Raw genomic sequence first — 70,711 nt, 5'->3', positions numbered from 1 at the left:
TTTGCAAAACGAAATCTTCAGCTAACAAATTGCCCCCAATAAATGCCTGTTTCAAAAAAACAAGAGAAATAGGCGTTTCTTGTCATTGTAAGATTTCGTTCCTTGCTACTCTTTGAAAGTTCCAAGATTGCTGACTAACGTCATAATCATTGATGACCCTGTTTTCAAAACGTCTTGTCATTTTCAAAGATGTCTTCTCATAACTTACATTCCCACGTTTTTGACCTTACTTCTTGATCATTATTCCTACATACTAGGAGTAAAGCTAATTTATTTGACCGCCGTTGGATTAAATCAAAACCCGCCGCGTGTCCTTTTGTTTTACCCAAAAGATTTAAAAAGGTTCCCGTTAAACCTTTAAATACCTGGTCTTCACTTTTATACAACTTTTCATTCCTATTTCTTCATCTTCTTCAACAGAATACTTTCTCAATCAAACTTCTCTATGGCTTCATCTTCAAATGTTCTTCAACCTGTTCTAAAGCTCCAAACAACAACGCGGTCTGGGGAACGAGAACATATTCCAAACCCTAACACCGCAGAGGTGCGCGCAATTTACGCTTCTCAGGTACTCATCCCCTTTGAACTTTCTGGAAAACCTCTTGCTTTTATGGGTCCATTGCCAGGTGAAAGTAATCCATCTATAAACAAATTCTTCCCTTCTTATTACAAAACTAGACCCTTGGTTAGTAAGATTAAGCTAGATGAAGATGGTCATTCCTCTTTAGGAGAACCTGATAATGTTGAAGAAACTTCAACTGCACCCCCTTTGGCTCTGGCACAAATTAGGTTAAACTATATGACCAACTTTGTAAAAGTATTTAGGTCAATCCCTTTAGCCAAAGATCCTGATCTATACTATGCCTGGTTAGAAAAAGTAGAGAGAAAGAAAGAATCTTTCTGGAAATCATTAGGAATATATGATTTGATTCAATTATCAAAAACAGGCTTAGAATATAACCAACCCATGTTAGTAGCAGCGGTTCATTTCTGGGATGCTTCCCACAACACCTTCCATCTTCCATGTGGGATGGTTACCCCCACTCTCTTCGATATAGCTGCTATTACAGGACTTCGACCAACTGGGGAGACCTTCGACCCCAATGATATGGATATTGATACTATTAGCTTTAATGAATCAACAGTTACTTATACCGCATTCATCCAGAAGTACCACAACACAACACAGGCAGAAGTTTCTGATGAAGAACATATTGCTTTTTTAGCACTATGGCTCTCGCGATGCGCTTTCTGCTCAAGATCCATACAGGTTGCAAAGAGGTATCTTTGCATGGCTAATCAGCTACATGCTGGAAAAAAGCTCAACCTAAGCCAATTACTCTTAGGATTTCTTTATGAAAACCTCAGCGAAGCTGCGAATCTTACCAAAAACTACCAAACTGGCACTCTACTTTTTGCTGGTCCTTTTTGGCTACTGCAATTGTGGCTTAACGCTACATTCGAAACTCACCTTCCCTTTCGAAGCAACGTCAATGAAGAAGATAATAAAATTAAGAATCGAACTATAGAAGGAACTAGGTTGGCTTACCTAACGCCAAAAGAAGAAACTGGGAAACTTCGTGAACATTTTCTAGCATATACAATGATGTTCGCCCAGCGTAATCAGTTCGATCCTTCCATGGCTCCGTTTGTACACCGAACAATCAGTCCTGAATGGTTCACCCGAAGGTTCCCATCAACATCTCAGGATCAACTAACTGAGTCTACGGAAATTTGGGAAGCCTTTCTGACCCCAAGGTTGTTTTATCATCGTCTTCGACCATCAAAAAGTCAATGCGTTCTCGTATGCTACCAACCAAATCTAGTCTCGAGACAGTTTGGGCTAGTGCAGGTAATGTTAGAACAAGATTTGTTCTGATCAATTATCTTAGTTTTGATGATAACAATAATATGAATTTTGCTTAAGATTATATGGTACTCTAATCCAATGCAATTTCCTTTTCAGGAAATATATATAAAGAGTACGCATAATTCAGCGCTCAGAAGCTTTGTCTCAAATGGTTCAGCATGCAACATCAGAACATGGTCTGGCAAGACATCAGAAGATGGTCGAAGCAGAATCAGAACATGGGTCTATGGAAGCATCAGAAGAACAAGAGAACAGAAGCACTGAAGTTCTGATGGTATCACGCTCAGAAGCACTTCAAGGTCAGAAGATCAGAAGATGCTGTGCACCAAGCTGTTTGACTCTGATGATATTCAAACGTTGTATTCACAAACATCAGATCAGAAGAAAGTACAAGTGGCAAGCTACGCTGACTGACAAAAGGAACGTTAAAAGCTACTAAAGGCTACGTCAGTAGACACAGCGTGAACAAGGCTCGAGGTAGTTGACAAAAGCGTATAACATTAAATGCGATGCTGTACGGAACACGCAAAGCATTAAATGCACTCAACGGTCATCTTCTCCAACGCCTATAAATATGAAGTTCTGATGAGAAGCAAGGTTAACGATCCTGAACAAAACAACGTCTATTAACTTGCTGAAACTCTGTTCAAATTCAAAGCTCAGAATCTTCATCTTCATCAAAGCTCACTACATTGCTGTTGTAATATATTAGTGAGATTAAGCTTAAACGTTAAGAGAAATATCACAGTTTGTGATTATAGCCTTCAAGAAGCATTTGTAATACTCTTAGAATTGATTACATTAAGTTGTAAGGAACTAGAGTGATCGTGTGGATCAGAATACTCTAGGAAGTCTTAGAGGTTATCTAAGCAGGTTGTAACTAGAGTGATCGTGTGGATCAGTATACTCTAGAAAAGTCTTAGAGGGTATCTAAGCAGTTGTTCCTGGAGTGATCAGTGTGTGATCAGAAGACTCTGGAAGACTTAGTTGCTGACTAAGTGGAAAACCATTGTAATCCGTGCGATTAGTGGATTAAATCCTCAGTTGAGGTAAATCATCTCTGCGGGGGTGGACTGGAGTTGTTTAGTTAACAACGAACCAGGATAAAAATAACTGTGCAATTTATTTTTATCTGTCAAGTTTTTAAAGCTACACTTATTCAAACCCCCCCCCCCTTTCTAAGTGTTTTTCTATCCTTCAATTGGCATCAGAGCGCCGGTTCTAAGGTGCAAGCACTTAACCGTGTTTAGAAAAGATTCAGGAAGAGAAAAACGCTTCAGTAAAAGATGGTTGATGAAAGTGAAAAGTCTACACCTGCATCTACATCTGGCTCTGCTGAGCAATACAACGGTAACAATGGTTATACTAGACCGCCGGTATTTGATGGTGAAAACTTTGAATACTGGAAAGATAAACTGGAAAGTTACTTTCTTGGTCTAGACGGTGATCTATGGGATCTTCTAATGGATGGTTACAAACATCCAGTAAATGCCAGAGGCGTAAAGCTGACAAGGCAAGAAATGAATGATGATCAGAAAAAGCTTTTCAGGAATCATCATAAATGCAGAACTGTTTTGCTGAATGCTATCTCTCATGCTGAGTATGAGAAGATATCTAACAGGGAAACGGCCTATGACATATATGAGTCCTTGAAAATGACTCATGAAGGAAATGCTCAAGTCAAGGAGACTAAAGCTCTAGCTTTAATCCAGAAGTATGAAGCCTTCAAGATGGAGGATGATGAAGACATTGAAAAGATGTTTTCAAGATTTCAAACTCTTACTGCTGGATTGAGAGTTCTTGACAAGGGATACACCAAGGCTGATCACGTAAAGAAGATCATCAGAAGCTTACCCAGAAGATGGGGTCCTATGGTGACTGCATTCAAGATTGCAAAGAATCTGAATGAAGTTTCTCTGGAAGAGCTCATCAGTGCCTTGAGAAGTCATGAAATAGAGCTGGACGCAAATGAGCCTCAAAAGAAAGGTAAGTCTATTGCATTAAAATCCAATATCAAGAAATGCACTAACGCTTTTCAGGCTAGAGAAGAAGATCCTGAAGAATCAGAATCTGAAGAAGAAGATGAACTGTCCTTGATCTCCAGAAGGCTAAATCAACTCTGGAAGACCAAGCAAAGGAAGTTCAGAGGCTTCAGAAGTTCAAAGAAATTTGAACGTGGAGAATCTTCTGATGACAGAAGATTTGACAAGAAGAAGGTCATGTGCTATGAATGCAATGAGCCTGGACACTTCAAGAATGAATGTCCAAATCTTCAGAAGGAAAATCCCAAGAAGAAGTTTCATAAGAAGAAAGGTCTTATGGCAACCTGGGATGAGTCAGAAGATGATTCAGACTCTGAAGATGAGCAGGCTAACTGTGCGCTGATGGCAACAGAAGATGACGGATCAGAATCTACATCAGAATCAGATTCTGAAGAGGTATTTTCTGAACTTACTAGAGATGAGTTAGTTTCCGGTCTAACTGAACTTCTGGAACTCAAGTCTCAGATCAGTCTCAAATACAAAAAGCTGAAAAAGCTATTTGAATTTGAAACAAAGAAGCTTGAGTTGGAGAATTCTGAATTAAAAGAAAAACTTTTAAAATTATCCAATAATGTTGGATCTCCTTCTGATTCAGAAAAATCCACTCCTAGTCTAAACCATATTCTGAAAGAATATGATTTAAGTTTCAGGAAGTTCTTATCTAGAAGTATTGGCAGAAGTCAGCTAGCTTCTATGATATATGCTGTGTCTGGAAACAAAAGAGTCGGCATTGGTTTTGAGGGTGAAACCCCATACAAACTTGAACCTGTTGATGAAATGAAATTCACATACAAGCCATTGTATGATCAGTTCAAGTATGGCCACTCCCATGATATTAGGCACACTTCACATGCTCAAAGTTTTCACATAACACACACCAAAAAGCATGTGACACAACCTAGGAAATATCATGAAACTCACACTAAAAATTATCATGCTGTTCCTCCTATTGCTTACAATGTTAAACCCAAGTTCAATCAGAACTTGAGGAGAACTAACAAGAAAGGACCCAAAAAGATGTGGGTACCTAAGGATAAGATTATTCCTATTGCAGATATCCTTGACTGCAAAAAGGACAAAGCACAACATGTCATGGTACCTGGACTCTGGATGCTCACGACACATGACAGGAAGAAGGTCTATGTTCCAAGACCTGGTGCTTAAGTCTGGAGGAGAAGTCAAGTTTGGAGGAGATCAGAAGGGCAAGATAATTGGCTCTGGAACTATAAAGTCTGGTAACTCTCCCTCCATTTCTAATGTACTTCTTGTAAAAGGATTAACACATAACCTCTTATCTATCAGTCAATTGAGTGACAATGGTTATGATATAATCTTTAATCAAAAGTCTTGCAAGGCTGTAAATCAGAAGGATGGCTCAATCCTATTTACAGGCAAGAGGAAGAACAACATTTATAAGACAGATCTGCAAGATCTTATGAGTCAGAAGGTGACTTGTCTTATGTCTGTTTCTGAAGAGCAGTGGGTCTGGCACAGAAGATTAGGTCATGCTAGTTTGAGAAAGATTTCTCAGATTAACAAACTGAATCTGGTCAGAGGACTCCCTAATCTGAAATTCAAATCAGATGCTCTTTGTGAAGCATGTCAGAAGGGCAAGTTCTCCAAACCTGCATTCAAGTCCAAGAATGTTGTTTCTACCTCAAGGCCATTAGAACTCTTGCACATTGATCTGTTTGGCCCAGTCAAAACAGCATCTGTCAGAGGGAAGAAATATGGATTAGTCATCGTAGATGATTATAGCCGCTGGACATGGGTAAAATTCTTGAAACACAAGGATGAGACTCATTCAGTGTTCTTTGATTTCTGCATTTAGATTCAATCTGAAAAAGAGTGTAATATCATAAAGGTCAGAAGTGATCATGGTGGTGAATTTGAGAACAGATTCTTTGAAGAATTCTTCAAAGAAAATGGTATTGCCCATGATTTCTCTTGTCCTAGAACTCCACAGCAAAATGGGGTTGTAGAACGAAAGAATAGGACTCTGCAAGAAATGGCCAGAACCATGATCAATGAAACCAATATGGCTAAGCATTTCTGGGCAGAAGCAATAAACACTGCATGCTATATTCAGAATAGAATCTCTATCAGACCTATTCTAAATAAGACTCCTTATGAATTGTGGAAGAATAGAAAGCCCAACATTTCATATTTCCATCCTTTTGGATGTGTATGCTTTATTCTGAACACTAAAGATCATCTTGGTAAGTTTGATTCCAAAGCACAAAAATGTTTCCTTCTTGGATATTCTGAACGCTCAAAAGGCTACAGAGTATACAATACTGAAACATTGATTGTAGAAGAATCAATCAATATCAGGTTTGATGATAAGCTTGGTTCTGAAAAACCAAAGCAGTTTGATAATTTTGCAGATTGTGATATTGATATATCAGAAGTTGTTGAGCCAAGAAGCAACGCATCAGAAGCAGAGCTTCTCAGAAGCAAAGAATCTGAAGATCAAGTATCAGCTTCTCTGGAGAATCTAAGCATTTCTGAAGAACCATCTGTCAGAAGATCATCCAGACTCATCTCTGGTCATTCAGAAGATGTCATTCTTGGAAAGAAGGATGATCCAATCAGAACAAGAGCATTCCTCAAGAACAATGCAGACTGTCAATTAGGTCTTGTATCTTTGATCGAGCCAACTTCTGTTGATCATGCTCTAGAAGATCCAGACTGGATAATTGCTATGCAAGAAGAACTAAATCAGTTTACAAGGAATGATGTTTGGGATCTTGTTCCTAGACCAGATGGATTCAATATAATAGGTACAAAATGGGTCTTCAGAAACAAGCTCAGAATGAGAAGATGAGAAATTCTTATGTATGAGTATCTTCTGAAATGAAATTTTTTTTTAAGAAGTTCTGATTGAAATCAATTAGAAATTGTAATTCAGTTATTACTAACGTTTCATTGTCTAAGTTGATTCAGAATCTCTTTAAAAGCAAAACAGCTGTAACTGGCTATCCAGATGGTAAACACGTGTTCACTATTCCTGGACAAGCGTGCGTGCAGTTGAGGGGACGTCTACTTAGGTAACTGTGCAAATCACATCTTTTGTCATTATTATCTCTCCTCACGTCACGTAACATTAAATGCTTTTCATCATTTACTCTCTTTCAGTTTTCTTTTTATATTCTTCAAACGTTTCTTTTCCCTCTCATATTTCTCTCACTCTGCATTCAGTTTCTTTTTCGTCTCTCTCTTTACATTCATATCATAAACCCTAGCAGTTTCCAATATCTGCAACTTCATCATGAACCCATCGTCAAGCTCTGGGAATCAAGATAATGATCGGAAACAAAAGAGAAAGGCAACTGCTGAACCAGAAACCAAACCAAAAAGAGTAAGGATCTCCTATGACCCTCTCAAAGTGTATCAACCCCTTGACGGTTCCCCTCAATCACCTCCCTCTTCAAAGACCTCCACCACCTCTTCCTCCTCATTCATCCTCTCGGAACCACCTTCTTCACCATCTGATATCTCCTCTCCTTCAACCCTTCCATCAGATATTTCTTCATCTCTCTCACACCCTTTTCCCACCAGAACACCTAATCCCTATAGCGTTGTTCTTCCCGACTCCAGGTTCACTGTCAACCCTCCAACCCCTACCACTCAATCATATCTGGAGCTTTTACATGCTGATGTAAATGGCTGGTTGGAGATTCTGGGTGCTGCTCACCTTAATCATCTGGATGAGTATGCTACAAGCAACCTTTGGAATACCTTTCGTCAGGATTTTCTGGCTAAGGCTACAGACACTCAGAGAAGGATTATGTCTGAAGCTCCTGGTGTTCGTGGTCTTCGGTTGGAAGTTGGTGAAAGCAGCCATCACCATCTCATCAGGAACAGAAGTGTTCTTGAGAAGAAGATACCTGCAGATGAGTTGGAAGAAGAAAATCTCTGCAGAGACATCGTGGTGTGGAAACCATGGTTTCCTGTGCTGACTGGAGATTTTCAGTGGCTGTTCAACTGGTTCAGAATGAACCCTTCTGAAAGAGCACCTCACATGGTCTTTCCAGTAGTGGTTTATCCTGCTGAAGTTGCTGGTCCTACTCCTCCAACAAACCTAGCAGCTATTCTTCAAGCGTTGGAAGCTGGAACTTCTGAGCTGCCTGAACCAGAATATGCTAAGGCGACTTCTGAGTCAGACTCAGATGAGGAAATGGAAGATGCACAAGCTGAAGATCTTCCAGAAGATCACCCTGCTGAGATTGCTGTTCCTTTTGGCAGAAATTCTGGTGCCTCCTCTTCTGGTGAAACCTCAGCTCTGATGGAGACCTTGGAAACTCTTCATCAGAATCAAGCTATGCTGGCTTCTCGTTTGAACGCGCAAGAAGCAGCCAATGCTGAGTTTCGCTCCTTCATGGCAAGGCAAGCTACAAGCACTGACGGGATTCATGATGTTCTGGCGCGGATTTTGCGTAGGCTAGGATCTTAGTCTTTTGGTCTTTGTAGTTTCCTCTCCTTGTTGCATCTGTTTTCCTGCATTCCTTTCTTGTAATCCTTTTTGATTATAAATGAAAAGTTTCTTTGTTTTACATTCCAGTGATTTTATTTGTCGTTTTATTCATCTGAATCGCTTGAAATATTCTTTTTGATGTTATGACAAAAAGGGGGAGAAGATAAATGATAAATGATTTGATTAATCTATCAGTTGCTGGGTAAAGCTCCCACACATTCTCTAACAAGAACTGCAAGTTCTATATGGTTTAAGTGTTTTGCAGGTATAAAGAAGTGAAGAGAATCTTCAAAGCAAACACAAGAAGCAAAACCATGGAAACTGAAGCAAGCTGAGTGCTGTCAAGCTTCAGAAATCAGAAGCACTGATAATAGAATTTGATCCATATTTGTCTATTTGATCTGACAAAATTCTATTTGCTCTGATACATTATTTTAGCCTATATGGCTCTGATACATATAATGTGTTCGAATATACATTTTATGTTCTGACTCGTTCATGCTGACTTTTGTCGTTTAGTCTTTGTTCTGTAACATTTCAGGATGTAGAGATGCTCTGATGATGCTCTGGTACATTCAACAATGTTCTGATACAAATCTAGCATGAAGTGATGTTGGTAGAAATTCAAAGCTCTGAAGCTATCCGAGGGAAGCAGAAATCAGAAGCTGCGAATGTTCTAAAGATCCAGAAAACTCAAGTTCTGAAGCTGTCCTAAATGGAAGCAGAAATCAGAAGCTGTGAATGTTCAGAAGATCAAAGAAATTCAAGTTCTGAAGCTGTCCTAGATGGAAGCAGAAATCAGAAGCTGTGAATGTTCAGAAGATCAACGAAATTCAAGTTCTGAAGCTGTCCTAGATGGAAGCAGGAATCAGAAGCTGTGAGTGTTCTAGGGATCTAAGGAAATTCTAGTTCTGAAGCTGTCCTATGGAAGCAGAAGTCAGAAGCTATGAATTCTCTAAAGACAGAAGCTTATATGATCGTCTCTACCGAAATAATCAGGGAAGTCTTTTATTAAAGTTCTTCGAGTATTTATTTCAGGGGGAGATTATTTATCTCAGGGGGAGATTGTTAATCTCAGGGAGAGACATATTCATATGCTTATGCTATAGCTGTGTAATTTGTCTTTTGCCGTCTGTTCTTTCTGATCGCAAATTCATATCATTTATATATGTTTTTGTCATCATCAAAAAGGGGGAGATTGTTAGAACAAGATTTGTTCTGATCAATTATCTTAGTTTTGATGATAACAATAATATGAATTTTGCTTAAGATTATATGGTACTCTAATCCAATGCAATTTCCTTTTCAGGAAATATATATAAAGAGTACGCATAATTCAGCGCTCAGAAGCTTTGTCTCAAATGGTTCAGCATGCAACATCAGAACATGGTCTGGCAAGACATCAGAAGATGGTCGAAGCAGAATCAGAACATGGGTCTATGGAAGCATCAGAAGAACAAGAGAACAGAAGCACTGAAGTTCTGATGGTATCACGCTCAGAAGCACTTCAAGGTCAGAAGATCAGAAGATGCTGTGCACCAAGCTGTTTGACTCTGATGATATTCAAACGTTGTATTCACAAACATCAGATCAGAAGAAAGTACAAGTGGCAAGCTACGCTGACTGACAAAAGGAACGTTAAAAGCTACTAAAGGCTACGTCAGTAGACACAGCGTGAACAAGGCTCGAGGTAGTTGACAAAAGCGTATAACATTAAATGCGATGCTGTACGGAACACGCAAAGCATTAAATGCACTCAACGGTCATCTTCTCCAACGCCTATAAATATGAAGTTCTGATGAGAAGCAAGGTTAACGATCCTGAACAAAACAACGTCTATTAACTTGCTGAAACTCTGTTCAAATTCAAAGCTCAGAATCTTCATCTTCATCAAAGCTCACTACATTGCTGTTGTAATATATTAGTGAGATTAAGCTTAAACGTTAAGAGAAATATCACAGTTTGTGATTATAGCCTTCAAGAAGCATTTGTAATACTCTTAGAATTGATTACATTAAGTTGTAAGGAACTAGAGTGATCGTGTGGATCAGAATACTCTAGGAAGTCTTAGAGGTTATCTAAGCAGGTTGTAACTAGAGTGATCGTGTGGATCAGTATACTCTAGAAAAGTCTTAGAGGGTATCTAAGCAGTTGTTCCTGGAGTGATCAGTGTGTGATCAGAAGACTCTGGAAGACTTAGTTGCTGACTAAGTGGAAAACCATTGTAATCCGTGCGATTAGTGGATTAAATCCTCAGTTGAGGTAAATCATCTCTGCGGGGGTGGACTGGAGTAGTTTAGTTAACAACGAACCAGGATAAAAATAACTGTGCAATTTATTTTTATCTGTCAAGTTTTTAAAGCTACACTTATTCAAACCCCCCCCCCCTTTCTAAGTGTTTTTCTATCCTTCAGGTAAAACCCAAGTGTTTATATGATAAAAGGAACCATCTGTGCTTCCATACCTTGCACCTGACTGAAAAGGAGTGTGAATCAAAGATCAACAAATATGTTGGCGTCACCAATCTTTCTCCTATTTCCTTCGAACCTGCCTTCTACTCCACACCAGACTTTCACCAATGGTGGACGGATTACTATACTTCACAAATCTTTGACGCCGATAGTCTCACTCAAGAACTAACTACAGCTTTTGATGATGTGCAGGAGAATTTCCACAAAGGTACCTCGACTCATATTAAAGAAATCCAAGCTTTTCAAAAATTCTTTGAAACTATCTATCGGCCTGATGATCTTAGTCGGACCGTTCGTGAAGCTGCAGTTATTTTACGCGAAAAGTTTTCCGCCAAACTGGATAAGTTAAAATTGCCCTCGCATGTTCGACCAGAACTACGCTATGAAGTGGCTTTCAAACTTAATCCTCCAAAATTCCCTCCACTACCAAGTGCGGATTTTGGTGTGGCTCTGAGCCCTCCTTTTCCAAATTGGTTTGTGTGTGGCAACGTTTTAAAAGATCTTCAAGAAAGTACTAAAAAACGTGCTGATCGAGTGGTTCCGACTAAGCATACCCTAGATACTTTCAAAGGGCATCTTCATATAGATCTTGAACATGTTCGTGTCTTGACCCCAATACCTGAAGGTTTGGACTCAGACAACCTTTCGACTGACTTTTCTTTTTCCTGTTGATATACTGATTCCAGTCTCAACTACAGTCGTTGCTCGAAGAAAGAAGATTAAAGAAGTTCCTACACAGAAGGACTCTGGGGCATCTAAAAGTAACAAGCCAAGTGAGAGTGATTCCATTGCCACTAGCAAGAAACCCACGGTACATACCCATTTTATATCATTAATCTCATATAATCTGTGAGTAGTGCTTATTTTACTCAATTTTATATTTCCCAGAATTCGAAACCCCCGGTAGGTTCGAAACGACAAGCCTCTTCAACAGTTGCCTCAGATGATGAAGACAAATCTCCTCCTCGTACCAGGCAAGGCCATAGAAAGAGACAGAAAGCTATTACTCCTTCGGGAAAAGAGAAAGGGCTAGGTTCCTCCAAAGTTGCTTCTCCTAGCGACAAGGCGTCTTCTGAGGAATCACCTTTAAAAACTGCCAGTAATGCCTTCGTTGTCGAAAGTCATAACTCAAGTCCAGACAATATTCCACCCAAGGTATTTGGGTTTCAACCCAAAATCATCTCATAATTTTAACTACATGATTAAGTTAACATCTTACCTTGTCATTGCAGGATGATACTGGCACTGCTACTTCAGGTCTTAAGACTTACAATTTCACCATTAATGTCGATAAACCTCAAGGTAATCATAACTCTTTCACTTTCATCGATAAACTTCTCAAGGCCTTATCGTTCAGACCAAGTCTGGTTTGTTTAATGCAGATATTTCCCAAAATAAATCCCATGTTCTCTCACCAGTTTTTGAAGATGCCAGGCCTCTTACCACCACCTTACCTAATGAGCCAGTCGAAGAAAGCCAATCCACTGACGAATCCCCAGCTACTCATCAAGATAAAAACCTGGAAGAAAATCATCCATTCTCAGGTAGTGACAACGTGAATCCACAACCACATGGTAGTGAAGATACTGTATCCGAACAAGATGCTATGGAGGAAATTTCTAAACCAGATAAACACAATCCTCCAGAAACTTCAACTCTTGACACAGAAACTACTCCTGGGGCAACTTCGATGCCTGCCCCTGCGAAGCCCACTCCTTCAGAACTGGAACAGCTTAAGCAAACTGATCCTCTCAGCTTTCTAAAAGCTATGATGAATGTGAATACTACTTCGCCTTCAGAACTTGACATCTCTCCAGCTGTCCTTGTAGAATCTGGTGACAAAGAAGACATTCCTGACCTCCTTCGACAGATAAAAGAAAGATTCTTTGGGGTCAATCTTGTGGATGTTCTTAGTCAAGATCCTATTAAAAGTCATAACTTGAATCAACTCTTGAAGAAAGTGGATTTGTTTCGAGTCTCGAAAGAAGTTTCAGAGGTGATTGTTTTGCTAGGTTCTCTAGTTGAACAACTTCAAGCTAATATTCTTCGAAAACAAAATATCGAAAAGCAACTATCTGAAAAAATAGCCTCTCATGACTCTGCTGTGGATGCAACGAAACAAGGTGAGGCCCTCAAGCTTAAACATTCAGAAAATCAGAAGGCATATGATAATTATGAGAAGGATATCAACTCCTGGAAACAAGAGATAAAAGCTCTCGAAGAAAAGATAAAGGAAGCTGAGAATTGTAAGGCAACCATACAAAAGGCCAATCAACAAGATCTGCTTGCAGTGGCGCAATTGGGGATTAAACACTTCGAAACCACACAAAATTTAGTGCCAGAGATTGAAGGATTGAAGAAACACCGGGCGTTACTCGAACTTTGTATGTCTTCATGGGAAACTCAATATTTGAAGATCAAAAATAGTCTCCCTGAGGATTTCAACTAGCTGTTTCGAACTCTGTATTTTGTTGCACTTTTGTTTTGTAATCGAACCTTTTATAAAAATATCTATCTGTATGCTTGACCTCTATTTTTCGTCTATGTTTTCCATATTCGCAAGCACTATTTTTAGCAAATCTTTCATATTCTGCCAAAATATATCTTCATATTTTCCACAGTGATTCTAATCAATGCAACACATAACCCTGACCACTCTTCACAGTATCTTTATTCTTAGACCTGACGTTTCTACTTCTCCAGCCGTAATCATTATTAAACAGTGACGTCACTTTCTTCAAAACGCTCATTTGAGACGTGCGTGCATCAGTTTCATGATTACTTTTCAACTTCCAAGGGCGGGAAACGGTGGAAGCCTTAACTCCCTTTTTGGAATACCAAACCGCATTCCAATCAATCATTAAAACTTTAAACCACCTTTCATTACCTCAGGTCTATATAAAGGCCTAAGATCGTTTTCATTTCTCCATTCTTGCATTTCCTCAAACACTAACAACAGAAGAGAGAAACCTTTTCTTCAAACTTTCTTTTCAAAAAAAATGGCTGCGCCTCTCTCTTACAACAACATAAAGGCTGTTATCAAGAAGGAGTTCAAACTTTTTGAGGATGAACTTGATAGCAACTTCATCACTCTTGGCAATCTCTTTGCTAACCAAGAACTGGACTTCTATTTTGGAGACATCCTGGAAGGTCCTGTTTACCCCAACATGCTTGCAGATTTCTGGATGTTTGCGTCTCTACGCATAGATCCTGAAGGGAGGACCACCATAGTTTCTGAGGTTCGACACGCTCATCTCAGCATCACTCCCACCACCATTGCTAACCTGATGAGATGCAACAACTCTGGGGAAACATTTGATGACAACAGCTTCAACATGACTACTCATCTTATGTTGAAGACTCTCATGGACAACGATCCTTTCAGTGCCAAGGTTATCAGGATTTGGCATCAACTGCTTGTGGGTAATTTCCGTCCTCGGAGGCTTGACGAAAACAACATCATGGTCGAAGACTTGGAGTTTATTCTCTGTGGTCTTCGAGGGAAGAAGATTAACTTCCCTTTGATGATTTTCAAAGGGCTTGTTGAGGCCGTTTCTGTGGCTACTGCCGGTTAGGGAAACGTAACCTGCCTTCCGTATGGTAGACTCCTCTCTTATATATTCCTTAAGAAGGGTGTCGTGAGGCGGATGCGCACTTTTGGATCCATGGACATGTTCGAGGCTGAAAGCTTGCCTGTGCTGTCCTTAGAAGGATTGGATCAGAGGATTAATTAGCCAATATTTGCCCTAGGTTTTTATGTTTTCCTTTTTTTTTTTTCAGGAGTTCCTGGGTCATGTCCCCGGATCTCTTTTTGTAATGCTTGTACTTCTAATGACAAAATATTTTGGTGCTTCTCTGACTCTTTTCTTAATTTACCATCTATTTTGATCGTAAAGCCATTTTGATCAATGCAACACATATACTTTGGTACATGTCTGACCATTTTGGCTTTCGTAGTCCCCTGAATGTCTACGTTTTTGCAATCTTTACTTCGTACATGCTTGGTTTATATCTCTTTAGATATTTTCCGTTTACTCTCAAGATCCTACGATCTTCTGCTAACTCTTCAATTTCATAAGCATTATTCGAAAATACCTTTAAGATTCGAAAGGGTCTTTCCCAGTGCGGGGACCATTTACCAAGTGCTTGATTCTTTCGATCTATAGGTAAAATAACTTTCCAAACTAGGTCATTACTAATAAACGTTTTACCTTTCACCTTTTTGTTGTATGCTCTGGATACTCTTTCCTTTTTCCTTTTTATCATTTCCAGCGCTCGAAGTCTGTCTTCATCCAAATCTACTAACTCATTCATCATTAACTCCCAGTATACGTTGGGAGGAATATCTGCTTGTCTTTGTACCCTTACTGACTGTAGATATATCTCGATTGGGAGTACTGCATCATGCCCAAACGTCAACTGGAAAGGAGTTGTGTTTGTAGCTTCTTTTGGAGATGTTCGACAAGCCCAAAGTGCTTGGTCCAAAGTTTTATGCCAACTCTTGGGTTTCTTTCCCACATGTTTTTTTATAAGGCCAATTATTATTTTGTTTGCTGCTTCAACTTGTCCATTTGCTTGAGCATAGTAAGGTGTAGAAGTAAATAACTTGAAACCTATTTCTTTGGCAAAGTCTTGCATTTTTCGTCCAGTAAAGACCGAACCTTGATCAGTTGTTATACTTTCTGGGATTCCAAACCTATATATAATATGTTTCTTAATAAACTCAATCACGGCCTCTTGATCCACATTTGCTAGTGGTATTGCTTCGACCCATTTTGTGAAATAGTCTATTCCTACTAATATGTATCTTTGGCCTTTAGACGACTTAGGGTGAATTTCTCCGATCAAATCTAACGCCCATCCCCTGAAAGGCCAAGGTTTCACTATTGTACTTAATTCGTTTGCTGGGGCGTGCTGGATACCTGCATGTTCTTGACATTCTTGACACCCTTTTGCAAACTCTATGCAATCTTTTAACATGGAAGGCCAATACATTCCATAACGAAATAAAAGCCATTTCATTTTGTGTCCTGCTTGATGTGCACCACATGCCCCACTATGTACGTTCGACAGAGCCAAGTATGCTTCTGCTTCACCTAAGCATTTCAACAATACCCCTTCAGGAGTTTTCTTGAATAATTCGTTTCCCATCAGGAAATATGACAGGGCTCTATATTTTATCTTCCTGTCTGTATCCGTCGAAGAGCTTTTTAGATAGTCTATTATTGGACGCCTCCAATCTGTATCTGCTAATGAGTCTATGTTTAGCACTTCGAATTCTCCTTTGTTGGCGTAACCCAACTGTGAATTCTCCAGATCACTTGGGGAAAGTTTAGTAGACATTGCTCTCCCTCTTACTTCAATCAATTCTTCTAACTTTTCTTTTGATACCTTGTATCCTGAAGCTAACTGCGCCAAGTCGTTTGCCTCTTGGTTATTCATCCTTGATATGTGTTTTAATTCCACATATTCGAATTTCTTGAGTAGCCTATTTGCTATGACAAAGTACATGATCAAATTTTCTTTGATGCACTTGTATTCCTTTGTCAGTTGTTTAACGACCAATTCAGAGTCCCCTCTAATTTCGACTCTGGTTGCCCCCAATTCTAACAAAGCTTCAAGTCCAGCTATTAATGCTTCGTACTCAGCTTTGTTGTTGGAGCATAGCGGACCCTTGATTTTATACTTGAGCTTTGTTGGAATTCCATCAGGAGAAATTATCAACAAACCAACTCCGGTTCCCTCTCTGTGCGTTGAACCGTCGAAGTATAACTTCCAAGGTTTTAAACCCACATACTGTTGATGACTCTCAGCTACTGCATGGTCGACAATGAAGTCTGACACAATTTGACCTTTCATTGCCTTGAGAGGCTGAAATATTAGTGAATATTCAGTTAGGACTAAAGCCCATTTACCGATTCGACTATGCAGTATAGGCTTGGATAACATATGCTTAATAACATCACAATGAGACGAAACATAAACATCAACTGGCTTTATATAATACTTAAGTTTGATACAAGAGAAATACAAAAAAAGGCAGAGTTTTTCTATAGCGGTATATCTAGTCTCCGCATCATTGAGTACTCTACTTAAGTAATAAATGGCTCTTTCGATGCCGTTCTCATCTTCTTGCGCCAGCATGCTGCCTATTGTTTTATCTGAAGCTGAAATATATAGGCGCATGTGCTTCTTCCCATTTGGGGGAGATAGAATTGGTGGACAAGTCAAGTATTGCTTGATTTTATCAAAAGCTTCTTGATGTTCAGCATTCCATTCGAATTTTCCTTGCTTAAGCCGCAGTAGAGGTGAGAAGGCTTGTGTGCGTCCACTCAAATTAGAGATAAATCTCCTTAAGAAGTTTATCTTCCCCAATAAAGATTGTAGTTCTTTCTTCGTTGATGGAGACTTGGTTTCCATTATGGCTTTCGTCTTATTCTGGTTAATTTCTATTCCCTTTTTGTGGACTACGAAACCCAAGAAATCACCTGCCTGCACAAAGAAAGCACATTTGAGGGGGGTTCATCTTCAAGCCATGTTTCCTCATCCTTTCGAATGATTGGCTCAGATGATTGAGATGAGTTACATCTGAGGTGGATTTTACCACAATGTCATCTATATATACTTGCATGAATGTTTCTATGAAGTCATGGAATATAGAATTCATTGCTCTTTGATAAGTTGCCCCAGCATTTTTTAAACCAAACGGCATTACAATCCATTCGTAAGTACCTATTGCCCCTGGGCAACGAAACGCCGTTTTGGATACATCATCTTCTGCAATAAAGATCTGATTGTATCCAGAATATCCATCTAACATGCTCAAATACTCGAAGCCTGCGGCTGAGTCTACTAGCATTTCTGCCACAGGCATGGGATACTCATCTTTAGGTGTGGCTGCATTAAGATCACGAAAGTCTATGCATACTCTTAATGAACCATTCTTTTTAATTACAGGCACTATATTAGCAATCCATTCAACATACCTTGTAGTTTGGATGAACTTGCAGCGTAGAAGCCTTTCGACCTCTGCTTTAATCTTCGAATGAATCTCTGGCGCGAATCTCCTGGGAGTCTGCTTTATAGGCTTCCTTCCTTCCTTTATTGGTAGTTTTAATTCGACCAAATCTCTTCCTAGACCAGGCATCTCGTCATAATCCCAAGCAAAACAATCTTTGTTTTCCTTCAACAGTTTGATGACCGTTGCCTTTAATTCTGGTTCTAGTTTCGCGCTGATATATGTTATTCTTTTTTGATCTTCGTCTCCAAGATTCACTTCTTCGAGTGGATCTTGAGCTAACATCTTTATATTTGGTGCCATTGGATCTTTTTCGAATCCTAAAGGCTCTTCATCGTAAATTGCATCTAACCTTTGACTCGATTCTTCTCTTATGGTTTTTTTGACTTGAAACGAATCTTCAGAAGATTTGGAATTCATATGTATCTCTAAATCTGTGACTTCCTTCTTGGTTAGACCTGTGTCAATCTTCACATTTGATAGTTCGGCCTCGAGAGCCGCCTTTCTTTTATTCTCGGCCACGTAAGCCGAAATCTTTTCAAAGAAAGAAAACTCAGACATTATTAATGTCATCGTCCCAGCCTGTCGGCCGTTCTGTTGGATAATTCTCCAATGGTGTTGGATCTGCTGGGCCATCCATGATCTCTCTATCCCACTGGAATCCATTTGGGTGTAGAGTTAAATAGTACAACGCATTCTTATTTGGGGTGTACATCTCTTCTGCCGCATGATAAGGACTTATGTTTGCCAAATTCCTACCGAAGTTAGTTTTATTAACCTGGTTAACTTCAGCCATATAGTAGCTCTGATCTCCTTCGATATTCTCTACTATACCGTCTTCCCTCCAAATTGTCACCCTTTGATGCATTGTTGAGGGCACAGCTGCCACTCCATGAATCCATTCTCTACCAAGCAAAAGGTTGTAGTTTGCTTTTGCTGGTATAACCATAAACATAGTTGGCCTGGTGACTGAGCCTACTGTCAAATTGACCTGAACAACTCCTAGTGTTTGTCCTATTTTGCCTTCGTAGTTAGATAAAACCATGTTATGTGGCCTTATATCAGTATCGAACATACCAATTCTTTTTAGCATGTATTGAGGCATTAGGTTCACTGTTGCTCCCCCATCAACTAAGACTTTGTTGATGCCAACATTCTCAATTTTAACCCTGATATAGAGTGGCTTCAAATGATTTCGCATACCTTCATCAGGCCTTTCGAAGAAAGCGTTCTGTTCTTCAACTGCACCGTTATTCAGCACATAATAACACACAGGTCTGTGTTTTGCCATTTCTTCGATGTCAGCCTCCTCGCAGTCTTCAACTTCCGTTTCCTGATTGAACTCATGAGGAAGCACGGACACAACATTGCAGTTGAGGTTTATGGATGACACTCCATCAGAATCAAAGTCATTTGTCATTCGATCTTCTTCTTTCCAAGAACTAGAATGCATCTTTTCTTCTTCATCCAAGATCTTTTCAGCTTCAAATAGCTTGCGTTCCACTGGAGGTTTGTTTGACTTTGCCCCCTGGCATGGGACTTGGTTGCTACTAGACTCTCCATCTTCTCTTGGCCTGTATTCCTTTTGAGCCTTTTTTATTCTCTGATGCCTTCTCCACTGGGATCGGGACATAGGATTTTTTCCTTTGTAATTCTCCAATCGATACGCCTCTCGATTTGGTTTTTGAAATTGCTTCCTGTATGCCATTGCAGTTCTTCCTCCTTGGTCCCAACTCCGCCATTTGTTTTCTCTTGCACCAGCTTGCACCCATCTATCCCTGGGTGCATCTGCAGGGACTTTGAATGTTACCTTTCGAACTCTGGGGTGTGGACTATCAGGTCTCTTCGTAGGAGTCCACATGTCGAAACCGTATAGGTTAGGACGCAACCCCTGAGTTTCTCGACCCATGTAGCAGTACACACGTTCGAAGGATCGTGCCAGCATTTCATCATAGACTGCCTCACATCTGGGACATAGTGCAACTTCAGTATTGCCTTTGTGACATCTGACCAAAAATCCTACTAAGCTCTCCTCCATCCTTGGGTACACTTGTAGTAGGGGATTTGGTTCTCTCCCTGGGTGTTCCCATCTTTCGCGTCGAGCCCTTTCGAAGTTAGCTTCGACCCTTCGATTCAGCATGATCGAACACCTTGGACACATCCATTGTTTTCCACCGTTCCTCTCATGACAACCCCAAAGGTAGTCCTTGAAGCTTTCTCCTCTTAAAGGAACTTCAATACCCCCTTTTTGCCTTGTTAGCCATGTCTCTAACTCACCAAATTCAGAAACTGGACGTCTGGCGTTGACCATGTTAACGACTGCTGGAGGAACTTCAGAGATCTGGATTTTCTGGAGTTTCATCCTGAGGTCTTCAGTGGCCTCGCTGTTCTGTCCCCTCGAAATTTCAGTTATCTCTGTCCTTGGAGATTCTTCGACATCAGTATCGAAGATTATATGGTTATTCAGACTCTCAGTAGCCTGCTCTCCATAGAACACTGCCTTAGCTTCTGCACCTTCGACTTCAGATGCCTCCACCATGTTGACATCCACTGGCTCACAGAGGCTAGCATCAGCGATGTTCAGAGGATTGGTATCGACCTTCATGTGACTCTTGGTCTTGTCAGCAAACTTCAACCTCCCATCTTTGATAGCATTTTGAATTAGATCCCTGAAAAGAAAACATTGTGAAGTTTTATGGCCTAAAAAACCATGATATTTGCAAAAACCTCTCTTCTTTCGTTGTTCTAATGGAGGAATTTTGGAATTTGGAGGCAGTATCATTTGGTCATCTTTTATTAGTAAATCAAATATCTCGTCACATTTGGTGATGTCGAATGTGTAAGTTTTCTTAGGGAACCTATCATTCTTATCGTTTTCTACTGGGTTTTTTCCATTTGCAGGGTTGAGTAATTTGCAGGCATAAGGTGGCGCTTCTCTTAATTCAGCCACATCTATTTCGACTTCTTCAGGGTTGTATGAGTCGCTAAGAGACTCATCACCAGCGTCCTCTACTTCGACATACGCTACCCTTTCCTTCTTATAGTTTTTATTTGCCCTAACCTTTTCTGCCTTCAAGCGTTCGACTTGTCGAACCCTATCTGCTAACTGGGCCATATCCCTAAGATACTGAGTATCTAATTTCTTTCTAATTGAATAATCTAAACCCCCCGCAGCCATTTCGACTAATTCATGTTCTGGGACAGTTGTGAAACATCTAGATTTCAACAGACGGAACCTATTCAAGTAGTCATCAATTGGTTCTGTAAACTTCCTCTTAATACTAGCCAATTCCTTCAAACTTATCTTGGTTTGACCCATATAGAATTGTTCATGGAATAACCTTTCCAAGTATGACCATGCATCTATCGAGTTTGGTGGCAAAGTGGTGAACCAAATGAACGCATTCTTTGTTAGCGAACTAGGGAAGTATTTGATCCGTAAATCCTCGTTCCCTGCTAAATCCCCTGCTTCTGTCAAATATCTGGCAATATGTTCCACAGTTGACTCGCTAGTTTCGCCTGAAAACTTTGTAAACTTAGGTACCTTAGTGCCCCTAGGCAATTCTGTCTGCATAATGTAATCTGATATGGGGGACGTATAGTTTGGACGTCGAAGTCCAGTACTAAGGCCATTATTGGCCATAACCCTTTCTATCATGGCAGTTAGGTTATTTTCCGTAGCCAGATTTTCCCTTCTGACTCTCTGGACAATCTCATCTGGATGTTCGTTCCTACCCACAATCCTTAATCTGGGTCGCTCTTCTTCTTCCGTTTCCTGTCGAATGGGAACGGTTCTTTGATTCGAAGCCTCTAAATTAATCACTTGAGTTCCTTCGATCGTTTCTGTTCTTCGTGAGGGGCCTACATCCCTAGTGGCTGTCCTAAATGGGGGATCCACATCTTGTATACGCTCTAAAACAGGCCTCACTTCTTGATTCGAAGGTTGTTTGTCTTTTCTTCTGGGTGGTGGCACTCCCATGAAATCTGCCATTCGATTCATTTGAGATGATATCTTTTGGAAAGTCTCCATGTTTTCCCGATTTGTACTAGCAATATTCGTCGCTAGTGGGTTCAAAATTGAAGCCAACTCTTTGGCCAAAGCCCCTAACATATCATGGTTGCTTGCATCCATTTCTTGCCGGAATGCTGCTTGGTTACTTGTGGTAAACATGGGTATCTGGGTAGAAAAACTAGTGTTGTGTGCACTTCGACCCACTGAACCAACATTTGGCGAAAACGTCGCATTATTAGTTGTAGCATATGTAGGCCCAGCCCCTCGTACGCCTGTTCCATATGGGTATGGCATTCCGTGTGGGTTATTTGGCCTCCATTCGAAAGCAGAGTTTGTGCCTTGACTAAACAAGTTGTTTGCAGCATTTGTCGAGGAAAACGGTATATCCTCTGCGCTTGTGGATGAAGGTGCAGTGGTCGACACTGAAACTGGAACAGTCCCTAATGGTCCTATATTATTCTCAGGGATGGCTTGGGAATTATCTGCAGGTCTTGACCCATTTGGACCTGGTATATCCCGTGCTACTTGAGTGGAAGTCGAATTTGCTGCGCCTGATCCTGAACCTTGTGGGGGATCTTGATCTCCCCCTGCACTGGTCGTGACGACCATTTTCTTGTTGTACCTTCGTTTGGGAATCGGTTGTGCACTGTTCGTTAACTTACCGTTCCTAAGGTTCATACAAGGTCTTGATATTTTCTAGACAAAAATAAAACAATTGATTAAAAACAATCTGGTTGACACAGTCCCACCAGGTGTGCCAATTTGTTTACGGTGATTTCCGGTAAACAACCGCTAGTCTTCCAAACTATAAGTAAATATGATTTGGTTACTCGCAGGATCAACTAGATTGATCCTAGGACACATAGTCAAAAAGATTGTTATTAATGGTCGTTCGAACCATATTTATGATTTATCTTTGTCAATAAGAGTTTCTTCGAATAAAACAAGTAAACTTGATAGTGACTTTGTTATATGCAAGTATAACTTCAACAAAAGGGTAAGTAAAAATAAGACATGAAACGAAAACTGTTTAAAGTACAAAGAATCTAAAATTGCAGAAATATTAAATACTTCAAAAGTAAATGACATGAAAATAACAGTACAAGAATGTAAATGGCAAGAAGTAAATGAAATGCAATAATACTGAAAAGATATCTGAAAACGAAAAGGGAATACACATGTATTAAAATGGTGGTGTCATACGTACATTTCTCAGCGAACTCTTTCTCTTTAACACTTGATACTTGAGTGATATGTGAGTGATTTGTACAAAATGAACACACAGAATCTTAACATTAAGACTCCTATTTATACTAATTTCGACCTTAACGGCCCTACGCTAATCTAATGCCACGTTTCTCATAAGAACTCCAAGGATGCCATCTGTTGTTAGACAGTTACGAAACCGTCTTCGAATTTCAAATCTTCCCGCCTAAGTCCTTCTTCGACGCGTGGCAGTGTATTTAACATTAAAACACTACGAAAACACGCTAATTAGTAATACTTTAACATATTTCATGAAATTTGCCTAAGTCTTCGAAGACATGTACTCCTATGAGCTTCAGTGTTCATCATCTCCGCTGTGACCTAGAAATCTTCACTCTCGAAGCATGGCCATCAGGAGCCATTTTCTTATCTTCAAACGATGGTCATCAGTAACCATCTCTTCTTCGAATTTTTATTCTTCGAAGAACCATATATTTTCAAAACGAAATCTTCAGCTAACAGTAGGAAAGAAGGGGAAGAAGCTAGGGTTTTATCTATTTTCTTTTCTGAGGTTCCAGACAGGGTAAAGGCGGCAGACATTTATGAATTGTTTGGATGTATTGGTGATGTGGTAGAGGTGGTGATTCCCCCCAAGAGGAATAAGTTTGGTAAAAGGTTCAGGTTTCTAAGTTTCAAAGAGGTAGAAGATGTTAGGAGTCTTGCAATTAAGCTTGACAACATAATCATTGATGGAGTCAAAATTCATGCTAACTCGCCCAGGTATGAGAGAAATTCGTTCGGGAAGTTGGGGAAAGAAGCGGAAGGGGCAAAGGAGAAATTCAAATCATCTGAGTCCAGGCCGTGGCATACTAAGAAGTTCTTTGATTTAGATAGATTGATGGGCAATAAATCGTTTGTAGAGATACTGCGTAACAAGGAGCAAGTCACATTAAAGGATAGCGCGGAATCATCGGGAGGGATTGTTGTGTCATTTGAGTCGTGCTCTAAAGACCTGAATAGACTATCTAAGGCTTATGTAGGGCGAGTGGTTCACACTGGGATGTCTTATAACATTCAAACCTATTTTGAAATAGAAGGATATTTCTCTATCAAAGTCACACCTTTGGGTGCAAACTTGTGTCTGCTGGAGGAGATGGAAGAAGGAGAAATTAACGATTTGATCAGGGAAGGTGAAACTTAGTGGAAGCAATGTTTTGTTGAGATTCGAGCTTGGAAGAAGGAGGATGTAGACCTGGAGAGGGTGACATGGTTGAGAATACATGGTGTACCCTGCCACGCTTGGAACTTCAAGTTCTTTGAGTTACTGGCTAACAGGGTAGGGAGTTATGTGTGTGTGGATGAGAACACGCTCAAAGTGGACATTATGGATGTGGCTCATGTTATGGTAAGAACTAAATATGCTTTGGTACTAAAAGAAACTTTATCTGTCAGGATTGATGGAGTTATCTTTTGTATTAAAATATGTGAAAACATCTATGGGCCTCTGCGCATTGATATGAAGAATAAGAGAGGGGTATTGGTTCAAACTTCATCAGATTTAGATGAAGGTTGGTCCAACCAGGAATGCAATAATGTTTTGGATATTAATTCAGAGTGTTATTTGGATGATATAAAATCTATAAGCGACGTGATGAAGGGAAGGGAGGATATTTCGAAGGAAGGTGGTTGTGTTGAAGAGGAGGGGGAGACTTATTCAACAGGTTGTAGTTTTGATGTTGCTCTAGATTCAGCTAAACTGGCTAGAGACTTGAAGCAAGATCGAGTAGTGAAACAAGGAGGTATAATTTCTTCACCATTATCTGCAGATTCCAAAGTTAGTTGTTCTCTTGACACTTTTTTTTTAAAAGCACTCAGACGGGTCAGGCCAGAAAGGAGGGAGTGTTAATATGTGTTGAAGCAACAAAGAAAAATAGGAGTAAAAGGATGGTGGAATTATGTGGTCCTACCTCTGAGAAGAAGAAAAGAATACAGAAAAAATCAGTGTGTGAAGCTCCTTTAGGGGATATGAATGATAGTGTTTTGTTGACTAAGAAGGCGGACTCTATCAGTAAGTGTGGGCTGAAAAAGGAGAAGTCAAGGGAAGGAAGTTTTTCAGCGGGGATTATTATATGCAGTCATCCAATTTCTGACTCTGATATGATTAACTGTAACTGTCGTTTTTGGGAGAATGTTAATTCAAATATTGGAAAGAAGTCTTAGGAGGCAATCTCAAAATTAGGAGTGATCCCCATTGACAAAGCAATATATTGTAAAGTTAAGATTGATGAATTGGAAAATCTCGATAAGGAGAGAATGGCAGGAAATAAGGTGTTAAACAGAAGTTGGAAATGATTATAGGAAGTCTGAATATTAGAAGAGGGGGCAGTTTGTTGAAGAGGAAAAGGATTAGTAAGATTATTAAGGAAGGGAATGCTGAGATTTTTCTTATTCAAGAATCTAAACTGAACAAGGTGGATCATAATCTGGTAAAATTATTGTGGAACAGGGAGAAGGTTGGATGGTCTTATTCTAGTTCGACAGGAAACAGTGGCGGAATCACCACTCTTTGGAAGGAGGAGAGCGTTGAAGAGATTTTCAGCTTCAAAGGAGAAGGATTTTTAGGTGTGAAATTATGCATAAAAGGTATTTGTTTCTATGTTATCAACATCTATTCTCCTTGTTCCTTGGAGCAGAAAAGAAAATTGTGGGAATCTATTATTCAGTTGAGATTGAAATACTCTGATGCAGATTGGGTTCTGGCTGGGGACTTTAATGCAGTGTGTATTGCGAAGGAGAGGAGGGGGAGATATTTAGCTAATAGGAAGGCAGAGATGGAGGTCTTTTCTCAGTTTGTGGAGATTTGTGAATTACGGGATGTGCCTTGTAAGGGGAAATGCTTCTCATGGTTCAGCGGTGACGGGCATGCGGCAAGTAGAATTGACCGTTTTTTGTTATTTGAAGACTTAATATCCTCTTGGGGAGTAGAGGGACAGAGAATTGGTAATTGAGATTTATTGGACCATTGTTCGGTGTGGGTCGTGGTAGATAAAGAAGATTGGGGTCCGAAACCCTTTATGTTCAACAATGCTTGGTTTAAGGATAAGAATTTTTTACCGTTTATTGAATCTGAATGGAAAAAATTAAAAGTGATAGGAAGAAATGACTTTGTTCTTAAGGAGAAGCTTAGGCTCCTAAAAGATAGTTTACGTAGGTGGAATGTTAGCGTCTTTGGAAAGGTGGATTTGGAGATTAAGGAAGGTTTGGAAGAGATTAATGAATTGGATGAGTTTGTTAGCTGGTGCAGTCAAAAATCAGCATGCTGAAGCAATTCGGAGAAGGAGTGTCGTGATTAGCAGGATGTGGATGAATATGTCGATAAAGGAGAATTTACTAAGGCAGAAATCTAGGCTGAAGTGGGATAATGACGACGACTCAAACACCAAATTCTTTCATAGTATGGTGAAAGAAAGAAGGAAAAGAAATTACATTGGGAATTTATTGTCTGATAGGGGATTGGTGAAGGATGTAGAGGAAGTTAAGGAAGAGGTTTGGAATCACTATGGCAGGAAATTCATTGAATCTGATGTGAACAGGCCCATTCTGGAAGGAGTTCAATTCAGTAGCCTCTCCTTGAACCAGGCGATGGATTTGGAGATTCAGTTTTCTGAAAACAAAATAAAAGACGCTGTGTGGAGCTGTGACGGTTCGAAAAGCCCGGGTCCTGACGGGTATAACTCCACCTTCATCAAAAAATGCTGGAACTTTTTGAAATCTGATTTTGTAAGGTTTGTCCAGGATTTTCATAAGAATTTTGTCCTTGTTAAATCTGTTACGTCCTCTTTTCTAACCTTGGTTCCTAAAGTTGAGCATCCTCTAGATTTGGACGACTACCGTCCGATATGCCTTGTGGGTACCTAAGGAGAAGATAATTTCTGTTGCAGATGTCCTTGGCAGCAAAGAAGACAAATCACAAAATGTCATGGTACCTGGACTCTGGGTGCTCGCGACACATGATGGGAAGAAGGTCTATGTTCCAAGACCTGGTGCTTAAGTCTGGTGGAGAAGTCAAGTTTGGAGGAGATCAGAAGGGCAAGATAATTGGCTCTGGAACCATAAGTACTGGTAACTCTCCTTCCATAACTAATGTACTTCTTGTAGAAGGATTAGCGCATAACTTATTGTCCATAAGTCAATTAAGTGACAATGGTTATGACATAATCTTCAATCAAAAGTCTTGCAAGGCTGTAAGTCAGAAGGATGGCTCAATCCTATTTACAGGCAAGAGAAAGAACAACATTTATAAGATTGATCTTTCTGATCTTGAGAGGCAGAAGGTGACTTGCCTTATGTCTGTTTCTGAAGAGCAATGGGTCTGGCACAGAAGATTAGGACATGCTAGTTTGAGAAAGATTTCTCAAATTAACAAACTAAATCTGGTCAGAGGACTCCCAAATCTGAAATACAAATCAGATGCTCTTTGTGAAGCATGTCAGAAGGGCAAGTTCTCTAAACCTGCATTCAAGTCTAAGAATGTTGTCTCTTCCTCTAGGCCGTTAGAACTTTTGCACATTGATCTGTTTGGACCAGTCAAAACAGCGTCTGTCAGAGGAAAGAAATATGGATTAGTCATCATAGATGATTATAGCCGCTGGACATGGGTAAAGTTCTTAAAACACAAGGATGAGTCTCATTCAGTGTTCTTTGAATTCTGCACTCAGATTCAATCTAAGAAGGAGTGCAAAATCATAAAGGTCAGAAGTGATCATGGTGGTGAATTTGAGAACAGATTCTTTGAGGAGTTCTTCAAAGAAAATGGTATTGCCCATGATTTCTCTTGCCCTAGAACTCCATAACAAAATGGAGTTGTAGAGCGAAAGAATAGGACTCTACAAGAAATGGCCAGAACCATGATCAATGAAACCAATATGGCTAAGCACTTCTGGGCAGAAGCAATAAATACTGCATGTTATATTCAGAATAGAATCTCTATAAGACCTATTCTAAATAAGACTCCTTATGAATTGTGGAAGAACAGAAAGCCCAACATTTCATATTTTCATCCTTTGGGACGTGTTTGTTTCATTCTGAATACTAAAGATCATCTTGGTAAGTTTGATTCTAAGGCACAAAAATGTTTCCTTCTTGGATATTCTGAACACTCTAAAGGTTACAGAGTATACAATACTGAAACATTGGTTGTAGAAGAATCAATAAATATCAGATTTGATGATAAGCTTGGTCTTGAAAAGCCAAAGTAGTTTGAGAATTTTGCAGATATAGATATTGATATATCAGAAGCTGAAGAACCAAGAAGCAAAGTTTCAGAAGCTGAAAGTCTCAGAAGCAAAGGATCAGAAGATCAAGTTGCTGCATCTTTAGAGAATCACGGAATTTCTGAAGAGCCAATAGTCAGAAGATCTTCTAGACTCACCTCAGCTCACTCAGAAGATGTGATTCTTGGAAAGAAAGATGATCCTATCAGAACAAGAGCATTCCTTAAGAATAATGCAGAATGTCAATTGGGTCTTGTTTCTTTGATCGAGCCAACTTCTGTTGATCAAGCTCTAGAATATCCAGACTGGATAATTGCCATGTAAGAAGAACTAAATTAGTTTACAAGGAATGATGTATGGGATCTTGTTCCTAGACCAAAAGGATTCAACATCATTGGTACAAAGTGGGTTTTCAGAAACAAGCTAAGTGAGAAGGGAGAAATGGTAAGAAACAAAGCCAGACTGGTGGCTCAGGGTTATAGTCAGCAAGAAGGTATTGACTATACAGAAACCTTTGCACCAGTGGCCAGGTTAGAATCTATTCGCTTATTAATTTCTTTTGTCACTCAACATAACATCACTTTGTATCAGATGGATGTTAAGAGTGTCTTCTTAAATGGCTATATAGATGAGGAAGTCTATGTCCACCAACCTCCTGGTTTTGAAGACTCCAAGTCTCCAGAACATGTTTTCAAACTAAAGAAATCATTGTATGGGTTGAAGCAAGCTCCTAGAGCTTGGTATGAAAGATTAAGTTCTTTCCTTCTGAACAATGGTTTCACTAGAGGACAAGTGGATACGACTCTCTTTTGTAAAACATCTAAAAAGGACATTTTAATTTGTCAAATTTATGTTGATGATATTATTTTTGGAACATCTAATGCTACACTTGGGAAGGAGTTTGCTAAGTCTATGCAGGCTGAATTTGAAATGAGTATGATGGGAGAACTCAAGTATTTTCTTGGGATTCAAATCAATCAAACTTCTGATGGAACATATGTTCATCAAACGAAGTATGTGAAAGAACTTTTGAAGAAGTTTAAATCTTTCTGAAAGCAAAGAAGCCAAAACTCCTATGCATCCAACGTGTGTCCTAGGTAAAGATGAGGTAAGTAAGAAGGTAGATCAGAAGTTGTACAGAGGTATGATTGGATCTCTTCTATATTTAACTGCTTCTAGACCTGACATTTTATTCAGTGTTTGTTTGTGCGCTAGATTCCAATCAGATCCTAGAGAATCTCACTTAACTGCTTTTAAGAGAATTCGGAGGTATCTGAAAGGTACTACTAATGTTGGTTTAGTCTACAGAAGATCTAAAGAATACAACTTAGTAGGATTTTGTGATGCTGACTATGCTGGAGATAAAATTGAAAGGAAGAGTACTTCTGGAAGTTGTCAATTTCTTGGAAGTCATCTAATCTCCTGGTACAGCAAGAAGCAAGCTACCATTGCCCTCTCAACAACAGAAGCAGAATATGTTGCTGCTGCTGGTTGTAGCACACAAATGCTCTGGATGAAGAGTCAACTAGAAGATTATCAAATATATGAGAGTAACATTCCTATCTTTTGTGATGATACTTCTGCCATATGTTTATCTAAGAATCCTATCTTGCATTCCAAAGCTAAACATATTGAGATTAAACATCATTTCATTATGGACTATGTTCAGAAGGGTGTTCTTTCTTTAAACTTTGTGGATACAGACCATCAATGGGCTGATATCTTTACAAAACCCCTTGCTGAAGATAGATTTAAGTTCATTCTGAAGAATATCAGTATGGATTTATGCCCAGAATGAGAAGATGAGAAGTTCTTACGTATGGTTAAGTTCTGAAACGTGTTAGGATTATGTTTCTATAAGAAGTTCTGATAGTGATCAATTAGAAGTTCTGATTCTGTTATTATTAACGTTTCATTATCTAAGTTGACTCAGAATCTCTTTTAAAGTAAAACAGCTGTCACCAATTTTTCCAGAAAATGAACACGTGTTCACTATTTTTGGACAAGCATGCGTACAGTTGAGGAGACGCCTCCCTAGGTAACTGTGCAAATCATGTCAATTTCTCACTTTATCTCTCCTAACGTCATATCTCATTAAATGCAAATTGATGTCATGTTTTTCTGTAATCATTTAGTTTAAAACATATTGGATTTTTTTTTTAAAATCCACCCTTTTATATACCCATCTTCACTTTCATTTCATCTTTTTACTTTCTCTCTCTGCATTCGTTCCTCTCTTTCTTCTCTCATTCATTGCATAAACCCTAGTTCGTAACTGAATCCCAGTATATCTCCAAGAATCCTTCTTCAAGTTCCTCAAGTCAAGAAGAAATGTCTTCTGCTCATCTTGTTTTTCGCAAGCATGGTTACACTCCCTTGAAACCCTTGTTCTTAATATCCAACCACCTCCTTCTCCTGCTATTCTTAATCCACTACCCCTAAATGTCTATCCTCCAACACCTTCTGATATTCCCTTTTTATCTACCCTCACCACAGAATCCTCACATTCTGATAATCCATCCTCATCAATCCTTCCCACAGATATCCCATCCTCATCAACCACAGAACCTAGACCTTCTCTATCCCATCCCCTACCTTCCAGAGAATCCAACCCATACTGCCTTCTTTACCCTGACTACAGATTTACCTTCAACCCTCCTGAACCTGAACCTCATATCTACCTTGAGCTGTTTAAACATGACTTTGTCCGTAGGCTGGATATCTTGAGAGATGCCTTCTTTAACGACCTTGATGATGTTTCTACTCGAAATCTTTGGAGACGCTTTCGACAGAATTTTCAGGTTGAAGCTATGGAAGTTCAGAGGAGACTTGTGGCTGCTGCACCTGGTGCTGCTGGACATTGTCTAGAAGTTGATGATGGTGTATACTATCATCCCATCAGAAACAGGAGAGTTCTTGAGGAGAAGATGTATGTTGATGAATTGGACGGCAACCCTTGCAGGGATATTGTGGTTTGGAGACCTAAGTATCCAGTTCTGACAGGAGACTTCAAGTGGTTGTTTGACTTTCTGAGGGAGAATCCTTCTGAGAAGTCCCCCAATATGGTCATTCCAGAAGTTATTTATCCTCCAGAAGTTGAAGGTCCTACTCCACCAAGGAATCTTGCTGCCATTCTTCAAGCCCTTGAGAATGGAGATTCTGATCTTCCTGCTCCTGAGTATGAAGAAGATGCTTCTAGGGAAGAAGCTGATGCTGAAGATCATCCTGCTGGGAATATTCCTGTTGAGGAAAATCATGATGATGATCTCACCATGGATACTGCTGTTGAGAATGTTGTCCCTCTGAACAGAAGTTGTGAAGCTTCTTCTGGAGAACCCTCTCTTCTAGTGAAGACTTTAAAGGCTATTCAAAAGAATCAAGCTGAACTAGCTTCTCGCATGGACAAGCAAGAAGATACCAACAATGAGTTTCGCTAATTTATGGAGAAGCAAGCTGAGAGCAATGCTGGGATTCAAGACCTTCTGGCGAAGATAGTTTCCAAACTAGGCCAGTCGTAGTCTGTTGTGTCTTAGTTGTCTCTTTCTTTTTGCATCTACTTTGTGCATCTATCTTCTCATCCCTTGTATCTTCTGATTATTTCCAATGAATGAAATTCTTTATCCTTCTCTCATATTGTTTGTTTTTCATCTGAATCTTTTGTGTTTTTTGATGTTATGACAAAAAGGGGGAGAAAATGTGATAAATGATCTGATTTATATTATCAGTTGATGGGAGTAAGTCTCCACATTTCTAACAGAATTTGCAAGTTCTATGTCTTTGAGTGTTTTGCAGGATTGAAAACCTTCTGAAAAGCTCAACATGAGAAGCAAAGACATGAGGAAAAGCAATTCTATATAGAAACAAGCTCATGAAAATTGAAGCAAGCTGAGTGCTGTGAAGCTTCAAGACCAGAAGCAAGAAAGAAGAATGTTCTTAAATTGAAGCAAGCTGAGTGCTGTGAAGCTTCAAGATCAGAAGCAAGAAAGAAGAATGTTCTGATATTCTTGTGGCAGAATATGTTCTAACACATGAAACATTCTCAACATGCTCTGATACATTCTTTTTATGCTCTGATACATATTATATGTTCTGATACATATCTTATGTTCTGATTCTTTCATGCTTTGTCTTTAACGTTTAGTTTGTTCTGCAACATTTCAGGATGTAGAGATGCTCTGATGATGCTCCGGTACATTCAACAATGTTCTGATACAATCTAGCATGCAATGATTCAAGAAGAAATTCAAAGCTCTGAAGCTGTCCTTTGGAAGCAAGAAGCAGAAGCAATGAATGTTCTGAAGATCTAAGCATATGTGATCGTCTTAACTGAAATGGAAAATACTCAGGGAAGCCCTTTATTTATAAATTTCTTCCAGTATTTATTTCAGGGGGAGATTATTTATCTCAGGGGGAGATTGTTAATCTCAGGGGGAGACATATTCACACACTATGTTTATATGCTTATGCTATAACTGTGTAATTGTCTTTAGCCGTCTGATATTCTGATTGCAAATTCATATCATTTATATATGCTTTTGTCATCATCAAAAAGGGGGAGATTGTTAGAACAAGATTTGTTCTGATCAATATTCTTAGTTTTGATGATAACAATGTATATGAATTTTGTATAAGATAATGTGGTATTCTAATCCTATGAAATTTCCATTTCAGGAATCACATATAGAGTATGCACAAAATCAACGCAAGAAGCACTGACTCAGAAGGTTCAGCATGCAACATCAGAACATGCTCTGGCAAGACATCAGAAGATGGTCAAGCAGAACCAGAACATGGTCTATGAAGCATCAGAAGAACTTGAGATCAGAAGCAGAAGCACTGAAGTTCTCATGGTATCACGCTAAGAAGCACTTCAAGGTCAAAAGACAAGAAGATGCTCTGCACCAAGCTGTTTGACTCTGATGATATTCAAACGTTGTTTACACAAACATCAGATCAGAAGCAAGTACAAGATGGCAGGCTACGCTGACTGACAAAAGGAACGTTAGAAGCTATTAAAGGCAATGTCAGTAGACACAGCGAAAGCAAGGCTCGAGGTAGTTGACAAAAGAGTGAAACATTAAATGCAATGCTGTACGGATCACGCAAAGCATTAAATGCTCCCAACGGTCATCTTCTCAAACGCCTATAAATAGAAGTTCTGATGAGAATCTGAATACAACACTTTGCGCAAACTTACAGAAACGCTGTCAAATTCAAAAAGCTCTCAAACTTCATCTTCAACCTCACTACATTGCTGTTGTAATATCTTAGTGAGATTAAGCTTAAACTTAAGAGAAAAATCACAGTTGTGATAATAGCTTATTAAGAAGCATTGTAACTCTTATAAGAATTTGTTTACATTAAGTTGTAAGAACTAGAGGAGATCAAGTTGTGATCGGATTCTCTAGAAAGTCTTAGAGGGTATCTAAGCAGCGTGTTCCTAGAGTGATCAGGTTGTGATTAGAATACTCTAGAAGACTTAGAGGTTATCTAAGTGGAAAACCATTGTAATCTTGTGTGATTAGTGGATTAAATCCTCAGGTGAGGTAAATCACTCCAAGGGGGTGGACTGGAGTAGTTTAGTTAACAACGAACCAGGATAAAAATCATTGTGCAAATTATTTTTATCTTACAAGTTTTAAAGCTACATTTATTTCAAACCCCCCCTTTCTACGTGTTTTTCTATCCTTCATAATAATGGTTGGGAATTGGGTGATTTAGGAATTCAGTTAGACGAGGGGGAGTATCTTGGGAATAGCTTACAAAATCCGTTTTCTTTGCTGCTGCAATTTCGGCCGAAGGCTCACTTGGCTGATTCTTTGTTCTGGAATATAGGATCGGATGAAAGATATACGGTCAGGGCTGGTTACGATTATATGGCAGCTGCTAATTTTCAGTCAGTTATCGACGAAGATCGTTTAAAGGCGGCAGTAGCAGTGTGGTCGTCGTCAATTCCTTATAGAATCAAAGCTTTCATATGGAGATGTATTATTAACCGAATACCGACGAAAGATCATTTATTCGTAAGAGGGTATATATCATCTTATTCTGATTTAAGTTGCGTCTTTTGTAACAATTATGATGAATCTTTGGATCATCTTCTTCTCTTTTGTTCTATCGCAAAGGAGGCGTGGGGGATCATATCCGATTGGGTTGGCGTGGAGATGGGTAAAGAAACAACGGTGTGGTTGAGTTTTCTGCAGGCTAAGGCAGCTTTCAAGCAGAAAAGGGTTAAGAAGGGTTTCGAAGGGATCGTTTGGATTGCAATGTGCTGGAATATTTGGATTAAGAGGAATTCAGTGATTTTTTCGAATGAATCTTGTTGCGTTTATGACTTGGTTTGGAGTATTAAGGCTATAGTGTGGAAGTGATCTTTCTTCGGTGAAATTACTCACGCCAAATGTAATTTTTATGAATTTTGTAAGGACCCGATGTATTTCATTCGGTAAGATGCATTTGGTGAGTAATTTGCTTTTTGTTCGAGGTTTTTCCTCGTTTTGTAATTGGGATTGAGTACCCCTAATACTCTTGATTAATCAAATCCTTGCTTAAAAAAGTCACAAAAGTACGTTTGCTTAACACTAATTTAAAGCTTCAATTTTTTTAAGTTTGTGTTTTAGGATGCGTTGCACGTGCACGTTTACATTACCAAAACTTAACCAAACACAATTTAATTGTATTCACCAAATAAAATTCTGTCTTTTCTTAATTTTAGTTAAAAGGAATATCATAAACTTTTTGGGATATTTTGTTAGTTTCCCTTAAGAGAATTCATAGACCAGCCTCCAGCCATGTGACAGAAATTGCAAAGATTATTAATGTACTATTAGATACAAACTGAGATTGTTATGGATCTAGACTTAATCACAAGCTATATACTGACCAATGAGCATTAATTAAATAAAATAATTAGGATTTATTGACCAAAGGAAGGAATCAAAACATTGAATTTCACAACTGAGTTACTTATAGAAAAATAATTATTTGACAACTTGACTTCAAAAATTTTATTTGATACACGTTTAAGACACTTTATTTAATATAGGGGTGTTCAAGATCAAATCAACCCAATAAAAAACTCCAAACTAAATCAAATCAAAATCGGAAAAAATTGCATTTGGTTCAAATTTGTTTGGGTCATCTTTTAACAAAATGTCACGTTTCACTTCGGTTTGCGGTTTGTATTTTATAAACCGAACCGAACCAAACCAAATCAAACTGTATTATGTTACAACTTAACTTTTACTTAACTCACATTCAATCGAAACTTAAATCTATTATACATTAGCCTTATGATTACGACAATTTTCTCATTCTTACACATATGATTTCAATCCTGATCTTCTCAAATCTCTAATAGCATTATCGCACATTCTTTGCCACATACATCTTCTTTCTTTTTCTATAATGTCTATTCTCTTTTATTCTTTCTTTTTCACCTTCTCATTTTTATACAAATGTTTCTCATTTCAGTTTCATTTTTACCGCACATCTTCTTCTTTGATCTCTCAACTCTTTTGTTTTTTCTTTTTCGCCTTCACTAATCTCTCGTCTCTTCTATTTTTTCATTATAATAATTTTTATATTGTAATTTAATTTTTACATATTAAATGAAAAGTTGTTGTCAAAATATGACGAATTTTGTCGTTATTTGATAGTGTATGAATGTCTAAATACAAAGTTATGTTGTCATCTATATGTGTATGTATGGCTCCATAAAATATTTGTAAAAAACCGAACCGAACCAAACCGCATTGGTTTGATTCGATTTTTTTTCTAAAAGCTTACCGAACCAAATCAAACCGCACGATTTTTTCTCTTACGGTTCGGATGATTTTTTTTGTCAAAATTGTCCAAACCACACCGTGAATACCTCTAATTTGATAGTTATACAAAAAATGTTAGATTTAGGGATACGAATTCAAACATGCTATATTGAAATTTAAAAAGTGAATTTTATTCATTAAATTTTAATTAAAAGGATGATACAAATTAAAAATGATTACAAAATAATATATTGACATGATTAAAAATAATAAATTTCATCATAAAGAAAATATATTTTTACACTTTTATAAATATTAAAATAATATAATTATTTTAATATGAAAAAATAACTTATAAATTATTTTACAAAATTATCATTCATCAATAATAATAAAATAATCAATTAAGACAATAGAAAGTAATAAATATTTTAAGTTATAATAAAAAAAGTAACATAAATAACTCATTATGATAAATAAAAAATTCAATAAAATAATATATGATAAAAAAAAGAGAGGAAGTCATATATTTTGCTGAAAGGAAAGAGATAAGAAGAATTTAATTATATATTCACTTTATATTTGGTTTTACATTTGAATCATTCAAAATAATTATAAAATATAAAATTTATTTTTTATTTTTTCAAATATATTTTATTAAACTTTTGAATTAATTCTAAGCTAAAGATGAAATTTATAAATTTTTAATTGAAATGTCATTTCTAAAAAGAAAATATTAACGAGTGTTTTTGAAACACTGGTTTAAAAAAGTATGTTTTTTAATAAAGATTTGTTTTTAATATATTAGAAATTAAAATTCTATATTCAATGAATTTGATATTAAAATAATTGATATATTTTTTTTTAAAAATTATTTAAAATCTTTAAATGGAACACTTTAACATGAAATTTAAAATATATTGTTTATTTTATTTTATTTAAATAAAACAAAATATAAATTATAACACTTTACGTCCAACACACAATTAAAAAAACAAAATCATTACAAAAATTCAAAAGTAGTACTTGTTGACTAACTTTTGAATGTGATCAGCACTTACGTAATGCACAGCATCATCTTTTCCAATCTCCAATTTTATACTTTACTTTGTATCTGGCCACTTTTCATGACCATATCCCCACACAAATCTAACAACTACCATATATAAATACAACTACTCTTCTCTTCCAATTCACCTATCACAGTTGAAATATCATTCACAAACAAAATGGCTGCTGCTATTAAAATCGTTGCTCTCTCTGGTTCTATTCGAAAAGCTTCTACCAACACCGGTCTCATCCGTGCTGGTTAGTTACTCACTTTATTTATTTAAATTTTGATATCTGATCTTACGACTGACTAATCCAGAGAGAGAATTAATTCAGAGAACTAATTCTATGGCCTATTTGCGGGTCTCGTTTAAAATCAGAGCAAGGCTTCTGAGACTTTGAGAATACACACTCTCCGGACCAAAGTTTTTACCACTAGGCTAACCTCTGGGGATAATTGGTCTTACAATTGACTAACATTTTTAATTACTTTGATTCTTGAATTATTATTATTTTTAATTTGATTATTATTGTTGATGATTGTAGCTATTGAATTGAGCAAAAGTGTTGTTGAGGGTGTTGAAATTGAAAATGTTGATATTTCGAATCTACCATTGGTGAACACTGATCTTGAGAAAGAAGGAACTTATCCCGCTGAAATTGAAGCTTTTCGCCAAAAGATTGTTGCAGCTGATGCCTTTCTCTTTGCTTCTCCTGAATATAATTATTCTCTCTCTGGTAACTAATCATCATAACAACTCTTATTTTCACTTTCACAATCATCGATAATCCTTAAATCGAGATCAGAAGATTTTTTTATCTTAACCGTCGAATTTCAATTATCGACGACCATGGTGTGATGAAGATGTATTACAACCTCTGTGATAAAGTAATACAACAGAGGTTATAATAGATCTTTATATTCTATGGTGTTAGGCACGTGTCTGACACCAAACACCAACCTCGAGTGGTTATTAAGATTAAATGGCTAATAAAAGAAAAAAAGTCAAATATATTTAACGAATTATTTGTACAAAATAAATTTGATTTTTATGATGTATTTGTTTCAGCTCCACTTAAGAATGCAATTGATTGGGCATCAAGGCCACCAAATGTTTGGGCTGGTAAACCTGCTGCTATAGTGAGCGTTGGAGGAGGACATGGTGGTGCGAAATCGCACTACCATCTTCGACAAGTTGGAGTTTTCCTCGATATACATTTCATCAACAAACCCGAGTTTTTCCTCAACGCGTTTCAGCCTCCAGCAAAATTTAACAGTGATGGTGACTTGATTGATGAAGGTGCTAAGAATAATTTGAAGGCAGTTCTTTTATCTTTGAAGGAATTTACCTTGAAGCTTCAAGGCAAAAATTGAAATAGATTTGAGTACCATTAATTGTTAGAAATAAAGTAAGTTTTGGATTTTGAGAAAGATTTTAGCTTAAGTTGTCATTGATACTCAGTTAAAAACAAAATGTGTTTGTTGTTTATTTATATAGAGAATTTTAATTCATTTTGGCTTGGCCTTGTTTAATTTACAATGCTATGTTCAAGTTTGTTAAAAATTCCATGCATTATGAAATTCTAGTCTTCTTTTCTCAATCACTTTATCTTCATCTCTTCGTGACAATGAGAATTTAGAACAAGGACTCTGCATAACCCATTGTTCAGATGGGATGCAAGGAATACTGCAGCAAGTAATATGAATTCACTATGGAGATAAATTTGAATGAAGCTAATATCTTCGAAAATGCTCGCATTCAATGTACTAAAATGAGTGCTATCCACCCGCTATATGACCATCAAGTATCCTCTAGATAATGCATTTCCGAAATTATGGGGAGAATCTTCAGCGAAAACTCAAAAATATCCTTACTTCGGAAATGCATTTCCGAAATAATTTTTTTTTTCCAGATTTTTCCAGAATTCGGAAATGCATATCCGAAAACACCTTTTTTGTGGTGTTTTCGGAGATGCATCTCCAAAATCACTGAAAATTAAAAAAAAAAAACGTTTCAGGTATTATTTCGGAAGTGTATTTCCGAAATAAGATGTCCATATATGCAGTTTTCCCTCCTTCACTATTTCATCATTTTCATCACAAACCCTCTCCAAAACTCAATCAATTTTTTCGTCTCAAAATCAAATTTCAAACGGTTGATCATACTAAAGGGAGCATAGAAAGCTACAATTTGAGGTAAACATCATTCAAATCATCTCCTATTACACTACATTGTTGATGATTTAGATGACTGAAATATGCGTTGGTTCGGAAGTTCATTTCCGAAATAAATCACCTGACAAATTTCGGAAATGTACTTCTGAAATAAGCCCTGGCAGAAATAAAAAAACAGTTTTAACAACTTTAGTATATTTTTGCATATGTTAGGTATGGTGCATCCGGACAACATTGTCGCCGATGACTTAGAAGTTCTGGAAGAGGTTGACGTTGATAAAGAGTCGGTTAACGATGTTAAAACCATGACCGTTGCGGTGGATGTTCGACAATAATTTACAAATGATATGAGCTTCGCTAGTCGTGAACATTTACTTGATTGGGTTCGAAGTGAAGCTACTAAACTTGGATTTGACATTGTCATATTAAGGTCCGATAATGGAAGTAGTAAACAGAAAGCTTTTGTCGTGTTGAATTGCGAGAGAGGTGAGAAGTATGTACCAACAAACCGGGTATTAAAATACGAAGACACGGGATCGAGAAAGTGTGGGTGTCCGTTTAGGTTGCGCGTGACTTGTAGGATTGATGATTTGTGGCGTTTTAGCGTCATTTGTGGACTTCATAATCATGCCTCGGAAACCAAGCTATACGGGCATCCAATTGCGTGTCGGTTGTCCCGCGAAGAGAAGAAGGTTATTTCGGACTTATCGACAATCAAAGTAGCGCCAAAAAACATACTTGCCGATTTGAAGCGAAAAAACCCGGATAGTATTTCAAATATCAAGCAAGTATACAATGAGCGGCTGCTTACGGTGATTTCCAGTAAACAACCGCTAGTCTTCCAAATTATAAATATACTTTGGTTACTCGCAGGATCGACTAGATTGATCCTAGGACATGTGTCGAAAAGTTGTCTTTCAGAATTATTTGATTCATGTTCTCTTGGTTTTTTATTGTTTTATAAGGTTATGTTGTAAATGTAAAAAATAACTTTGCGAAATAAACTAAATGAATGTATGACGAAAAGTAAATTGGTTAGACAATAAATGTAAGTAAAACTTCGACAAGAAAGTAAAAAGGAATGTAAATTGCAGGAATGGAAAGACTTAACGAGAAAAGTAAAGGAATGTAAAATACTTCGATTCTATAATGAAAATACAAACATATGTAAGGTGTTGGTGTTACACGTACATTTCTCAGCGACAACTCTTTCTCTTAACGCTTGATACTTGAGTGATTTTGTAAGTAATTTGTACAAAATGAACACCCTGGATCCTGATACTAAGACCCTTATTTATACTAATTCGACCCTAACGGTCCTACACTAACAAAATGCCACGTTGCCCGCATGCATGTGTTTCGAATCCCTGGGGCACCATTTGTCCTTGTTAGTTTAAACAGAACATTTCGAAATTCAAAACCTCCCGCCCGAATCTTATTCGATACGTGGCAACGTATTCTATGCGAGAATGCTTCGAAATACTTTAAGTTTCAATAACCTTGTATTTCGAAAAACCATTTAAGCCCCGAAGATCATCTATCTCGACTCAACTTCGAACTTAGGAATCTTCATCACAAATAACATTCTCAGAAATAGCCATCCAAATTCATTTTCTCTTCGAACCTTAAATCTTCGAAAAGCATATACAATAATCGAAATCTCCAGCTAACAAATTGCCCCCAATAAATGCCTGTTTCGGAAAAGTAAGAGAAATAGGCGTTTCTTGCCACAATGAGATTTCGATTTCCTCGCACTTCTTTGAGTTCCAAGAATCTGACTAACGTCCCAATCATTTATGAATTTTCTTTCAAAGACGTCTTGTCATTTTCAAAAACGTCTCTTCAAGACGCGCGCTCCCACATTTAGCATTACTCATAATCATTGCTCCTAGATAGTAGGAGTAAGGCTAATAACTGTTCGACCGCCAGACGAGTGAATCAGCTGCCGACGCGTGTCTTATTGGACTTTATTCAAAACAAAATAGAGATTTGAAAAGTTTTCACTAAACCTTTAAATACCAGGGTTTTATCATTCGGGATTCTCTCTTCTTCACATATCATCGTTCTTTCATCTTTCTGAACGCAAAAAAAATCCTTTTTTAGGTCTCAATTTTATTTCTTGAAGCAACTCACTCATGGTGTCTTCCACCGTCCAAAACCCATCAACGGAAACTACAGATGCTCTTCAACCTGTCCAAAAACTTCAACGCCCCACACAAGTAGCGAATCAGCAGTATATTCCAGAGCCAAACCTGGAAGAATCTCGTGCTATCTATGCTTCCCAGGTAATCATCTCTTTCCTTCTTTCTGAAAAAACTCATGCTTTTATGGGTCCTTTACCTGGTGATGCCAAATAAGCTATTTAATAGCGCTTGTTTTGGTTTTTGATAGCACTTAAAAGTGCTATTAACCGCACCGCTATTGTAAACGTTTTTTGTTTAATAGCACTTTAAAAGTGCTAATAAAGTACTGATTTTTAATAGCGTTTTTCCTTAAGCGCTATTGAAGTGGACGTTTTGCACATATTTTTATTTGTTTTTGATAGCACTTTCAAACTAAGTGCTATTATTGGGCACGTGTTTGATAGCACTTTCAAACAAAGTGCTAATATATGGCACATGTTTAATAGCACTTTCAAAGAAAGCGCTATTATATGGCACATGATTGATAGCACTTTCTAAAGTGCTATTATAGGATGTTTAATTAATAGCACTCTTTACAAAATGATATTGTAGTACATTTTTTAATTTTTTTTGTATACAAAATCATTCTTTTGGTGTGCAAATATCAAAAAGCTACATTCAATTCAATACCTAATAACACATTAAGTTACTCATTGCATATATATTATAATCCATCAATAGCAAATATTTTAAATCAAATCCACTTAATATCACAACAAGATCTAAAAAAGTACTTTACAACTAGGACATGTTCATTCCATGGCTACTAGCAAAATTGAGTTCTATTAGTCCTACAAACTCATATACCAATATAATATGACATAAGTTGAACTTAGTAGAGGTCTCTTAAAGGCTTAAACTATGATAGTTATTGAGAGTAAACCACTTAGATTGTTATAAGAGAGGTCCCTGCATAAATGTTCAACTCAAATTGGTTAATATAAAATAAGTCTCTACATAGATGTTCAACTCTAAATGGGTAATATAAAAGAGGTCTCTACATATAATTTCAACTAAAAATGGTTAATATAAAATAAGAACAAAAGCATGAGTGGAGTTTTGAGGTACACATTTCAAAATTAAGTAGAGATAGAAGAATAATCATGTATATTATGGATATTGTTCTTGACCACTGAGCCATAATCCATGTAGTACATTTATATTTTTAAAGTCATAATAAATTCTTATGAAAGTTATATTTTTAAGTAAAAAAGAATAGTCTTAGTTTACTTATCACATAAAAGAGTAATAGTTTCATATTAGATATATATAGCATCTATGCTAACAATGTAAAGTATAAATAATTAAATCATTTCAGACACATAACTAAGTGTAAATGCAACGAAAGGCAAGAACATGAACAACAATGGAATAAATGAGAAATTCCCGAAGCATATGAAATTACGAACCTTTAATAACTTTCCAGAAAAGATCAAAATTTGAGTTTAATGGAACATGTACCTGAATTCAGCATGTACCACCTGCACCATTCTTCACAGAAAGAACTTTCTTTTTCATAGGCTTCTTTGTCTATGGAATATTAATTTGATGTATGAGCTCAATATATATTAGTTTAAAAATTGAGTAAACCACACTTCTACATAAGTGAGAGGTGTAACAAGAAACATTTATAAATGTCCACTAACTACTCAATATTATTGGCTTTCAAAACAACACTCAACCAATAATTATTAAATACTAATAGTTAATCAAAACAAATATAAAATATTCTAAAAGTAAAAAAGCATGATAACTTAAAAGCTCCCATCATGAATAAAGAATATGAACATGAGGGCAATAGTATTGTTGTCAAATAGCAATATTATAGCAAAGGTTTCACCAAAGTTAAGCACTAAATCTAGTATATATGTCAAAGACCACAAAGGAGCGACATAAACTTATATAAAATAAATACATTGCAAAATGAAATGAATGTTGAGCATGCCTAAATTAACTCTATAATTAGCCTTCATAGTCTCCATAACAAATTGTCCCACATTCCCCTAAGTAATACAACAAAAATTACACACTTGATTTTAAATAGAGATATCATATTTACTTTTCAAAGAAACAGGGCAGATATTCTTTAAAGAAATATAGCAGATAATTTCCAGAGTTAGCTATTGGAGTAATCTTCATTAAGCTATTTATAAAACTCAACATCTCTTTTTCATGTTCCCTCCAGTCATTTCTATAACAATTAATGCATTATCAACTTATAATAAAACCATATTCCTTCAAGAAATAGTACAACATAATTTCTTAAAGTCAATGCAAGTATTTACTTTATCTTTGCGAAACTTTTAGATTTTTTTAGAAGAAATGCGGTGTCAAGGATTACCTTTATGAGGAGTTGACTTACTCTCTTGACCTAAGGGTTATAGCTCAACTATTTTAGTCACCATTCTTTAAATTAAAATTAATTTTCAGCTCATCGTGAAATTGGTCAGGGTCTACTTCATGTCTTATGTGAGAGACATGTTATGAAACTATGCATATTGTGAGAAGCGACACACAATTAAACACATTAAATTCATAGAGTAGAATAAATGTATGTGAGCAAAACAAAAATGATAGAATATCAGTCCCTGTAAACATTATAATACTACTACTAATAAAATATCCTATAATCCTGTGTATGGTTAATGGCATGTGGGTTGGACAGTAGATTAAAAAAATATAATATAACCATTTACCTTGAAAATTTCTTAGTTTTTATTATTCTCACTGAGTAACCTAGTTGAAGTGTGGGTTGGAATTGGAATTCACAATTCATCTTTCCTATAGATTTGGAAAAGGAATCTTGGTGGATTAAACAAACTGAATAATAATATCATAGAAAAATAAACAAAATGAAGATATATAGCCTAAATCATAATATCAATTGAAACAAGTAGCATAAAGAGAATCAATTGCTTCCACCATATTTTGATGAGAAGGTTTGCTACTATTGACATCCTGCTATCAAAGTAATCATTACCAATATCAATCAACCAAATGTGAAAAAGCCCATGAGCAAAAGACTCGATAAAGATAATCAAGAAATTACTACGTAAAGTGCTAGAAGAGAAGTCTAAATTACATATATTTAAGAAGTGAACTTTGGAAAATTAGGTATCATATCCAAGCAGGTGTGGATGCTAAGTGCTCAAATAAAATGCCAGCCCCCTTTCTCACATAAGACCCTAACAAAGATGACCCTAAAGATAATAAACTAATCATATCATCATCACTTATCATATCATCATCAGCCCGTAAATCACTTATCAATAATTGGACTCAAAGCTTAGATCATTCATCAATCTTTTACTTATCTATGTACATAACACACATCATAATGCACTGAAATCAAAGTAATAACCAATCATCACAATTTCACTACTTCTAATTACCAATTCTGTCATTATGGTAGTTTTTCTTACTCTGACATATTTTGTTTCATTTTATTTGTAACTTCAGAAAACCAATTAGACATATATGCTTTTTAATTCTATTTTTGTTTCTTGCTATCTACAGTCTCCTCGAAACTGAATGAGCGAGTGACCTAAAGACTCGTCGTTTGAAGTATGGAGATTATTTAAGGGGCTGACCTCTCACAACAGTGTTCTTCCATATGCATTAGTCCGGGGTCGAACCCATGACCACGTGCTTTAAGGACCCGATCATCTGTCATGCTGGTAAATGAATGAGAGCATTAATATGGTCATAACATTTTGAATATGCAAATAAACACATGGAATGGTTAGTATTTTGAAATCACGAAATGTAACACAACAACCATAGGCCAATTCTTGGTGTGTTCAAAGTTTATAACTTATGTGCATCCAATTGGCAATGAGCATGGTTTTTCTTAAGCACAGTCTCATGTTTGTGTCTTGTGAACAAAAAACATAGGCACACTAGAATGGTTTTGCCGCCTTATATGCACCCACTTGGCTCGGATCGAATTCTAGACCTAAAAAAAGTTTTAAAACTTAAAACACAACGCAAATATGTCAGTCAATCAAAATCATAGAACAGAATAAAATTAATACCTTCGGTCGTTTGAGTCTAGATCAAACAAAAACGCTTGATCTTTGCAGTATCGTATTCCATTTGAAAAAGCTGCAGCATCAATTAAATGAATCAATGAGCCATTGAACTCAGCTGCTTCATCACCTCACCTGCAATGAACCAGACCTGCAGAAGTAAAACGATTGCAACTCAGCTCCAACAACAAAATGAAATCGAAGTATTAACAACAGTTCAAGATATTCATCAACAACACAAAATTTCGAAGACAGAAGAAGAAAGGTGGGACCACGAAGGCTTACCCGAGTTACTGAACCACCGCCGAAAAAGGAAGTCTCGTCGGACAAGCTCCGACCGTGTAAGATCTCCTTCTTCGCTTTTTTTTTTTAAAATACCACTGTGTTCCTCGAGACTTGATCGGTAATAGCCCCCATGATATTCGATTGAACTTGCACTCCATTGCTATTTAATCTAATTTTGAAACTCTAGGGTTTTGATGACATGAGAATGTTTCTGGTTTTTACTGTTTGAATCATGGAGAACGATGAGAACATAGGGAGACCGAAGGTTGTTGTTGATTGAGCAAGAGAGAGATCGATGGAGAGAAACAGAAAGATATAGCAATCAAAGAGAGCGAGACCGAGAGTTTTCGTGAAATGAAACGAAAGAGAGGGAGCTAATGGAAAGAGTGAGGGAGACCAAGTGTTTTGTTTTTTTTTATTAATTATTTATTATATAAATCAATAGCGCTTTAGGTAAATGCTAACAAAATAGTAGCCTTTTATTTTATTAATTAATAATATATGATAGTAAAATAATAGCGTTTTATAAGAAAATGCTATCATAAAAAATAATATTAATAGCGTTTTAAAGAAAGTGCTATTATAGAGAAGTTTAATAATAGCGTTTTGTGACAAAGTGCTATCAAAATTAGATTGTTTGTATCCTATAATAGCGTTTAAGTATAAAGTGCTATTATATAGAAGTTTAATAATAGCGTTTTGTGACAAAGTGCTATTATAGATATGTCTTATCCTTTTCAATATCACTTTTTTTAAAAGTGCTATTAAATTTGGCGATACAAAAGATCAATTTTGGCGTAGTTACAAGACTAGACCCTTAGTTAGTAAGAACAAAATAGACAAAGGGGGTAAACTAATCTTAGCTGAATCCACCAGTGTAGAAGGCACTTCGACTGAAGCCGCTGTAGTTCCAGAAAAAATTAGGTTAGATTATATGACTAATTTTCTCAAAGTGTTTAGAGCGGTCCCTTTAGCGAAAGGATCCCGAGCTTTATTACGCCTGGTTGGCTAAGGTTGAAGCCAAAAAAGCTCCATTCTGGAAAGAATTAGGGATTTACGATTTGATCCAATTATCAAAGACAGGTTTAGAATATAACCAAACTATGTTAGTAGCATCTATATATTTCTGGTATGCTTCCCACAATACTTTCCATTTTCCTTGTGGGATGATTACCCTAACTCTTTTCGATATAGCCGCTATCACAGGGCTTCGACCAACAGGGGAAATCTTCGATCCCAACTACATGGATACCGATACCATACAGTTTAATGAAATCAAAGCCACTTTCACTCCATTCATCATGAAACACCATGACAAAACGACTGACGAAGTATCAGATGAAGAGCATATTGCATTTCTGGTACTTTGGCTTTCGAGATGTGTTTTCTGTTCTAGATCTCTTCAAGTGGCCAAGAGGTATCTTTGTATGGCTAACCAAATCAATGCTGGAAAAAAGTTGAACTTGAGCCAGCTAATTCTAGGGTACCTTCATGAAAGCCTCGGCGAATCAACAGACTTCATCTAAAACTACAAAACTGGATCTTCTCTTCTCTTTGCCGGACCCTTTTGGCTACTACAGTTATGGCTTAACGCCACCTTTGAAGCTTTCCTTCCAAGTAAAGGCGTTGTCGATGAGAAAGACACGGCTATTCGGAATCGAACAGTTGAAGGAACCAGACTTGCCCACCTAACCCCTTTAGAAGAAGGAGGAAAACTGCGCGAAACTTTTCGAGCATACATCATGATGTTTGCTAAACGTTATCACCTCAGTCCTTCTATGGTTCCGTTCGTGAAAAGAGAAGTGGGTCCCGAATGGTTTACGCGAAAATTTCCTGAAACCTCTCCAGATTAACAAGCTGAATCTATGGTCATTTGGGAAGCTTTTTTGACGCCTAAACTATTGTATCATCGACTACGGTCCCCGAAGAGTCACTGTTGTCTTCTCTGTTATCGACCCAATCTTGTATCGAGACAGTTTGGGTTGGTTCTGTAACATCCCGAAAATTATTATTTAATTAATTTAATTAAGTTTTAAATTAATTATTGGAAATTAGCATTTTATCGAATTATGTGGAAAAATATAAAATGTTAAGTTGTTGGGCCATATGGTGGAATTAGTAATGTGGGGGTGTAATTGTGAAGGAGCCCATTTCTAATTTTATGTTTTTCATAAAATAAGGGAAATAAGAGAAAGGAAGTGAGAACATGAAAAAGAGAAGCTGAAAGAGGGAGAGCTGAAGAACGTGAAGGAGAATCAAAGAGGATAAGACCAATTCAAGAATTTGGCTAAGGTAAGGGGGGACTTATCTGGTTAACATCTATTATCGGGTTAGGGTTTGATAGCATAGAATAGATGTAGAATTTGTATCGATTGAGTCATATGATAGAGTTAGGGATTTGAGTCAATTTGGATGATGATTGATTATTTGGCTAGAATCCATGATTTTTGTGTTGTTATGGTTCAAATTGATAAATTATGTGTAAATGCTTGTTTGTGATGTTTGATTATGTTTGAATGTATTGTTGAGGCATGAAATAACATGGAATAATTGTGGATTGATTCTGTTTTTCGTGTATGGTCGAAATGATTCAATTTGGGTTGTGTTGGATGGAAATAAGTTGCTGCCAAAAGTGCTTTTTTTTGCTGTTACAAGTGATGTAACCGGTTACGGTCGGGCTTGTAACCGGTTACGGTTGTGAAAAATGGGGTTTTTGGGCTGGTTACGGTCAAGCAAAAATAATAGCGAATAGAGTTACGTCAAGCGTAACCGGTTACGGTTTCCTTGTAACCGGTTACGGCTGAAACTCTTTTGAAAATTTGTTCTTCGTAACCCGTTACGCTTTTTCTGTAACCCGTTACACTGAAGGTTTTTGAAAAACGAATCATTTTGGAAAACTCATAACTTTTGAACCGTTGGTTCGTTTCGTGTGCCGTTTCGAGCTGAACGAACCTTGTGAAATAATCTATGTGATGATTAATGATGTGATTGTGATTGAATGATGCATATATATATATATATATATATATATATATATATATAAACATGCTTGATGATGATGATGATTATGATGAAATGAGTATTTTGATGATGTTACTCATAGACTTGACGATGGTATAAGTATGTTCATGTATGTTTGCATTCATTCATATTCATTGTTGATGTTGTATCCATGATGATGTGTTGGATCAGTAAAGGGCATGATTCCCACTGTGTGGAATCTGTGGTGGCAGGGTCGTATCTTGATGATGTTGGATCGGTCATGGGTTATTCCCATTTGATGATGTTGGTACAACATGCATAGTGTCAGTTCATACATATGCATACTTTTATAACATGATTGGATGTATTCTAGTGTTATAAATATTGATGATGTGTTGGTTGATTGTTTGTGATGATGAAACTTGTCTGAATGTCTGTTTATGAAACAATGGGGTGAATGATGCAGCTATGATGTGTTATTGCTTTATAACCTTATAACATTTGTTAATTATGATGAGACTCACCCTTACATGTTGTCATTTTCAGATTGAGGATAGCAGCTGTTCGACTCGGTGAGGATTAACTCATGAGTCAGTTGTTTAGTTAGCGTCAGGTGTCATGCTCTGATATTTGTAACACTAGGGACGCAATGTTTTAGAGTTTATGGTTTATAACTCTGGCTGTGTTTTGATGTTTTGAAGGATTAGTTTTAAAGATGTTAAACTTAATCCGTATGATTTAATTTCCGCTGTGTTGACATGAAATGTTTTAATTGATGATGATTGCCTCGGTGAATGCATGACATGACCGAACGATGTTTAATAAATTATGGAATTGTGGCACCCTTGTTTTCATGTACTCTGAATGAATTTATTTAATTTGCCGCGGAGTTTAGAAGGGTGTTACAGGTTCAGCTTAAACCCAAATGCATGTATGACAAAAGGAGTCATATGTGTTTACATACTATGCATTCATCCGAGGACGACTACGAGTCCAAAATTTCTAAATATGTTGGCATCACGACCCTCTCTCCCATCTCTTTTGAACCTGCTTTTTATTCTACCATAGAGTTTCATCAGTGGTGGACAACATACTATAACAACCAGATCTTCGATGCTGCTAGTCTTTCGCAAGAACTAACTGAAGCTTTTACTGGTGTGCAGGAGAACTTCAAAAAAGGTACTTCAACACATATTAAAGAAATTCAAGCTTTCCAAAAGTTCTTTGAAACTATCTATAAGCCTAATGATCTTAGTCGGACCCTTCGTGAAGCTGCAATTACCTTGCGCGAAAACTTTTCTAATAAATTAGATAAACTGAAATTGCCCACGCACGTTCGACCTGAACAGCGTTATGAAGTGGCTTTCAAATTATATCCTCCAAAATTCCCTCCACTACCTAGTGCTGACTTTGGTGTGGCTTTAAGCCCTCCTTTTCCAGACTGGTTTGTATGTGGGAATGTCCTCAAAAAACGCGTTGAACGAGTGGTTCCGACTAAGCATACCTTGGATAATTTCAAAGGACATCTTCATATAGGTCTTGAGCACGTTCGTGTTCTGACTCCAATACCTGAAGTTCGTGGACTAGATAATCTTTCGATTAGAACTCTCCCTCTTCATCTTTGTACTAACTTGTTTTTCGTCTTACTTATAGCTCTGGGCCGAAAGAAAAATGTCAAAGAGGCTGCTGCACGTAAGTCTGCCGAAGCTTCTAAAAGCACGCAGGTAAGTGAGGATGACTTTACTGATACTGGCAAGAAACCAACGGTACATACTCTCACAATTTAACTTATGCCTTTATTTCTGAATAATATTCAAACTTTTTGACATAAATATTTTCAGAGTTCGAAACCTCCACGAACTCCAAAACGGAAGACTTCGACTACTAGTGCCGCCATTGCTTCAGATGATGAGGATGGATCCCCCCTCATACTAGGCAAGCTGCGAGGAAAAAGCAAAAGGCTACCATTTCTTCAGCTAGGGGAAGAGGATCTGGGACTTCAAGACCCACCTCATCAAGTGATAAAGTCTTTTCCGACGAACAACCTCTAAAAGCTGGTGGAAATATACTTGTTGTCAAAAGTCACAACTCGAGTCCAGATAATATCCTAGCCAAGTGATATATTTTCTCATAATACCAGAAATATATTTTCGGTTATATATAAATTGGCAAGGTGGTAGAAATTTTCGCTCTACTAACTGGGGTTATATTTCTGATTCTTAACCGGGGATATATCTTCGATATGGTTTTTTACATTATGAAGGCCTATACCACACTTGACCTATTTGTGACAAATGTAGTACGTACCAAAAATATATTTCCGGTTTTTAGAGAGGCAAAAATGAAATTGCATAGAGTCTTTCTTAAGATCATGGAATAGAATAAGAATCTTTATTTTTTTTTATCTGGCCACCATCTTAACTTTTATATTAACCAAAATATCTTTTTCATTATTTACTTCATCCAAATTATATTAGGTCGAAAAATTTCAATTTAAAAAACATTAAAAATCAAAAAAATCCGACAATACATTATAAAAATATGGTAGTTTTTTTTACCGATACAAATAATTTTTTGCATTTTTAAAAATTTAATGAGTTTTTTATTAAATTTTTAAAAGTTTGATATATTTTTATCAAAATTTTTAAAATTTAATAGTTTGGCTTATTAAAAACGAACTAACACTACCTAATATTTTATAATTTTTTGAATTTTTACAAATTTAGTAATTCATATTCAATAGACAAAAAAAAAGTTAATCCAAACAATTTTTTTTATAAATTCAATATATCTTGTAGTTCTTCAATAGATTTAAAAAAACCTAATATAAAATCATAATTTTTTCAAAAATCTATGATTTTATACCAATAATAAAAAATTTATGTTAAAAGTAGGGGTGTTCGCGGTGCGGTTTGGGCGGTTTTGACGAAAAAAATTATTCGAACAGCAAGAGAAAAAATTGTGCGGTTTAGTTTGGTTCGGTTGGCTTTTAGAAAAAAAACTAAACCAAACCAATGCGGTTTAATTCGGTTTGGTTGATTCAGTTTTTTACAAATATTTTATTGAGCAATACATACACATATAGATGACAACATAACTTTGTATTTAGACATTCATACAGTATTAAATAAAAACAAAACTCGTCATATTTTGACAACAACTTTTCATTTAATATGTAAAGACTAAATTAGACAAAAGTGGAATAATAAACATAAAATAATAGCATAAAACAATATAAATATTATTATAATGAAAAAAATAGAAGAGACGAGATATTACTGAAGATGAAAAAGAAAAAACAAAAGAGCTGAAAGATTAGAAAAGATGTGTGATAAAAACGAAACTGAAACATTTGCATAAAAATGAGAAAGTGAAAAAGAAAGAATATAAGATAGTAGAGATTAGAAAAGAAGAGGGAAGATGCATGTGACAAAGAATGCGCAATAATACTATTAGAGATTTGAGAAGATCGGGAGTGAAATCATATGTGTAAGAATGAGAAAATTGTTCGTAATCATAAGTTTAAGGTAAAATAAGTTTAAGTTTGGGTTGAATGTGAGTTAAATAAAAGTTAGGTGGTAAAATAATGCGATTTGATTCGGTTTGGTCCGGTTTACAAAATACAAACCCCAAACCGAATCTAACCGTGCAATTTTGTTAAAAGATGACCCAAACAAATTCGAACCAAATACAATTTTTTACTATTTCGATTTAATTTGATTTGATTTGCGATTTTCTATTGAGTTGGTTTGATTTTGAACACTCCTAGTTAAAGAATGATTTCACGTCCATTTTTTAAAATATCTGATATATTTAAAAAAGCTTATAAAAAAATCATAATTTTTCTTCTTCAATCCATCTCCTTTCATTAGTTTCCCTTCAGCACAAGCTTCATCTCCTTTCCCGTTCAGCAACCACCATCTTCGCGCCGTAAATCCCTTTGCGCCGACGTCATCCCCTTTGTGCCGCCGTTGTCTCTTCTCCTTCACAGGTCTATTTTTCCTCAACTGAGGTACTCTTCTCTCTCCATCTCTCTTTAACTTCTAGTTTTCTCTTTAATATGAGCACTCACAATCTGTTTGTGGAAATGCCTCAACGAGGTTCATATGCTTTTGCCGTTGGTTTTCATCCATTAGCTTAAATAATTTCGTTTGTTCTTTGAAGCTTGCTTTACTCAAGCTCGATTCGTTACTTCAAGAATTTTTTCCAACAGCTTAGTTTGGTGTTTGACTCCACTGAAGCTGTTAAAGTCGCTGCCTGAGTGTAAGTTCATTTTGCTCATCCATGTACAAGATTTCATGAGAATGATTGAGTGTTTTGTTTGGCTGCTAAATTACTTGATTGTTTAATGTATTTCACCACCTTAACTGATTTTTGTAAGAATGTAGCTGGCAATCGATTTTTCATTAAGATTATTGTTTTATATGTTTGTATGTTCTGCTCAGTTCGTTGCCATGGCTGTGACATGCCTATTGCGTTAAAGTCACACAAGCAGAGAAGAAGCAATGAGTTTTGAATTTGGTTGTGGGTGTATTAAAAATAAATTTTAAGAATATTGAAGCTACGCGTGTATTGGAGTATCAATTTTACATGTTTAGTCTTTACGTGGGAACCAATTTTTTTTTCTCTTCTATATGTAAGCTTTTGCTGCAAGATTTGATGTGATCTTTGTCTGATAAGCGATTAGTTTTCATTATGCGATAAGGTCTTTAAGTGTTATGTTTGATATGGTCTTTATTTGATATGGTTTTTATGTTTTTGATTTTGATTAACTATGTTCTTGATTAACCATATCAATTAACATAGTTTAATTGATATGGTTTTTATTTGATATAGTCTTCTTACCAATTGAAAAAAATTATTAATTTTTTATTTGGGGCCTTGTGGCTTCCTTTTAAATTTTGGGGTTGTCTAACTTTGGGGCCTATATATTTGGGGGCTTATTATTCTCATAGTCTTTTGTAGGCCTCCGTGTTAAGTGGGCTGAGGCTCAAATTTATTGGTCCCCTAAATTGACAGCTTTAACAATAATGATTAATAAAAAAGACATTCGTTGGATGTCTTTGTATTTTCATTACATTTATACAAAAATGACAATTTGCTTTTATAAAGTTTGTTCATATTGTAATCGATCTTGTACTATGTGTTTGCTATTCATATTGGACCTTATATAGCTCATTGTGCAGGGACTAAAATCAATTCCAACTCAAACAAATATCTTAGGGATAAAATTTTAAACAAAAGAAATATGTATTCAAGGTGAAGAACAGAAAAGCTGTATATTTGTTGGGATGAAAACCCTATTTAAACATTTTTGAATGATCCATTTTTTGTTTTGGATGAAATCCATTTTTTTCTTGTTCTTTTGTAGTCGCTGCTAGCTACCTTATGCTGGAAGTTACAAGAGGCTATCCATTTCATCCTCTATGAAGCTTGTGAGTCAACATATCTGTTTTTCCGTTTAGTGGCATATGAAGGAATCTTCTATTTATGTGTTTGTTTGTAGAAAATTCTCTTCATGATTTAAATTATTTATTCTCCTCCTTTTCATTTTGCAGGCATGTTTGAGCAAAGGAGGAGGCTTTCACTTCCCACCATGTCACATGTTGAATTTTTGTGGGATTAGGATCTTATTGGATTGTCCTCTAGATCTTTCTGCTCTTATGGCCTTCTCTCCTGTACCTACTTCTTTGGATGCCTTGTTGTTTGAAGAAAGCAATAACAATGAGAAGCGACAGAAAATTGAAGATCTCCTTGAAGCTAAAAGCTTAATTTTTGCAGAACCTTGGTACAAGACTGTTAATAATTTGCATCTATGGAACGCCTCTTTAATTGATGTCATATTAATCTCCAGCCCAATGGGTATTATGGGATTGCCCTTTCTTACTCGGAAGAAGGGTTTCTCAGCTAAGGTAGTTTTCCTTTTCCGCTTGATGTTGCACAATTTTATTTATTAATTGAACTATGTGACCATTTTCGTCTCCAAATACTGCTTGCTTAGTTTTGTTGTTTGTTTAATTGGTTAGATCTATGTAACCCTAGCATCAGCAAGATTAGGCCAGTTAATGATGGAAGATCTTGTATCAATGCATACGGAATTTAGGCAGTTTTACGGATCGATGGAGTCTAATTTCCCTCCATGGCTGAGGCAGGAAGAACTTGAAATACTTCCTTCTGTATTGAAAGAAATATTGGCAGGAAAAGATGGAGTGGAGTTGGGTGCTTGGATGCCCATGTACAGGTGATATACCCTTTATGTAATTTGCATTTTATAACAAACTCAATAGACTAAATGTTTTACGTCCAAAAAGAAATATGCTTCACTACTACATGCACTGATTTTATCTTATTATCTTGTGATTGACTAATTATAAAATTTCCACATTCAAGTATTGTTTACTTGTATATTGCCGGAGGTTTGTTTCTATAAATCTGGACAAAATCACCCCATCTCAACATGGACTTGGATTGTACATGTCACAGTTCCATGCCGTCAACCATGCCGGTGGCCGTTGGATCAAGATCGGACGGTCCAAATTCCTATGCAGATTTTGATTATTTTAAAATTTAAAATACCATTCTTGAAATCCGAATCGTACGATTTTGATTAAATGGCTATTGATGTGGCTAACTGCGCGAAGGCATGAGATTGTGACTGCTCACAACCCAAATCCCACATTGGTTATAGAGGGAGTACTTAACTCCCATTCGGGATTCTATCAGTCATTTGCCTTGGGCAGTTTTTTAACGTATGCTCCATGATGTGCTCTGGGCCTTCATTTGTCGGGGCTGCTCCAGTTATTGTTAAGGAATTGTTATTTATGTTGTTATGTGAACTGTTTTTGCTGTGTTCATTTATTTTTGTAAAATAATATCAAGTGTTGGTTGTTGAGGTTATAATGTTTGGAATTTCTCAGTGCAGCTGATGTGAAGGATTGTATGCTAAAGATCAACACACTTAATTATGCTCAGGAAGTATGCTACAATGGTACATTGGTTATAAAAGCATTCAGCTCTGGTGTAGAAATAGGGAGTTGTAATTGGACTCTAAATGGTCCAAAGGGAGATATTGCTTATCTTTCAAGCTCCTGCTTCTTTTCTGCTCATGCTATGGCTTTTGATTACCGCAGTCTGCAAGGGACTTGTGCATTAATTTATTCAGATTTCTCATCCTTGAGTGATGCACAAGATATTGAAGATGGTGATAATTACACTGATCCAACTTCTGATAAGTTATTACCGTCGAGGTATGAGAATTTGAAATATTGTTCACCTACAAAATCAAGTTGTATCTAGACACTTATGTTTATTGATTGAATTATTTGAAATAGTCATCTGTTAATATCAACTTTTTTGGTGAATTACTGCAGTTTTCAAGATTCAGATGGATTCAACCTTAACTCTGATGAAGATTTAGAAGAAAAGGAAAAACTAGTTTTCATATGCTCGTGTGCTATAGAGTGTGTCAAAGATGGTGGTTCAGTTCTTATTCCTATTAATCGACTTGGAACTATTTTGCAGCTTTTGGAGGAAATGACTATATTACTCGAAGCTTCAGCTATAGAGGTGCCTTTTTTTTGTTTTGATATGTTCTTCATTAATGATGTTTCAAAATTAATAAAAAGCTATGATGGAAATAAGAAATATGTTTTTTGGGCGATGTAAATTAGCCTTGTTTGAAGTTGTTGACTAGACAACTCTCTTGCAAACCCACATTCCAATATCCTTTTTAGTTGCTGGTTCCTCCTAATAAGTAAATGTATTTAGCATTCAGGTTCTGTTTATTTTTATTAGTCTCATTTTGCTATATTGACTTGGACTCAATATTTTGTTTACTCGTGGTTAATCTTTTTTTCTCTTTTAATTTTCCTTTGGGAAAAATATGATTTTAGTCCATATAAGATACACATTTTTTGCTTTTCATTCCTGTATTAACTTCTTAGTCCCTAAAAATTACAAAACTACAGGCTTTAAGTCCCTCAAGAGGAACTAAAAATTTACAGTTTTGTAATTTGTTGGGGCCAAAAAAACAAAATTCAAAATAATTGTTTAGACTAAAAGCATATTTAACCATTTTGTTTTGTGCTTGCAAGGGAAAAGACAGGAAAACCAAAGTCCTTCCTTCAAAAGTTTGTAAAGTGTATTAGAGTTAATAATCATAGTTTTGTAAAAGGAATTTTGTAGCAAAATCTGAGATTCCTGCTTGTTGATTTTGAAGTATTCATCTTTTTTCATTTTGTAGGTTCCAATTTACATAATTTCTTCAGTGGCAGAAGAATTACTAGCGTGGCTTAACATCATACCAGAGTGGCTTTGTAAACAACGACAAGAAAGAGTATGCACCTTTATAGTATTATGAATTTGGTCCATTGCACTTGCATGCTAAAATTTGCAAATTATGAATTTGGTTATTGTTTGACATCACAACTGATACTGCAGTTATTTTCTGGGGAATCTTTATTTGCGCATGTCAAGCTCCTAAAAGAGAAAAAGATTCATGTGGTTCCGAGTATTCATTCACACGAATTTTTGTGAGATTTTTTTACCTTATTTGCTCTTTCTCTTCTCTGTTGTAAAGAACTACTGTTGATTATTGACATATTTAGTCAATTTTACTGTCCTCTTGCATGATATTGATGCAAAATCACATGAGCAATGTTAGTTGCTTGGGAAAAATTAGTTTTTTCTTAGAATGCAATAATTATTGATGGTTTTTGTTGATGTTTTTATTATTTTCTGACTAACTTTTTGCTTGTAGAAAGAATTGGCAAGAACCCTGCATTGTATTTTGTCCTCACTGGAGTCTCCGTATGGGTCCAGTTGTTCATCTCCTTCGAAGATGGTGTGGCGATCCAAAATCTTTGCTTATCCTTGAGGTGTGCAATGCATATCTCAAAACCACGCTTCATCAGAGTCATTTTATTTTCCTTTTTCTATTTATTTATATTCTTAGAAATCTATCTTTGTTATGTTTGGTCTTGCAAAATTCATTCTTTTAATAAATTTGGAATTACATAAACCATTAATCAATGAATTTACTTTCTGTAGGATATGGTGAATCCTGAGTTAGCACTGTTACCTTTCAAGCCTATTGCAATGAAGGTTCTTCAATGTCTGTTTCCCTCTGGAATAGGGTAGGATTTCCTTTCCCATAGACTTTTGTTACTTCTAATATGCTCATAAATGCATGTGTTGTTTTTGCAAATAGTTTTTGAAATCTGGAAAAACATCTAGGCTATGTAACAGGAAGTATTGTGTAGCCTCAGGAACATAGGCGAGAGAAAACCTGATCAAGAATGTAAAATAAAACCCTAATAAACTTTTTTGATGACCATAGAATAACAATGTATGGATGATTGCATGGTCTTCCTGGAACCTTAAGCAAGTTTCTTTTCAGACAGGCATTTGGACTACGTTTCATATAATTTTTCCTCTTTTGGACTCAATCTTTGCTTAAGAATTTGAATGAATTTTCATAATGGCGCTTCTTTATTAAAATCTGGTCGATGAAAAGTGTAGGCTTTGCTCAATACCATAAAAAACGTGTAATATCTGCTGATGACAGTTTGGTTTATGCATTTATCTTCCTCTCCTAATTTGCAGGTTGCAGAAAGTTCAACCTTTACTCAAGACACTGCAACCAAAGACTGTTCTGGTAATTGTACAAACGTTACTTTTATACATTTATATTATTTTATAAGACAGTACATGTGATGAACTTATGATCCATTTTCTTTTGAATTTCTTATTCTGCAGTTCCCTGAAGATTTGAGATTAAAGACGAGTTTCACAAATGAAAAGTCTTTCACAGTTTTGTATTATACGGAAGCCGAGACTCTAAAAGTGTCACGCCAAAAGGACAATTCAGAGATAAAAATTGCGGCTGATTTGGCTTCCCAGTTTTATTGGAAAACCTTTAAAAAGGAAGGAATCAATGTCACAAGATTAAGGGGTGAGCTATTAATGGAAAATGGTAGACACCACTTGTTCTTGGATAATGACAAAGAAACTTGCTCAAGAAATAGTTCTTTGTTACGTTGTGGTTTACTAGAATCGAATAAATTCCTAGCTGCATTATCAAAAATGGGAATTAATGCATCTATGGAACGTGGTACGAATGACGCCGGATCAACAAATGTTTGTATAGTTCAGACAGAGGAACCATACAAAGCTTTGATAGAGATTGGAAATACCAGTACTGCCATTACTACCGTTGATGACAACGTCGCGTCCATCCTTTATAAAGCTATAGACAACATTTTGGATGAGGTCTGATATAGGGTAGATTTTAATTTATTGATGTTTGTAAAATCCTTGTATCTCTGCCTATTGTTCATAGTTAATACTGTATAAGTTAATAACAGAATTGTTAGTTGTTACTATTTCATGACTGTTTATAAAATTTAATTCATTCTATCTATTAATACAAGTGTTTTAACTTTTAATTGTTTAACCTTTTCCTCTCAAGTATCTTCATTTTCATACTGTAAATTTAAGTGACATTCATATGTAAATTTTGTTGTTCAGGGCTCTTTACCATTGCGTGTCTGGTGTCTGACATCGACCCATGTGAATACTTAGTTTATTCAATTTAAAATGATTATCGGTGTCAACGTGTCAGATGTTCATGTTTGTGCTTCATAGATTATTTTATACACTTTATTATTGTTTTATAAGATTATACATGTGATGAATCAATGATGCTGAGTCACACACAATATGTATAGTTCACACACACGAGTCACACAAAGCTGCTATAGATTTTCGTTTACTGATGTTTGTAAATTTCTTGTATCGAAAACAAATTACTTCAATTATTCTTCTTTTGCCATTAGAGTAAGGAGAAACTTCTTGTAGTCTCCTGAAGTTTTTTTGGCCACTGCATGCTCAAGGTGAACACTATTTCTCTTGTAATAGACCTTTTTGATTTCTTCCAAGTCCTTCTCAGCCCGGGTAACGATCACTCGGGTGAGTGCATCATCATCAGTTCCAACCGATTCCAATGCATTACGAAGAACCTACATATAACATATTCAAAGTAAAAATTACGAGTAAGTTTCCAATTTGAAATTTAGAGCGTTACCAATTTAACTCCTAAAAGTGTAAAATTTTCTTTTTAAAATCTCACCTTTTCAAAGTACTTGTTACGATCATTGATGCAACTAATGGCTATTCGCAGTGCCTTGTGAAAGTCATCAGATCCTTCATCCAACAATTTCTGCAAAGGAAGAGATACAAAAAGAAAATTAAATATATAATGATGACATAAAGGGGTCTAATTCTATGCTGTACCTTAGTGATAGCAATGCCATGGTCATGCCTATAGCAATTGAAAGTTGCAACAAGCTGTGTCTTGCTTCTTGTGGTAAGGATTCTGATTACTTCTTCATGATTGTGATTCTTGTTTTTGATAGCCTCATGAAGTATATCAGCTTCTGATTGTGCCAATCTTGCATTGACCTCACTCCCACCATACCTAAATGAACTCACCAACCCCACCAAAAGCTGCTCAAAAATCAAACACAACAACTTATCAAACATGTACGACTCTTTGTAGCATCAACGTGCATCAACACTTCTGAACATAGATGTGTCTAATGTCTGACACGTGTCAGTGTCTGACATCAACACGGCACTAACACATGTGATTATGTTTAATTTTTTTTTTAAAGTTATTATCAATATCAACGTATCAGTGTCGTGTTTATGTCTATCTATACATGTATCAATGCTTTGTAGATATGATTTACCTGACGAAGATGACCCGTGGTATTCGTAGCCACATCTTCCTCCATAGAACGTTTGTATCGATTGTGATAAGCACGTCTCACAATAAAAAGCTCATCAGGTGAAGAAACACATGAAATTTCCACAATCACATGATAGTTCATGTTTGCATTTTTTAGTGCTATATTAGCCAACAAAGCCTCGCGTTCTGCAGGTTCCAATATCCACCTATACATTGCTCTCTAATTTTCATACATCAAAAAAGTCAACTCCATTAGCTCATCTCTAACAAAAAGAACTCAAAAGTTTTAATAATAAAAAGACATTCTTCGAGATTGTCGCATTGTCAAAATATAATTACTAGGGTTCGAATCCGAAATTTCACATAAAATATCTTCACATTCAAACTACTTGTTGTTGTATTATATATACCTCAAAATCACCGGATAGCTCTGACTCAAGTCGTTTGATGAGATCTTCCTGATAGAGCTCATAATATGCTTGTCTGATTTGAGTTCTTTGAGTGCCATTTCTATGACCTAATATTGCTATAATGGCTTTTTCATCAGCTCCCCAACCTACCTTACCATTAATTTAAATCATCAAATTCTAATTATTATTATTAAAGATAGCTTGATAAACACGGAATCAAGTAAAAAAGAAAAGAGATAGATGATGTGATTACCTTTAACAGCTCTTTGAAGAGCTTCTGCATCTCCAATTGGAGAATGTTTGGAAGGAGCAATTAGAGAAGCCATTGTCAATTGACTTTATGCTGCTCACGAGTTATTATGAGGTAATTAGCGTTTTCATCAAAGCTATAATGTGTGTTAGTGAGTTATATATGCAAATTAATAACATATTAATTTATATAACTTTGTTACATTCTAGATAACTTATGTTGGAATTATCGACATTTTTTATGTTTGCAAGTAAGGTTTTAGTATATTTTATAAGTATATCATAAAATATGATGTTGAGCTATATAAAACAACCGAGTAAAACAACTTAATGTTGCAATTACATTACCATCTCCACTTTAATATGATTTAATATATTTTCATACCAAACTTAGGAGACGTGGAAAAATATTGGAGCCAATTAAAATAAAATTATTTGTGTGTAAAATTCATATCCTTACCATTATTCTTCTACCCCTACATTTTTTAAAATATTCCATTTCTATCCTTTTAACTTATCAAATAATTTTATTATTTAATATTTACCATTTCACGCGCCTGCCAAAATATACCGGATAATTTACAGTCAAATTTTTTGATTTGTAACTTTTCTTCACCGGATAATTTGCTGTCAAGTTTTCCGGTTTGTAACTTTTCTTCACCGGATAATTTGCAATCAAGTTTTCTGATATGTAATTTTCTTCATCGAATAACTTAAGTTAATGAAAAATCATGTCTTAAAGTAAATAAAATTGCAACCTATTCTAATAGACATGGTTTTTGCAACTTAAGGAAAATTGTATATCCCACGCTTGAAAACTGTTACCCAATATTGCAGATAACGGTTCTATTTACTTTTGGCCACGATTTTTCCTTGTTACCTAAACGTTTTTTTTTTCCGAGTTAGCTAAAATTGATGCACCATCATCATTTCTAAATAGTTTTAGATCTTTTTCCTAACAATCTTTTTTCATGTTTCCATCACATTTTGACTTCATCAAGATCATTAAATGTAGTGTCTGTAATGTCCCAAACTACTTTCAAGATTACCGATTGACCCCACAAACCAACACGAGTCTTTTCATCATGTTTTTTTATCACTCACACGCTTTTCAGGAAACTACACAGAATGTCATCCATCCAAATATTATTCCAAGTCAAGCATGTTTAACTATGAAGTTCTTATATGTTAGGCTTCCGAAAAGAATATGCGTCTTGTTAGTAAAGATAATACCAATCAATTATTATAAGTCTTCCTTCAACCATGTAGTCTCATACATGCACCTAAGTATCAAAATTTTTTTTAATAGTTTATTTTATAGTTTTTGAGGCATTCCTTTATTTATATTTGTTTAACTCGTTTCTATCTGAATCTACAATTCCTCTTTCTACGTACTCAAATCACCTATGTCTATTTTCCACCGTCTTTTATACTATTGGTAATACCCAAAGATTCTCTAATATTGTCATTTCTAATATTATTTTGTCTAATCTTACCACAACAAACACAACATTCTCATTTTTGCTACACTTTATTCTCGTGTTAATTCTTAACCACTCAATATTTTGTCTCGTACAACATTATATGTCTTATTGTAGTTTGATAAAACTTTCTCTTTAGCTTGACTAGTGTTTTTGTGTCATATAAGACCCATGAAATGATCATGCGTTTCAGCCACCCAACTTGAATTTATTGATTTACATCCCTCTATTTCTCAATCGTTTTGTATTATGAACCCAAAATATTTATACTATGTGACTTGTGTGATGATATGGTCTCCAACTTTCACCTATATGTTATAAATGTTGAAGTTGGTATTTGTGTTGTTAGAGTTTGTTTAAAGTCTCACATTGCTTAGTTCTCGGGTTGTTGATTGTATAAATATGTGAGGGCAACCTCACGATTCGATTTAAATTTTGGGGTTGAGATCCAAGTATATTTAACATGGTATCAAAACCGAGTTAAGGATTGCAACGTTGACATTGGATCTAGGCTCAAGCTAGACGTGAGAGTGGGTGTTAAAGTTGGTATTTGTGTTGTTGGAGTTTGTTTAAAGTTCCACTTTGCTTAGGTTTTTGGACTGTTGATTGTATAAATATGTGAGGGCAACTCCACCCTTCAAGCTAACTTTTAGAGTTGAGATCCAAGCATATTTAATAAGAAATACACTTCTCTTTTTGTTGAACTAACATTTCGTCTTACTTGTGTTTAAGCAAAAGTCATATGTTTCTAAAACTCGTCTCCAAGTATCCACATCTTATTGAAATTGTCATTCGACTCACCAAGTAAGACTATATCATTTGCAAAAAACATGCACCTCAATGCTAAATCTTGAATATATTTTGTGAGTACATCCAAAATTAAAGTAAAAAAAGTAAGGTTTGGAGTTGAACATTGATACTAACCTATTATAATGGGGGATCTTCTATCTCTCCACCTCTCCACCTTGTATGCAAACACTAGCCGATACCTCTTCATACATATTTTGGATAGCTAGAATATATGCAATAGTCTATCCAATAGTGTTGTATCACATGTCATAGTAGATAAATTGCTTTCATGGCCGACCTCCAGGGCATAAAACCAAATTGATTATCAGTAAATTGAGTCTATTTTCTTACTCCCGTTCAATGACTTGGTCCTCTAACTTCATGGTAAGACTCATAAATTTAATCCTTTTATAATTTGCACAATTTTATAAATCTTTTGTTCTTATAGATTGAGACTAAAGTGTTTCTTCTTCATTCCTCCAACATTTATTTTGACCTCATAATTTCGTTAAAGAGTTTGGTGAATTATTTAATGTCTCTATCTTCTAGAATTTTTCACAGTTCAATAAATATTTTGTCTGTCTCAATCGTCTTATTTTTTACTTATCATCTTTTACGCTTATTCTACCACTATTTCTTAAGCTGACTATAATAATTATAATCTTCTATTATTAAACATGATAGAGTTCGATGAGATATTATATCATTTTTAAATAAATTATAGAACTCAATTATTAAATAGGAAAGAAAAAATAAAACATAAAATTACATAGAAAAGAATAAGATTGAGTTGAATGGTTAAATAGGTCAGAAAAAAAAATTATGATGATTTTAAGTACTCCTATAAGAATTCATTCTCCGATGGTTCAAATATATAAATAAAAAATCTTTAAATGATTTAAAAGTCTACCATTGTGCAACTAAAAAACAAATAGGCACTTATCAGAATCAGTCACACCTTTCGATTTTTGTCACTTTTATAGGATCATATGTCTTCCTAAGAGTTAACACCTTTTCTAAATATTTCATATAAATTTGCTTTTCCATGTTTACATTTTATTTCTTTATCTAAACACATTAAATTTTATTCAATTACGGAAAAAATGGGGGGAAATTACAAAGGAAGATTTGTAAAGAAACAGAAAGTAAAGCTTCTGTTTTCAAGACTTTGTTTGGTAATGGTCATCACAATTTGTGAGGTGTTTTCTTTTGTCTTTTTGGTATCCATGGAGAACATATGGAAAAATGTGACTAGGATTCTCTCTTCTTTCCATAATGTATACTAGTACTATCCAATAATAAATAAATACGAAATTAAAATAAAAAAATGTTAAAATTATTATATATTCCCAAGGCAGAAGGTCTAAATCGAAAAGTCCAAAAAACCATCGAGCGATAAAATGTGGGAAGCAGACGATCCTTCATTTATTTGAGAACACGCAATTGTGCCATTCAAATATGTATATCACCATCTGATTAAATCCAACGACTATCCGTACAATGCGCTTCATCTCACACAAATGGTTTTAATCGCCCACTTTATATGAAGAGGAAAGTGTTTCGTCTAACCCTCAAATTACTTCTGATTTTAACCATTAATTTTTGCATTTTGAAGAAAAAAATTGCATAAGAATATAACCCAATATTATTTTAATACTAATAACTCTTCATTAGTCTAACTAACAAGCATAAGAGCATATCCCAATGAAAACATCACAACATCAAAGTTCAAATCATCAAAAACAACAATTAAAACAGAAACAACACCTTAACAAAACATACTATAATCATCACATAACCATAACTTAAACATTATCCAAACATGCCCTTAGATTAAGTACTTTTACTCCTGCTTCCCCAAAAGAGCAAGAAGGAACTTCTTGTAATCTCCTGAAGTTTCCTTGGACACTGCATCTTCAAGATGAACACTGTTTCTCTTGTAGTACAGCTCTTTGATCTCCCTCAAATCTTTCTCGGCCCTCGTAACAATCACGCGGCTTAGTCCATCCTCATCGGTTCCAAACTTTTTTATCGCATTGCGCAAAACCTACACATAAATGGAAAAAAAAAATGATAAACACCTAACTCCTTTATGGTTGAATTATCGATATTTTTTTATCACGGCACAGCTTATTGTCTGTTTGTCTTTTATTTGTGTATAAACTTTATTATATACGAAGTTAAAATGATATTGTTTCAAACTTGTATAAAGAAAGTGAGAAGCGAAACTAACCTTCTCATAGTACTTTTTGTGATCATTGATCGAACGAATAGCCGTGTGCAATGCCTTGTGGAAATCATCAGATGTTTGATCCAACAATTTCTGCGGATACAAAGTCAAACTCTTACCGATGAACTGATACCTTGTAAGTCAAGAAAAGATAGAAAAATTGTTGTTTTCTTATACCTTACTAACGGAGACGCCATGTTCGTCTCTATAGCGGTTGAAAGTTGCCACGAGTTGAGTTTTGCTTCTTGTAGTGAGAATTCTAATGACTTCTTCTTCATTGTTTCCTTTCTTTTCTTTGAGACTTTCATGAATGATACCAGCTTCGGTTTGTGCTAATTTCGGATTGATTTCGTCTCCTTCGTACCTATACGTGCTCACTAGTCCAACCAAAAGCTGCTCGAAATTAAGCAAACGCTTATACATTGTTAGTTCAAGCAATCCGCAAAATGGACTATTTGTGACTGACTATAAGGAATGACTTGCCTGACGAAGATGACCGGTGGTGTTAGCAGACACGTCTTCCTCGATGGAACGCTTGTAGCGGTTACGATAGGCGCGCCTCACGGCCAAAAGCTCTTCGGCTGATAGCACAGAAGCGATTTCGGCAACAATGTGAGAGTTTTTGCTGCCATGCTTGATTGCTACATTGATCAAAACAGCGTCGCGGTCTGCAGGCTCCAGCATCCAGCGGTACACAGCTTTCTGAATAACCACAAAATTAAAATGAGAAAATCAATAGTTCATGCTTCAAAATATCGACCCCTGATATTTTTATTTATATTTTTATTTATCAGGGATTGATATTAGTTATTTTGTAATAAAAAACAAAATATCGACCCCTAATATTTTTACTTATCAGAGATCGATATTAGTTATTTTGTATTAAAAATCAAAATGATCGATTTAGAGGAGTCAGATCTCGTGTTTGAATACTAAATACCTCAAAATCACCAGAGATCTCTGACTCGAGACGTTTGATGAGATCCTCTTCGAAAAGCTCCTCATAAGCCCTTCTAATTTGTTGCCTTTGATGGACATTTCTATGGCCCAATATTGCTACAATGGACTTGTTATCAGCACCAAATCCTGCAATGTTTGAAAAACCATTAAACAATATCACAAATTTTACATTATGCAATAGATTTTAGTTGACACATTTATAGATCCTCTGATTCTACACATACGAATCGGGCCTAATGTGACTATTTAGACTAGAAAAAAATAGATGTCTTGTTATGATCTAGGTCGTACAATCACAAAATTATCCGATTGCACGTACTCAGCTACATCTAGATTATCTGATTAATATCATATAATCAAGATATTGAACTCGTTTAAATTTTTCTTAAAATACGTATTAAAATTTGAACCATACGATCTTGATCAGGCGGTCCATAAGGCCGGCCGAGTGTGCATAAGTTCACATTACACATGCCATCAAGTTGATCAATTATAAGAATAAGTTAAAAAAACATAATATAAAGTAAAAGTACTAAAATGACTTTTCAATCAAAAGCAATAAACCTTTGAAAGCTTTATGAAGGGCTTCTGCATCCTCAACTGGTGAATGGTTGCTACTAGGAGCAATAAGAGTAGCCATGGCTGAATATATATTTTTCTTACTATATGGTTTTGTGGTTATGGTGAAGTTTGCTTAATAGGTTCTTCTCTTATACAATAACTTAATTAAATAAGCTATAATGCTATGATAGTTAGTAAGATGATTTTGTCAATATTGTATATTCAGAAATTTCGTGAACCAAAATTGAAGAAAGTAAAGTTAGCATTATTACACATAAATGGTGTATTTAGTAGTTACTTAGTTGTTTTTTTTACTTGCATTATTGAATGAATAATTAATACTTAGGTATTAGAATCTAAATAAGTTGAACCACCACTAAAAAAAAGTTGAACTAGAATTAGCATGGTCCTTTTTCTAGTTAAGAATTAAAAAGACTTAAATAATATGTAACTCCTAAACACAAATCACAAAAATCAATATTATTAGGTTGAAGGTCAATGTTATAAATTTAAAAAATAGTATAATTTAAAAATCATCTAAAATAATTTAAAATAATTATTAAAAATTATAGCTATTTATTCTATTAGTAGACAGTGGAATTGATCTCTAAATTAGTCTGTCTTAATTTATTTATTTTTATTTTTTAATAAAAAAATAATTCATTTATCAAATGATACATCACTCAATCAAAGATAAGTTTGTGATCACATTATTAATTAAATATAATCTAGCATCTTTTTTCAAAACAAAAATGTACAAGTATGAGGCATGCATGTACCTTTGAAAGCAAGTCTTAGAGCTTCAGCATCTTCAACAGGAGAAGTTTGGCTAGGAGCAACAATGGTAGCCATTTGAGTGCTTAAGTTTTTCTTTCTCTCTCAAATTTTGTGACTATGGAAGCAATAAGTGATTATAGACTGTGGTTTTTGTCACTTTTTATAGCATCACATGTCTTCCTTGAAGTTAACGCCTTTTCTAAATATTTCATATAAATTTGCATTTCAATTTTCAAAATTTCTTACTTTATTTATGCACATTAAACTTTATTCAATAGTGGAAAAAATGGGGGGGAATTGTAAAGGGAAATATGTAAAAGGAAACAGTAAGTAAAGCTGGCTTCTGATGTGAAGACTTTGTTTGGTTGTAAATAATGCAATGCATGAGTGACATAAAGATTCCTTAGGTGTTTGTTTTTTGTCCTTTTCTGTCTGCATGTAAAACATATGGCAAAATATGTCTAGGATTCTCTTTTTCTTTTCATACAGTGTACTAGTACTTTGCAATCATAAATAAATTTGAATTAAAATTAAAGATGTTAAAATTATAATATATTTTATTATACTTTTTATTGATATTTATTTTTATTAAAAAAAAGTAGATGTCCCAAATAGACTAACTTATGCAATGGGACATGTATCTGGTGATTCTGCGGAAGTGGATCTGCAAGGTTAACACTCCAACGTTTAAGTCAATTAATGAGTTCAAAAAGAGGTAAAGTAAATTATGGTTGAAATCATACCTTAGACTTCACGTGTGGTGCCTTATATTAAAGACGTCCTTGCTTCCCAATGTAGAATGCAATGAACCATCAAATGACATCGAACGGTAGGCAGAATATAGCGTAGATCAAACGTTGGGCTTTAGAACAAGGCTGCATTGTACCTTCATAATCTTGGTAGGATGACCTTGGACTGACGATTAGGCCTTTCCCGTGTTGGGACCACAACCGGCCTAGAACATTTGCCTCTGGGGCTTGTTGTAGCATAACAAATGGAATGTCTTTCATAAAATTAAGTTGGGCTCTTCATACCGGACTTGCTATAGAGAGAAGTTAACGGACTTTCTATACAGAGAAGTGGAAAAGACTTGGATCTGGTGTGAGTAATCAAGGAGACATGTGCATTGACTGCTAGTCTAATCATTTAGACATTTTGCATGATCCTTCATACACGTGGTCCTAAGTTTTTCTGATAGGGTGTGGTGCTTCCTTCTAGGGTGCTCAAGTGTCATTGAAATTTGGAGATAAAAACTAACTATTATTTTTTTGTCTTCTTATTCTCTTTCATTTTTTGATATATTTGATAGATATCCCTAGTAGTGTTTGTTAGGTTTTGTTTTGTTGGCTGCATTTTGTTAAAATAAGTATTTCAGCAAGATGTTTGACAAGATGTCCTGACATGTTGGTACGACATCAAAACATGCTTTGTTTTTTATTCTTGGAAGATTTATTTTTAATGTGAGATATCGGAAGATCCTCTAAAGATTTTGTTCACATTATTTACAGTTCAAGAAGGATTTAATCTAGGAGATTATATTGGATTTAAATTTGATTTGCTTGCCAAATTTAAATGTCAAAATATATCTTGTAACATGTTAAATTTGTTCCTGATTTTATGTTGATTTTGTGGAACAGTTTCTGCTGCATGTTTTAGCCCAAGCCCAAGCGTTTCTCTGGCTATAAAAAAGAAGTTCTAAACCTAAGAAAAGCACGAGCCACATATGTAAAAGTGTCAATTATTAAGGCTTCACCTGTTCATTGTTTATTTTGAGCCACTATTATATCTTTTGATGTTGGGGTTGGAATGAGTTTTGAGTTGTAATTGTGAATCACTCATAAACTTTTAAGTAGTAGTTGATTAATTTTTATTGGAGGTGTGTATTTTGTTTGTTGTTATTGTTGCCATCCTTGTTGTATGATTTAAGGGAAGTGAGAGGGTCTCATATCTAGGAGTGTCTTAGATAGAAATAACACGGGTAGTGATTAGGTGAGAAGTTTGTAAAACTAGACGTTCTTTAGAACTTCAAACTAATATTATTGTAGTAGATTTCATTCTTAGCTTGGATTCCCCCCAGATGTAGGTGACGTTGCACCGAATTAGGTTAACAATTGACAGGTGTTATTTACTCCCTACAATTTACTTTATATTGTTAATTGTTACTTATGTTCTTATGATGTCTTGACATTGCATTCGACATTCTGGAAATTCTGACATCGTATTCGACATATGTTCTTTCATGTTGTTTGTAACACCCCTCTAATAACCCGCGGCAATTAAATAATTATTAATCAGAGTAAACATGTAGAGAGGCATCACAATTATATAAATGATAAAACACGCGTCGATACATATCATGCATTCACTGAAACAACTGAAATTATAACTCATTAAGTAAAATCATGTTTTACACAGCGGAATCAAAAACATAGAGTCAACATTCATCATTAATGTATCCGACTCAACCAACAAAACCAATTAGAGTTATAAACAACTCAAAACAAACGTGTTCCCAGTGTTACATCTACCAGAGCATGACACCGACACTATAACTAGAAACTGACTTATGAGCTAATCCTCACCAAGTCGCGCCGCTATCCTCAATCTGAAAATGACAACAAGTAAGGGTGAGTCTCATCACAGTTAACCAATGTTATTGCATCATA

General features: G+C 36.0%; 5 protein-coding genes and 1 long non-coding RNA gene across 12 annotated transcripts; 3 read left to right on the top strand and 3 right to left on the bottom strand.

The window, feature by feature from the left end:
* The first annotated feature begins 25,444 nt into the window (after positions 1–25,444).
* LOC131659750 (uncharacterized) lies at positions 25,445–26,419 on the top strand. Its single transcript, XM_058928899.1, has 3 exons — positions 25,445–25,739; positions 25,845–26,027; positions 26,142–26,419. The coding sequence occupies exons 1-3, from the start codon at positions 25,445–25,447 to the stop codon at positions 26,417–26,419; spliced, it is 756 nt and encodes a 251-aa protein (XP_058784882.1).
* A 10,856-nt stretch (positions 26,420–37,275) lies between these two features.
* On the top strand, positions 37,276–38,694 carry LOC131593344 (NADPH:quinone oxidoreductase-like). The gene is made up of 3 exons (XM_058865823.1): positions 37,276–37,443; positions 37,732–37,923; positions 38,256–38,694. The coding sequence occupies exons 1-3, from the start codon at positions 37,365–37,367 to the stop codon at positions 38,558–38,560; spliced, it is 576 nt and encodes a 191-aa protein (XP_058721806.1). The 5' UTR covers positions 37,276–37,364; the 3' UTR covers positions 38,561–38,694.
* Positions 38,695–38,894: 200 nt separating this feature from the next.
* On the bottom strand, positions 38,895–46,248 carry LOC131593345 (uncharacterized). Of its 4 annotated transcripts, XR_009280903.1 has the most exons (5): positions 45,858–46,248; positions 45,579–45,723; positions 44,241–45,499; positions 43,006–43,074; positions 38,895–42,453 (listed from the first exon to the last, which is right to left on the bottom strand). It is a non-coding gene; the product is annotated as an uncharacterized LOC131593345 (long non-coding RNA). The 4 variants fall into 4 exon arrangements; XR_009280901.1 differs by having other exon boundaries at positions 43,006–45,499; XR_009280902.1 differs by having other exon boundaries at positions 38,895–43,074.
* A 6,437-nt stretch (positions 46,249–52,685) lies between these two features.
* LOC131593342 (uncharacterized) lies at positions 52,686–59,247 on the top strand. 3 transcript variants are annotated; one of them, XM_058865819.1, is made up of 14 exons: positions 52,686–52,851; positions 53,004–53,102; positions 54,026–54,098; positions 54,211–54,274; positions 54,398–54,751; positions 54,866–55,080; positions 55,757–56,086; positions 56,210–56,405; positions 57,082–57,174; positions 57,279–57,370; positions 57,598–57,715; positions 57,888–57,973; positions 58,443–58,494; positions 58,596–59,247. In XM_058865819.1, the coding sequence occupies exons 4-14, from the start codon at positions 54,266–54,268 to the stop codon at positions 59,112–59,114; spliced, it is 2,064 nt and encodes a 687-aa protein (XP_058721802.1). In that variant the 5' UTR covers positions 52,686–52,851; positions 53,004–53,102; positions 54,026–54,098; positions 54,211–54,265; the 3' UTR covers positions 59,115–59,247. The 3 variants fall into 3 exon arrangements, with proteins under 3 accessions (XP_058721802.1, XP_058721803.1, XP_058721804.1); XM_058865820.1 differs by lacking the exon at positions 54,026–54,098; XM_058865821.1 differs by lacking the exons at positions 53,004–53,102; positions 54,026–54,098.
* Positions 59,248–59,460: 213 nt separating this feature from the next.
* Positions 59,461–61,394, bottom strand: LOC131593343 (annexin-like protein RJ4). Its single transcript, XM_058865822.1, has 6 exons — positions 61,252–61,394; positions 60,999–61,144; positions 60,590–60,808; positions 60,132–60,344; positions 59,968–60,057; positions 59,461–59,857 (listed from the first exon to the last, which is right to left on the bottom strand). Exons 1-6 carry the CDS (start codon positions 61,322–61,324, stop codon positions 59,654–59,656), a joined length of 945 nt encoding a protein of 314 aa, XP_058721805.1. The 5' UTR covers positions 61,325–61,394; the 3' UTR covers positions 59,461–59,653.
* Positions 61,395–65,244: 3,850 nt separating this feature from the next.
* Positions 65,245–68,198, bottom strand: LOC131657153 (annexin-like protein RJ4). 2 transcript variants are annotated; one of them, XM_058926633.1, is made up of 6 exons: positions 68,048–68,198; positions 66,688–66,833; positions 66,231–66,449; positions 65,925–66,140; positions 65,751–65,840; positions 65,245–65,564 (listed from the first exon to the last, which is right to left on the bottom strand). In XM_058926633.1, the coding sequence occupies exons 1-6, from the start codon at positions 68,118–68,120 to the stop codon at positions 65,361–65,363; spliced, it is 948 nt and encodes a 315-aa protein (XP_058782616.1). In that variant the 5' UTR covers positions 68,121–68,198; the 3' UTR covers positions 65,245–65,360. The 2 variants fall into 2 exon arrangements, with proteins under 2 accessions (XP_058782616.1, XP_058782615.1); XM_058926632.1 differs by lacking the exon at positions 68,048–68,198 and adding an exon at positions 67,272–67,428.
* Between the last annotated feature and the right edge of the window lie 2,513 nt (positions 68,199–70,711).

The sequence above is a fragment of the Vicia villosa genome, linkage group LG3 (genome assembly GCF_029867415.1).
Source record: "Vicia villosa cultivar HV-30 ecotype Madison, WI linkage group LG3, Vvil1.0, whole genome shotgun sequence".
Taxonomy (NCBI): Eukaryota; Viridiplantae; Streptophyta; class Magnoliopsida; order Fabales; family Fabaceae; genus Vicia; species Vicia villosa.
This window is presented reverse-complemented; position numbering and strand designations above follow the sequence as displayed.

What these genes read in the sequence shown, in the direction of transcription:
- LOC131659750 (XM_058928899.1), top strand. Translation starts at nt 25,445, where the DNA reads ATGATTATAGGAAGTCTGAATATTAGAAGAGGGGGCAGTTTGTTGAAG. An exon ending in TGTGAAATTATGCATAAAAG is followed by an intron (nt 25,740 to 25,844) that starts GTATTTGTTTCT and finishes ACTCTGATGCAG; the next exon opens with ATTGGGTTCTGGCTGGGGAC. An exon ending in CGGTGACGGGCATGCGGCAA is followed by an intron (nt 26,028 to 26,141) that starts GTAGAATTGACC and finishes GGGTCGTGGTAG; the next exon opens with ATAAAGAAGATTGGGGTCCG.
- LOC131593344 (XM_058865823.1), top strand. Translation starts at nt 37,365, where the DNA reads ATGGCTGCTGCTATTAAAATCGTTGCTCTCTCTGGTTCTATTCGAAAA. An exon ending in CACCGGTCTCATCCGTGCTG is followed by an intron (nt 37,444 to 37,731) that starts GTTAGTTACTCA and finishes TGATGATTGTAG; the next exon opens with CTATTGAATTGAGCAAAAGT. An exon ending in ATATAATTATTCTCTCTCTG is followed by an intron (nt 37,924 to 38,255) that starts GTAACTAATCAT and finishes TATTTGTTTCAG; the next exon opens with CTCCACTTAAGAATGCAATT.
- LOC131593342 (XM_058865821.1), top strand. An exon ending in TCGAAGCTTCAGCTATAGAG is followed by an intron (nt 56,406 to 57,081) that starts GTGCCTTTTTTT and finishes TTCATTTTGTAG; the next exon opens with GTTCCAATTTACATAATTTC. An exon ending in TGCAACCAAAGACTGTTCTG is followed by an intron (nt 58,495 to 58,595) that starts GTAATTGTACAA and finishes CTTATTCTGCAG; the next exon opens with TTCCCTGAAGATTTGAGATT.
- LOC131593343 (XM_058865822.1), bottom strand. Translation starts at nt 61,324, where the DNA reads ATGGCTTCTCTAATTGCTCCTTCCAAACATTCTCCAATTGGAGATGCA. An exon ending in TCTTCAAAGAGCTGTTAAAG is followed by an intron (nt 61,145 to 61,251) that starts GTAATCACATCA and finishes ATGGTAAGGTAG; the next exon opens with GTTGGGGAGCTGATGAAAAA. An exon ending in AGCTATCCGGTGATTTTGAG is followed by an intron (nt 60,809 to 60,998) that starts GTATATATAATA and finishes TATGAAAATTAG; the next exon opens with AGAGCAATGTATAGGTGGAT.
- LOC131657153 (XM_058926632.1), bottom strand. Translation starts at nt 67,347, where the DNA reads ATGGCTACTCTTATTGCTCCTAGTAGCAACCATTCACCAGTTGAGGAT. An exon ending in CCTTCATAAAGCTTTCAAAG is followed by an intron (nt 66,834 to 67,271) that starts GTTTATTGCTTT and finishes CAAACATTGCAG; the next exon opens with GATTTGGTGCTGATAACAAG. An exon ending in ATGGCGTCTCCGTTAGTAAG is followed by an intron (nt 65,841 to 65,924) that starts GTATAAGAAAAC and finishes TTGTATCCGCAG; the next exon opens with AAATTGTTGGATCAAACATC.